Source organism: Hyperoodon ampullatus (assembly GCF_949752795.1).
Source record: "Hyperoodon ampullatus genome assembly, chromosome: 2".
NCBI lineage: Eukaryota > Metazoa > Chordata > Mammalia > Artiodactyla > Ziphiidae > Hyperoodon > Hyperoodon ampullatus.
The window spans coordinates 130,707,471-130,779,559 of record NC_136915.1 but is presented as its reverse complement, the minus strand read 5'-3'; positions in this window follow the sequence as shown (position 1 = coordinate 130,779,559).

Below are 72,089 nucleotides of genomic sequence, written 5' to 3'. Positions count from 1 at the left end.
TTTTATTCCATGTGTTCAAATTGAAACTTACTAAGCCAGATGGTACTGTTTTAACCATGGAAGTAAACATGCATTTAAAATTCAACATTTGGTTCATGTTTAAGAGGGAAGATGGTCTCTAGTTACGGTTTAGACATTAGCTGATTTTTGAACGTTAGCAACAACACATCCCTCCCTGAAACCATGTTTCGAGATTTCTTTAAATTATTAGACATTATTTAGAACAGGATTATATTGACATAAATGTTGTACATGCAATACAGAAAATTCCTGTATCCTATCGCTCCAGTTTCAGCTATTAATAATATATAACATAGGTGGAGAACATTTGTTACAATTAGTGAAACAATGTAAGTATATTTTTACTAATTAAAAGTGCATAGTTCACCTAAGAGTCACACCTTGTGTTGTTATATTCAATGATATTTGAAATATGTACAATATTATTTGTCACCATTATGGTGCCATACAGAAATCTGTACACTAATGTTCATAGTAGCATTATTCTTAGTAGCCCAAAGATACAAACAAACCAAAGTCCGTCAGGTGATAAATGGATAAATAAAATGTGATATATACACAGAATGGAATAATTTTCAACCATAAAAAGGAATTAAAGATTGACTTATGCTACAAAATGAATGATCCAAATAATATAAAAAATATATTATTGTTAGTGAAATAAGGCAGGCGCAGAAAGACAAATATTATATGATTCCACTTGTATGAGGTACCTAGTGTAGGCAAACTCACAGACACCGGAAGTAGAAATTAGCAAGGTCAGTAGGCAGGAGTCAGGTGGATTATGATTTAATGGGTACAGAGGTTACGTTGAAATGATGAAAAAGATTAAGATGTAGATTGTGTTGATGGGTACACAGCATTGTGAAAGTAAGAAATGCTACTGAACTGTATACTTAAAAATTATGAAAAGCATAAATATGTATATTTCATCACAATAAAATAAGTCAAAAATCCAACAGAATGGACGATGAATGAAGGAGCAACATATTTGATTAGAAGGAAGCTGAAATAGTCTTGTAACATTTCAAGAAGAAGTGGGATATGGAGGGACTTTCAAATGGGCAGAGGAGCCATGGGACTCTATACTGAAACATAGTGCAATGTTAGTGTTTAAGCTTTTTCAGACTGACACTTTCATACTGATTAGGTTCCATACAGCTAGAAAGCTAAAGGTTCTCTTCCTCATTTCTGAAATGTTCCTCCCCTTTGCCTTCCTCCACCCACCAGGGAGCTTTGTCCAACAGCACCTCAGTCCACACTCAGTAACCACCTGCATCCATACACTCCCACCCTGTGTCCACATTAACGAGGCTCTCTGAGTAATTCCTGAGCAGCATCACCAGTGTCCTGACACTTACTCTGTGTCCTCCTAGAGCCCCCTGAGGACCTGTTGGAGGAACTGCCCTATGTGAGGGCAGTTGAAGAGGCTCCTTCTTCCTCCAGGGTAAGCTCCCCTTATTTATCAGAGATTAAAAGTTTGCTTCATTTCTTTCTTTTCCAATTGATTTCAGATATGAAGATCTACAATGTTCAAGACAGTTGATGTATACAATTTTGCTTGGTTGGATGAATGCTGATTGAAGGTCTTTCCCAACAGATAACTCATTCAAAAGGCCATTTTAAAAATGGCAACATCAGTTAGAAACTGTATAGTCAGACACACTTTCCTCAGCAGAAAACTTCCCTCCTTGAAATAGACTTTTGTATTTGCTCCTCAAAGTGGACCTGAGAGATATTCCAGGCAAAGCTCCAGCGTTTCCCACAGCTGTCTTCTCTGGTTTCTTTTGGGGCCATTGACTCAACAACAGTTTCCCATTTGGTTTTCTGAGGACAAAAAAAGAGATGAAATACCTGTGTCCACAGAGCACAGGATCCTTACACTGTTTTCTCTTCTCTAATCACAGGTGGATGGGACAGCAAACAAAAACGGTACGTATTCAGATATCACCCCTCTGCTGAGGAACAATCTAGATGATGAAGAAGGTGGGACTCTCTTGCTGGCTTTGCTTGGAGAGACACCCTGATTCAGGGTCCCTACAGGGATGAGGGCTGGGGGTGTAGAGCTAGAGACTGATTTCCCAGTAAAGAGCCATGCCCAAGTTCTATGGTCCTGGAAGTAACTGCATCATTTAGATGATGTGGGTTTGTGTGTATCAGGGTTGGGGTGGGGTCCATGTGTGAGCCTATGTGGTGTGATTGTGAACCTGCATGCGTGAGCATGTGTGTGTTTCCTGAGGAGATATTTCCCTCTTACACAGCACAATTCACCTGTCAACAAAGCATATCACCACTGCACACTGAATGTCCACTACCTTGTTCTTCCCTCAACACAGCTGTTGCCGAGATTTGGTTAATATTCCTTTTTCTCAGAAGGAGGTGGTGCAGAGATAAATGTTCTAAGCTCTTCATCTCCTAAGTGGAAAAGCCAAACTGAGTACCCAGGGGTGGGTCCCAATGTAGATGCTGTGGATCCCTGACCTGCACTTACCACTCAGCCAAGGGATCCTCAGTCATGGAGCAAGGGAGTCCCTGCATCCGTATCCTTGGCTGGAAGTCCTAGCATCTCCAAAGGTCCAGACCTTGCCCATCAGGTGGCCTTAGTGGTCACAGAATCCAGGGCAGCTATGGGTGGACTTATCAGTTGACTTTGGCACAGTCATTAATGTGAAATTCACCTCAAGACCTGCATTCTCCTGGTCAGCTCACAGATTCTGAGAGGTGTGAGACCCCATGTATACAGTGCAGGTCATATCTGTCAGTGCTGGTGTCATTGCTTAAACAAGGCCAAAAGCAGATAAGAATCAGGGAGCTATTTTATTGTATTGGATAACATTACCATAAGCCTTAGAATTGGTCAATTCCTGTAGCCCACACCCAAGGACTCAAAGTGAAACCTTACTGTTAGCCTGTACACTTCTCCTGCACAGCTGGGTTAGAGACAGGCTGTGCTCAGTCCGGGCTCCCTCTTCATAACAAAGTGTCCCACTTATGGAACAGCTCCCTAGAGTATGGACAGCCCCTGACTCAGTGGGCATACGTACATTGTATAGATAACAAAGACTGGGAGAAAAATATGATACGATTGATAGTGGCTGTATCTAAATGGTAGGATTTCAGTTTTGTCAAATCTTGTGTATTTGATTTTCTTTAAGACAAGTGATTAGTGAATAAATATAGCATATTTTGTCTAGGATTGAATTCAGTCCTTTAATAGAGGTTGCTGTTAATCAAGTATAAAATATCATACAACAGAAGACATGATAAATGCAGTAGCTGGCATTGTGGATGCTGGGGAAAGAGTGATCTGGGAAAAATCAACAGACAGTGGCAATTTAGCAAAAGCTCAAACGAGGCAGGATGGGTCATGGGTCTGTGTCATTGAAACAGAGCATGCATTTTAGTGTTTACCATTTTTTAGATCGACCTTTCCCTTCTGGTTAGGCTCCCCTTAGCTAGAAAGCCAAAGCTCTGTTTTCATTTCCTTCCTCTTGTCCTTTGCCTTCCTTCATCCCCCAAAGAGGATGGCCCAACACCAGCTCAGCCCACACTTACTAACCTCCCACATCCATACACACCACCCCATGTCCTCATCGAGAAGAAAGCCCCTGAGTAATTCCTGAGCAGCATCACCAGTGTCCTGACAGTTACTCTGTGTCCCTGCAGCTCTCCCTGAGGATGTGGCGGATGACCTGCACCGTGATAGGACAGAAGAAAAGCCTCCGTGTGTCCCCAAGGTAAGCTGGATTTTTTCTGGTCTGAGATAGAAATATTGCTTTATTTCTCTTTCAATAGAATTAAGTTATGTATATTTGAGGGTATTCCTTCCAGATACATACAATTCCCTTGGTTGGGAGAATGTGGAGTGAGAGTCTATTACCAAGTCATGGTGCCTGATTCCACAGGACATTACAATTGACAGCATCCATTACAGCCTGTAGAGTTCGGAGCTCTCTCTCCTGCAGCGATTTTTCCTCTAGGAAAAGAATTCTGTAATTTCCAACCTAAATGGACTTGGTAGTTCCATCCTCCCAGCAAAGTTCTTGCCTTTCAGCCTGAGTAGGTTTCCTCTGATAACCCTTGCTGGGTTCCCTGGACCACTGTTTCTTATGAGGTTTTCTACTGTCAGCAAATGAACAAAAGACCTGAGCATCACTGTGATCTTATCCTCATAGTGTTTTCTCTTCTGTAATTGCAGGTGGCCTTCACAGAACGTGAAAACAGTATGTATTCTGGTATCAGTCACTTGGGGAGGAAGAACTTTGAAGATGAGAAAGTGGGACATTCTTGCTGGTTTTAGTGTAGAGGGCAAACTGATTCCAAATTTGTGCTGGGAATGAGAGTAGGGGTCCTGGTGATAGAAAGAGATTTACAAGTAATGTGACCAATTACTATAGTCCCAGGAAGAAGCTGTATTACGGTTAGGTGGTGTAGGTTAGTGTGCCTGAGACTGGGTGTGTCCGCATGTGAAATGAGTGGTATGATTCTGTGTGTGTATGTGAACTTTTTGTGTGGTGTTTCCCTTGATTTATGTTCCCCTAAACATCACTGTTACTGGTACCAACTTTCTAAAAAATATTCCCATTACCACTGCCTCATAAATGGGTATGGATATAAAAGTAAATAAACTGTACACTTTCAGTATTTGTATTGGTTTTATACCAAGTGAGCCTTATTTAACCTGGAAAACAAATCCTATCACAACCCAGGCAAATGTTTACTGGATTCTTTTTTTTTTTTTTTTTCTTTTGGCTGTGTTGGGTCTTCCTTGCACTGCGCAGGCTTCTCATTTCGATGGCTTCTGTTGTTCCAGAGCATAGGCTCTAGGTGCATGGGCTTCAATAGTTGTGGCACGTGTGCTCAGTAGTTGTGACTTGCAGGCTCTAGGGCACAGGCTTAGTAGTTGTGGTGCACAGGTTTAGTTGCTCCATGGCTGGATTCTTTGTGAACAAAACTGGGTTTCAGCATCCCTACTACTGGGTCAATTACAACTGCATTTAATAAGAAATCTCATCTCTTAGTAGGTCTCATAGCATTCTGAATGGTTATGATACATCTCTCTGCCACTTCCCTCACTCTAACTGTTTCCTATTAGAGCCTGGGGATGAGTCCTCCCCCCTTTCCTGAACCACCTAGTGCTAGGCAGGCCTCCTTCTTTTTGCAGGGAGCCCATGCTTTTACCCAAATGCCACACCCAGTTCTGGAGGAGTTCGAGAAAGAAGGGGCCTCCAGGAGTAGATGGAGGAAATTCACTCCACCTTTCTCCTTTGAGGCTAATATTCACTATCGGATTCTGTGCTAAGGAAACGAAATGTCCTTCTCCTGTGGAAAGTCTGTCTTCCATCACTTGTGCCGGCCCTGTTTCTGTGTGTTGGGCAAGAAACACTGCAAACAGTGAAGACAAAACCAAGAGATCTACCCCAGGGATTGAGCTCAAGGTGGGCACTGGCTCCCTTCCCAGGAGGGCGGAGAGGAGGTTCTCTTTGCAAGGTGGGAGAGAGAAACCAAGCAGTGTGACAAGAGCATCTCCACTCATGTTGCTGTGCAAACTGCCAGATGAAGTAGGTTCTTGGTATTTTCTGAAGGCTTTTGCAAGCAAACAAGTCTGGGAGTAAAGTCAATTAAAACATGGAAAGTTATACTTAAAAAATTTTTTTCGATAGTGAGTTCTTTGAGAAATACATACGTTAGTAGAATATGATTGCTTTATATGTGTCAATATTTTCCCCACCAAAGAAAAAACTGAAAATGCTTGATTGTAAAATGTCACGTTTACCCAAGAGACTGTGTATGAGTAAAGTTGTTCTTTAAATCCTGAATCCCTACGTCGTAGTTTCCTGATGGTGCTGAGGGGAACCCTGGTGTGCGATTCAGTGCCTGCTACTCACAGGGAGGCTCTTAAGAACTCAGAGACCCGCCCAGTGGACCCCACGTGTGAGGACAGGATTGGAGCCTCGGGCTGGACTTGAAGAGGGAAATGCTTTAGAGAAGTGGAAGGAGATACAGGAAGGGCACCTGAGCCATGGGGTGTCAGGGGTGGTTGGTTTAGAGATCAAGGAAAAGTGTCCACCTGAGCACAGCCTGGGCCACACTTAGGATGCTATTGGCACTTCTGCTTGAATGGGGAAGAGAAAGGACATCCCCCTCTTGCTGGAGTGAACTCTGGAGAGATGTCTTCTTTATAGCCTGGGGAGAGGAGCTTCTCTCCCATTATCTCCTGATACCTGTGTATATTCGAGACCCTTCCTGCTTTCTTCTTTCCCTCTGTTGACTCCCTTTCCTTTTTTTTCTTCTTTTTTCCCCTTTTTCCACTTTGTATTTATTTTGCATATGTATATTTTATTGTTGTAAAAGTACATATACAATGAAATCCAACGTCTTAACAAGTTTTGAAATGTCCAGTCAGTCCTGTTGACTACATGCACCTTGTTGTACAGCATGTGTCTAGAACTTTTCCATTTTGAAATAGCACATTCTAACCTTTGAACAGAGACTTCCCATGTCAACCTCCTGCCAGCTCTTGGAACCCCCCTTCTACTCTCTGCTTCTCGGAGTTTTCTTTCAGTTTTTGACCTTCTGTGACTGGCTTATTTCACTCTTACAAATGTCCTCCAAGTTCTTTCGTGTTGCTGCAAATGGCAGGATTTCCTTCTTTTTCAAAGACTGAATGACATTCCACTGTATGTATACACCACATTTTCTTTATTAATTCATCTTCCCATGGACACTAGGCAGTTTTCCTATATTGTGTATTGTGTATAATGCTGCAATGGACATGAGATTGTAGATATCTCTTGGACATTCTTGTTTTATCTCCTTTGTATATAAACCTAAATGTGTGATTGCTGGATTTTATGATAGTTCTCTTAATAATTTTGGGGGGACCTCCATTCTGTTTACCATAATGGCTACACCATTTTACATTACTCCGGGGTACAAAACAGGGTACAGAAGTTCCACTTCCTCACATCTTTTCCAGCATCTATTAATTTTCTTTCTTTCTTTTTTTTTTTTTTTTTTTTTTTTTGCAGTACACGGGCCTCTCATTGTTGTGGGCTATCCCGTTGCGGAGCACAGGCTCCAAACGCACAGGCTCAGCGGCCATGGCTCATGGGCCCAGCCGCTCAGCGGCATGTGGGATCCTCCCAGACCGGGGCACGAACACGTGTCCCCTGCATCGGCAGGCAGACTCTCAACCACTGTGCCACCAGGGAAGCCCTAATTGTCTTTCTATAATACACATTCTAACAGGTGTGAGTGATATCTCCTTGTGGCTTGATTTCCATTTCCCTGATGCTTAGCGATGTTGAGCAAATTTTCATATGTAGATTGACCACTTGTATGTCTTTATGGAGAAATGTCTAGTGAAGCTTTTTACCCATTTTTAAACTCAGTTATTTGCCCGCTGTTTTTCTGAAATTGCCTTGTAGTAGTTTCTTTTATATTCTGGATATTGGTCCCTTATTCAGATACAAGTTTTACCCATATTTCCTCTCATCCTATATGTTGCCTTTTCATTTTGTTGATTGTTGAAGAGACTATCCTTTCTTCACTTGGTAATCTTAGAACCTTGGCCAAGATCAGTTGGTCATATATATGTGCGTTTATTTGGGGTCTCTCTATTATATTTCATTGGTCTATCTCACTGTCTTGATGCCAGTAGCAGACTGTTTTGACTACTGTGGCATTGTTATGTGTTTTGAGTTCAGGAAGTGTTAATCTCCATCATTGCTCTTCGCTCTCAACATTGTTTTATCTACTTGGGGGAGTTCCATATGTATTTTATGATTCTGTCCGCTTCTATAATAATTACATGGAATTTTGTGGGTTGTTGCGATATATGTGTACATCACTTTATGTAGTATAGAAATGCCAACAGTATTTAATAATCCAGTCTATGAACATGGTATGTCATTCCAATTACTTGTCTCTTCTTTAATTTCTTTCCGCAATGTCCTGTAGTTTTCAGTATACAAATTTTTCACCTCCTACGGGGTCTTTTCCACTGCCTTCCTCAGGTCTTCTAGAGTCAAGGGTGAGAAGGATGGACTCATGCAGAGAGTGAAATCCCTCCCTCCCCTCTGCACCTACTCTGTGATTATGCCTAATAGAGGTGTACTGGGCCATGCCCTTCACCTCTGTCTACAAGTGGGCCCCTTGCTGGGAATTCCTCTTGGATCTGAGTGTTGACTGTACTATTTCAGTGTCCATAAGGACTCTCGCAATGCCTGGCGTGGGTCCAAGAGCCCAAGATATACCTACATACGAATGATCATATCAGGCCATCAGATTTTCTGCAGTAAAGAACAACCAGGGGAGGGGTGGCTGGTTGCCTCTTTCTCATCTTTGGATTTCTTAGAGCTGAGCTTTCCAGTGTGGTAGCCACTAACCAAATGTGTCTATTTATAATTAATTTAGTTCAAACAATAATTAACTCATTCTATTAAAAAATGCAGAAAACACACAATTGCTTGGTCACACTAGCCATGTTTCAACTGTGTCTGTAACATCTGGAATTTCAGAATGGTAAGGTTGACGGTGAAAGCTATAAATGGGTCTATAGTAGTCAGGGGTTGAAAGGTGATTTTCTCAGCATCTCTCCCTCATTTGAAATTTTCAACAGTGATCACTATCTTATTGAAGGACTCTGTCTGCACAGAGCACAGGGGAGGTCTGAGAACGTAGAGGGAAGACCAGGGTGATGCTGTGTGAGCCAGCAAGTCGAGTAGGAGAAATGTGTGTTTAAACTTGTATAATAACTTTATGCTCATGGTTGTGTTTGTACAGAGTGCATGGTGGAGAGCATACATAGCAGCGATGCTGATGACGATTCAGGTAGGGAACAACTCTCAGGTAGGATCTAAAGCGAGACAATTCCTAGAACACTTGGGTTCCACCCGGTTCTTTAGAAACTAAGGAAGGTGAATATGAAATCAGGAAGAAGAAGGAAATATGTGTAGAATTCTGATTTGTTCTTTCCAAATATTAATGATATAGTAGAGTTATGGTTTCCATGTCCTTTGACTGTACTGTGCTTATAGTCATCTTTTCTTGCTTTGCCATTCAGAAATTTTCTTTCTCACAAGACTACTCTTTCATTGCTTTTTCACTGCCAAAGATGAAAGGTTCATTTCTGTTTGATACCGGGAGGGTATTTTGCACCAGGATTTTGGTTTCCTTTTGACATTCACGTATGATGGCCATATCCTAGTGGGAACAAAACTCTCATAATCACTTGCCACTGGAGAACAAGTTCTTATAGTGAGTGTCAGTTGGTGGATGAGACTTGAACTCTCTCCCTCTACACTTTCAGGACTTGTAGCTTCACCTTAGGTTTGTTCTCACTGTTTATTCCTCATGGTAAGGGCGCTCCCAGAGGTGGATGAGTCAGAGAACACATGCTTTGGGATCACTGCATGTGCTCCGTCTCCTCATTTCAGCCTCAGCACCTCCCAAGGCTGATGTGCGGCCATGCTTCCATTTGAGAGGGCTCCACGTCCAGCTGCCCCTAAAGACCCTTCATGGCCGGCAGGAATTCTAGAGGACTGTGTGAAGGGGCTGCTGGGCTCACTTCACACACTGGCTCTCACAGCCCTGCTAACCTGGTGTCCTGGAATTCACCAGGCCCAGGACAAAGACTCAGGGCAGCAGGACCCAGGGTCACTGCTCTTCTTACAACCCACTGCTCCATCCGGCCAGCCCAGCCCCTGATCCCCACACTCCAGTCCTGCATACCCTCTGACCTTTCCTCAAGCCTGCCTTGGTCTTATCCTTCCCAGTTCTTCCAAGGCTGGGGTAAACCCTGGCAGGTGCTGTGTGTTTATAAGGCTTCCTCTGCTGTAGAATTTTGTTTCAGTATTCCAGACTAAGGGAATTGGGACAAGTTACTTTTAACTCTAATATTGCTTTCATCCTCTCTAAGGGACTAAGAGACTTACGGAGTTGTTTTGAAGTACCTAAGATTAGCTCAGGCACAGGACACTTACTTCTTTTGTGAAGTTGGTTGCATATCTAGGCTATTGTGTAGAATGCTGCAATGAACCTATGTTCATCTCATTGTGATATTGATTTAATTTCCTTTGGATATATACCCAGAACTGTGATTGCTGAATCATATGATATTTCTGTTCATAATTTTATAAGGAACCCCCATACTCTTTTTCATAATAGCTGCACCATTTTACATTCCCACCAGCAGCGTACAATGTTTCCAATTCCCGACATCTTGGCCTTGACCTGCGGGCTCTAGAGCACAGGCTTAGTAGTTGTTGTGCACGGGCTTAGTTGCTCCATGGGTGGATTCTTAGTGAACAAAACTGGGTTCCAGCATGCCTACTACTGGGCCAATTACAACTTCATTTCATAAGAAATCTCATCTCTTAGTACGTCTCATAGCATTCTGAATGGTTATGATACATCTCTCTGCCACTTCCCTCATTCTAACTGTTTCCTATTAGAGCCTCGGGATGAGTCCTCCCCTCTTACCTGAAGCACCTAGTGCTAGGCAGGCCTCCTTCCTTTTGCAGGGAGCCCATGCTTGTACCCACATGCCACACCCAGTTCTGCAGGATTCCGAGAAAGAAGGAGCCTCCAGGAGTAGATGGAGGAAATTCACTCCACCTTTCTCCTTTGAGGCTAATATTCACTATTGGATTCTGTGCTAAGGAAACGAAATGTCCTTCTCCTGTGGAAAGTTTGTTTTCCATCAGTTGTGCTGGCCCTGTTTCTGTGTGCTGGGCAAGAAACACTGCATACAGTGAAGACAGAACCAAGACATCTACCCCAGGGATTGAGCTCAGGGTGGGCACTGGCTCCCTTCCCAGCAGGGCGGACAGGAGGTTGTGCTTTACAAGGTGGGACAGAGAAACCAAGCAGTGTGACAAGAGCATCTCCACTCATGTTGCTGTGCAAACTGCCAGGTGAAGTAGGTTCTTGGTATTTTCTGAAGGCTTTTGCAAGCAAACAGGTCTGGGAGTAAAGTCAATTAAAACATGGAAAGATATACTTAAAATTTTTTTTTCGATAGTGAGTCCTTTGAGAAATACATACATTAATAGAATATGATTGCCTTATATGTGTCAATATTTTCCCCACCAAAGAAAAAACTGAAAATGCTTGATTGTAAAATGTCACTTGTTTACCCAAGAAACTGTGTATGAGTAAAGTTGTTCTAGAAATCCTCAATCCCTAGGTCATAGTTTCCTGATGGTGCTGAGGGAAACCCTGGTGTGCGATTCAGTGCCTGCTACTCACAGGCAGGCTCTTAAGAACTTACAGACCCACCCAGTGTGCCCCACGTGTGAGGACAGGATTAGAGCCTCTGGCTGGACTTGAAGAGGGAAATGCTTTAGAGAAGTGGAAGGAGATACAGGAAGGGCACCTGAGCCATGGGGAGTCAGGGGTGTTTGGTTTAGAGATCAAGGAAAAGTGTACACCTGAGCACAGCCTGGGCCACACTTAGGATGCTATTGGCGCTTCTGGTTGAATGGGGAAGAGAAAGGACATCCCCCTCTTGCTGGAGTGAACTCTGGAGAGATGTCTTCTTTAAAGCCTGGGGAGAGGAGCTTCTCTCCCATTATCTCCTGATACCTGTGTACATTCGAGACCCTTCCTGCTTTCTTCTTTCCCTCTGTTGACTCCCTTTCCTTATTTTTCTTCTTTTTTCCCCTTTTTCCACTTTGTATTTATTTTACATATGTATATTTTATTGTTGTAAAAGTACACATACAATGAAATCCAACGTCTTAACAAGTTTTAAAATGTCCAGGCAGTCCTGTGGACTACATGCACCTTGTTGTACAGCATGTGTCTAGAACTTTTGCATTTTGCAAATAACACGTTCTCACTATTGAACAGAGATTTCCCATGTCAACCTCCAGGCAGCTCTTGGAACCACCCTTCTACTCTCTGCTTCTCGGAGTTTTCTTTCAGTTTTTGACCTTCTGTGACTGGCTTATTTCACTCTTACAAATGTCCTCCAAGTTCTTTCGTGTTGCTGCAAATGGCAGGATTTCCTTCTTTTTCAAAGACTGAATGACATTCCACTTTATGTATACACCACATTTTCTTTATTAATTCATCTTCCCATGGACACTAGGCAGTTTTCCTATGTTGTGTATTGTGTATAATGCTGCAATGGACATGAGATTGTGGATATCTCTTGGACATTCTTGTTTTATCTCCTTGGTATATAAACCTAAATGAGTGATTGCTGGATTTTATGATAGTTCTCTTAATAATTTTGGGGGGACCAACATTCTGTTTTCCATAATGGCTACACCATTTTACATTACTACAGGGTACAAAACAGGGTACAGAAGTTCCACTTCTTCACATCTTTGCCAGCATCCATTAATTTTGTTTCTTTTTTTTTTTTTTTTTTTGCAGTACACGGGCCTCTCATGGTTGTGGGCTCTACCGTTGTGGATCACAGGATCCAAATGCACAAGTTCAGCGGCCATGGCTCATGGGCCCAGCCGCTCAGCGGCATGTGGGATCCTCCCAGACTGGGGCACGAGCACGTGTCCCCTGCCTCGGCAGGCGGACTCTCAACCACTGTGCCACCACGAAAGCCCTAATTGTCTTTTTATAATACACATCCTAACAGGTGTGAGTGATATCTCCTTGTGGCTTGATTTCCATTTCCCTGATGCTTAGCAATGCTGAGCAAATTTTCATATGTAGATTGACCACTTGTATGCCTTTATGGAGAAATGTCTAGTGAAGCTTTTTACCCATTTTTAAACTCAGTTATTTGATCGCTGTTTTTTTGTAATTGACTTGTTGTAGTTTCTTATATATTCTGGATATTGGTCCCTTATTCAGATTCAAGGTTTACACATATTTCCTCCCATCCTATAGGTTGCCTTTTCATTCTGTTGATTGTTGAAGAGACTATCCTTTCTTCACTTGGTAATCTTAGAACCTTGGCCAAGATCAGTTGGCCATATATATGTGCGTTTATTTGACGTCTCTCTATTATATTTCATTGGTCTATCTCACTGTCTTGATGCCAGTAGCAGACTCTTTTGACTACTGTGGCATTGTTATGTGTTTTAAGTTCAGGAAGTGTTAATCTGCATCATTGCTCTTAGCTCTCAAGATTGTTTTATCTACTTGTGGGGGGTTCCATATGTATTTTAGGATTCTGTCCACTTCTATAATAATGACATGGAATTATATGGGTTGTTGCGATATATGTGAACATCACTTTATGTAGTATAGAAATGCCAACAGTATTTAATAATCCAGTCTAAGAATATGGTATGTCATTCCAATTACTTGTCTCTTCTTTAAATTCTTTCCACAATGTCCTGTAGTTTTCAGTATACAAATTTTTCACCTCCGATGGGGCCTTTTCCCTGCCTTCCTCAGGTCTTCTAGAGTCAGCGGTAAGAAGGATGGACTCATGAAGAGAATAAAATCCCTCCCTCCCCTCTGCAGCTACTCTCTGATTATGTCTAATACAGGTGTACTTGGCCATGCCCTTCACCTCTGTCTACAAGTGGGCCCCTTGCTGGGAATTTCTCTTGTATCTGAGTGTTGACTGTACTATTTCAGTGTCCACAAGGACTCTCCCAATGTCTGGCATGGGTTCAAGAGCCAAAGGTATACCTACATACAAATGATCAGATCAGGCCATCAAATTTTCTGCAGTAAAGAACAACCAGGGGAGGGTTGGCTGATTGCCTCTTTCTCATCTTTGGATTTCTTAGAGCTGAGCTTTCCAGTTTGGTATCCACTAACCAAATGTGTCTATTTATAATTAATTTAGTTCAAACAATAATTAACTCATTCTATTAAAAAATGCAAAAAACACACAATTGCTTGGTCACACTAGCCATGTTTGAAGTGTGTCTGTAACATCTGGAATTTCAGGTTGGTAAGGTTGACCGTGAAAACTATAAATGGGTTTATAGAAGTGAGGGGTCGAAAAGTGATTTTCTCAGCATCTCTCCCTCATTTGAAATTTTCAACTGTGATCAAGATCTTATTGAAGGACTCTGTCTGCACAGAGCACAGGGGAGGTCTGAGAACCTGGAGGGAAGACCAGCGTGATGCTGTGTGAGCCAGCAAGTCGAGTAGGAGAAATGGGTGGGTCAACTTGTATAATAACTTTATGCTCATGGTTGTGTTTGTACAGAATGCATGGTGGAGAGCATACATAGCAGTGATGCTGATGACGATTCACATAGGGAACAACTCTCAGGTAGGATCTAAAGTGAGACAATTCCTAGAACACTTGGGTTCCACCTGGTTCTTTAGAAACTAAGGAAGGTGAATATGAAATCAGGAAGAAGAAGGAAATATGTGTAGAATTCTGATTTGTTCTTTCCAAATTTTAATGATATAATAGATTTATTGTGTCCATGTCCTTTGACTGTACTGTGCTTATAGTCATCTTTTCTTGCTTTCCCATTCAGAAATTTTCTTTCTCACAAGACTACTCTTTCATTGCTTTTTCACTGCCAAAGATGAATAGTTCGTTTCTATTTGGTACCTGGAGGGTATTTTGCACCAGGGATTTTGGTTTCCTTTTTACATTCACGTATGATGGCCATATCCTAGTGGGAACAAAGCTCTCATAGTCACTTGACACTGGAGAGCAAGTTCTTATAGTGAGTGTCAGGTGGTGGATGAGACTTGAACTCTCTCCCTCTACACTTTCAGGACTTGTAGCTTCACCTTACTTTTGTCCTCACTGTTTATTCCTCAAGGAAACTGCGCTCCCAGAGGTGGATGAGTCACAGAACACATGCTTTGGGATCACTGCATGTGCTCAGTCTCCTCATTTCAGCCTCAGCACCTCCCAAGGCTGATGTGCTGACATGCTTCCATTTGAGAGGGTTCCACGTCCAGCTGCCCCTACAGATGCTTCATTGCCAGCAGGAATTCTAGAGGACTGTGTAAAGGGGCTGCTGGGCTCGCTTCACACACTGGCTCTCATAGCCCTGCTAACCTGGTCTCCTGGAATTGACCAGGCCCAGGAAAGAGACTCAGGGCAGCAGGACCCAGGGTCACTGCTCTTCTTACAACCCACTGCTCCATCCGGACACACCTGCCCCTGCTCCCCACACTCCAGTCCTGCCTACCCTCAGACCTTTCCTCAGGCCTGCCTTGGTCTTATCCTTCCCAGTTCTTCCAAGGCTGGGGTAAACCCTGGCAGGTGCTGTGAGTTTATGAGGCTTCCCCTGCTGTAGAACTTTTGTTTCAGTATTCCAGACTAAGGGAATTGGGACAAGTTACTTTTAACTCTAATATTGCTTTCATTCTCTCTAAGGGGCTAAGAGACTTACGGAGTTGTTTTGAAGTACCTAAGGTTAGCTCAGGCACAGGACACTTACTTGTTTTGTGAAGTTGGTTGCATATCTAGGCTATTTTGGAGAATGCTGCAATGAACCTAAGGTCATCTCATTGTGATACTGATTTAATTTCCTTTGGATATATACCCAGAACTGTGATTGCTGAATCATATGATATTTCTGTTTATAATTTTATAAGGAACCCCCATACTCTTTTTCATAATAGCGGCACCATTTTACATTGCCACCAGCAGTGTACGAAGTTTCCAATTCCCCACATCTTGGCCTTAAACTGTTAATTTTTTTCTTTATAATACACAGCCTAACAGGTATGAGGTGTTCATTTGCATTGCCCTGATGATTAGAGAGGTTGAGAACCTTTTCCTATATTTGTTAGCCATTTGTATGTCTTTTTCAGGAAATGTCTTATTTAAGTCTTTGCACATTTCTGAACCCAGTTATTTACCCTTTTTAATTTTTTAACGTATTTTGCATTTGAGTTGTAGTGTTTTTCTTAGATGTTTGGACATTAGCTCCTTTTCTGATATATGTTTGTAATCTTTCTGTAAGTTATATTTTCATCCTATTGACTGTTGAAAAAACTATACTTTCCCTATTTGTTGTCTTAGAAGCTTGGTGAATTTCATTTGGCCATGTATCTATGAGTTTTCTTGGGGGTTATTTATTCTGGTCTTTAGGCCTATGTATCTGTTTCTATGTCAGTACCATACAGTTTTGATTCCTGTGGCTTTGTAATGTGTTTTGAAGTCAGGAAGTGAGAAGCCTCCATCTATGTTCTTTCTTCTCAGGATTGTTTTGTCTGTTTGGAGTCCTTAGTAGTTCCATATGTATTTTAGGATTTTTTTTTCTTTTACCTTGAAAATGACATTGGGATTTTGATAGGTATTACAATGAATTAATACTTACCTTTGGGTAGTGTAGAAATGTCAACAATAATAAGTTTCCAGTCTATGAAGATGATATGTCATTTCAATTATTTGTTCCTTGTTTAATTCTTTCAGCAGTGGTTTGTAGTTTTCAGTGTACAGGCCATTTACCTTCTAAGGGCATTTTGTCCCTTCCTTCCCTGGATTTTTCAGAGGCAGTGGTGAGAAGGATGTCCTCATGAAGTGAGTGAATGTCCCTCCCTCCCTTCTGCACCTGCTCGCTGATTATGTCTAGCACAGGTGCACTGGGCCATGTTCATTACCTCTCCCGTCAAGTGGAACACCTGTCGGGAATTCCTCTAGGAGCTGGGTGTTGACATTACTGTTTCAGTGTCCTCAAGGTCTCATGAGTGCCTGGCAAGTGTGCATGAGCCTAGGAAACACCTACAAATGAACCATCAAATCTGGCCAGCAAACTGCCCTGCAGAAGTTGTTGGGCTGCACCTCTCACGCCTGCAAGCCCTGTACTTGCTCAGCCTCAGGGCTAAGGAAAGAGCCCGAAGTCAGGGACAGAGACATTCATGGTTTAATAAATGGGAGATGTTTCACGTCAGAAGCAAAGTGGTCCTGGAGAGACATCCCACTGTAGATAGCCGATGGCAGGCAGAACGCAGCAGCAGAAGTAGCAGCATTCTTCTCTCTGGGCCGAGTAGGCAGGCTACCAGTTAAAGGGGGAATTGACAGCAGATGGTCTCATCGCTTACCAGGGAAACCTGCAGAGGGACACATCCCTCTTACCCCTTGGGCTAAGTACCTTCACGGGGCAGAGGTTTTTCCTTTGGTAAACCATCAGCAAACAGCCATCTTGAATGGGTAGACCATACAGAGGGGAATACCCAGGGGAGCGGTGGTAACATCCTCCATATACTTTATATATATATATATACGTATATATATATATATATACATATATATATATATGGAGAGAGAGAGAGAGAGGGATGTGTATTACAGTGTGGTAGACACTAGCTAGATGTGCCTGTTATAATTTATTTAATTCAATCAATGATTAACTCAGTGTATTAAAATAAAAGAAAAGAAAATATCCAATTAGTCACATTAGTCACATTTTAAGTGTATCCATAAGACTTGTAAATTCATATTCGTGTTTCTACAGAATTGACTTTGGATAGCATTTGTGGCCGTGATAAAGAAAAGGATACAGGTAGGAACAACACTTAGGTAGGATCTAATGGCAGAGGGTTCCTGGAACCTTAGGGTTATATCTTCTGCTTTGGAGACTGAGGAAGGTGGATATGAAATCAGAAAGAAGAATGAAATATGTGTAGAGTTCTCACTTGTTTTTTTCATATTTTAATGATACAATAGAGAGAAATTGTGTCCTTAGACGTGACTGTGCTCTATAATCACCTTTTCTTGATTTGCTCATCAAAACTGATCTTTTGCACATGAGCTGCTCTTTCTTGTGCTTGTCACTGCCTAATAAGGAAGTTTGTTTTCTGGTTAGCACATCTAGGGTATTGTGCACAGTAGAGTTTGTTTTCGTTTGCATATTGACCTATGATGGACAGAACCTGTGGGTCAAAACCCTCATGGGCCCTTGAAACTTGAGACCAAGTTCTTCTAGAAAGGGTGAGGTGGTGGATGAGAAGTGAACTGTCTCCCTCTGCACTTTCAGGACTTGTGGCTTCACCTCATATTTTGTGCTCACTGTTAGTTCCTCTTGTAAAGGACAGTCCCAGAGATGGATGAGTCACAGAACACGTGCCCTGGGGTCACTGCATGTGCTCAGTCTCCTTGAGCTCATCTCAGCCTCTGCACTTCCCCAAGGCTGATGTGCTGACATGCTTCCATTTGAGAGGGGTCCACGTCCAGCTACCCTAGAGACCCTCCATGTGCGGCAGAAATTCTAGAGGGCTGTGTGAAGGGGCTGCTGGGCTTCTTTACACACTTGCTTTCACAGCCCTGCTGACCTGGTCTCCTGGGGTTGACCAGGCCCAGGACAGAGACTCAGGGCAGCAGGACCCAGGGTCACTGCTCTTCTTACAACCCACTGCTCCGTCCAGACAGCCCTGCCCCTGCTCCCCACACCCCAGTCCTGCCTACCCTCTGACCTTTCCTCAGGCCTGCCTTGGTCTTATCCTTCCCAGTTCTTCCAAGGCTGGGGTAAACCCAGGCAGGTGCTGTGTGTTTATGAGACTTCCTCTGCTGTAGAATTTTGTTTCAGTGTTCCAGACTAAGGGAATTGGGACAACTTACTTTTAACTCTAATATTGCTTTCATCTGCTCTACGGGGCTAAGAGACTTACGGAGTTGTTTTGAAGTACCTAAGGTTAGCTCAGGCACAGGACCCTTATTTGTTTGTGAAGTTGTTTGCATGTTCTTCCCTCAACACAGCTGTTACCCAGATTGGGTTAATATTCCTTTTCCTCAGAAGGAGATGGTGCAGAGATAAATGTTCTAAGCTCTTGACGTCCTAAGTGGAAAAGCCATACTGAGACCCCAGGGGTGGGTCCCAATGTGGATGCACTTGATCCCTGACCTGCACTTATCACTTAGCCAAGGGGTCCTCAGTCATGGAGCAAGGGAGTCCCTGCATCCGTATCCTTGGCTGGAAGTCCTAGAATCTCCAAAGGTCCAGAACTTGCCTATCAGGTGGCCTTAGTGGTCACAGAATCCAAGGCAGCTATGGGTGGACATATCAGTTGACTTTGGCACAGTCATTAAGGTGAAATTCACCTCAGGACCTGCATTCTCCTAGTCAGCTCACAGATTCTGAGAGGTGTGAGACCCCATGTATACAGTACAGGTCATATCTGTCAGTGCTGGTGTCACTGCTTAAACAAGGCCAAAAGCAGATAAGAATCAGGGAGCTATTTTATTGTATTGGATAACATTACCATAAGCCTTAGCATTGGTCAATTCCTGTAGCCCACACCCAAGGACTCAAAGTGGAACCTGACTGTTAGCCTGTACACTTCTCCTGCACAGCTGGGTTAGAGACAGGCTGTGCTCAGTCCGGGCTCCCTCTTCATAACGAAGTGTCCCACTTATGGAACAGCTCCCTAGAGTATGGACAGCCCCTGACTCAGTGGGCATACGTACATTGTATAGAAATCAAAGACTGGGAGAAAAATATGATACGATTGATAGTGGCTGTATCTAAATGGTAGGATTTCAGTTTTGTCAAATCGTGTGTATTTGATTTTCTTTAAGACAAGTGATTAGTGAATAAATATAGCATATTTTGTCTAGGATTGAATTCAGTCCTTTAATGGAGGTTGCTGTTAATCAAGTATAAAATATCATACAACAGAAGACATGATAAATGCAGTAGCTGGCATTGTGGATGCTGGGGAAAGAGTGATCTGGGAAAAATCAAGAGACAGTGGCAATTTAGCAGAAGCTCAAAAGAGGCAGGATGGGTCATGGGTCTGTCATTGAAACAGAGCATGCATTTTAGTGTTTACCATTTTTTAGATCGACCCATCCCTTCTGATTAGGCTCCCCTTAGCTAGAAAGCCAAAGCTCTGTTTTCATTTCCTTCCTCTTGTCCTTTGCCTTCCTTCATCCCCCAAAGAGGATGGCCCAACACCAGCTCAGCCCACACTTACTAACCTCCCACATCCATACACACCACCCCATGTCCTCATCGAGAAGAAAGCCCCTGAGTAATTCCTGAGCCGCATCACCAGTGTCCTGACAGTTACTCTGTGTCCCTGCAGCTCTCCCTGAGGATGTGGTGGATGACCTGCACCGTGATAGGACAGAAGAAAAGCCTCCGTGTGTCCCCAAGGTAAGCTGGATTTTTTCTGGTCTGAGATAGAAATATTGCTTTATTTCTCTTTCAATAGAATTAAGTTATGAATATTTGAGGGTATTCCTTCCAGATACATACAATTCCCTTGGTTGGGAGAATGTGGAGTGAGAGTCTATTACCAAGTCATGGTGCCTGATTCCACAGGGCATTACAATTGACAGCATCCATTACAGCCTGTAGAGTATGGAGCTCTCTCTCCTGCAGCGATTTTTCCTCTAGGCAAAGAATTCTGTAATTTCCAACCTAAATGGACTTGGAAGTTCCATCCTCCCAGCAAAGTTCTTGCCTTTCAGCCTGAGTAGGTTTGCTCTGATAACCCTTGCTGGGTTCCCTGGACCACTGTTTCTTATGAGGTTTTCTACTGTCAGCAAATGAACAAAAGACCTGAGCATCACTGTGATCTTATCCTCATAGTGTTTTCTCTTCTGTAATTGCAGGTGGCCTTCCCAGAACGTGAAAACGGTATGTATTCTGGAATCAGTCACTTGGAGAGGAAGAACTTTGAAGATAAGAAAGTGGGACATTCTTGCTGGTTTTAGTGTAGACGGCAAACTAATTCCAAATTTGTGCTGGGAATGAGAGTAGGGGTCCTGGTGATAGAAAGAGATTTACAAGTAATGTGACCAATTACTATAGTCCCAGGAAGAAGCTGTATTACGGTTAGGTGGTGTAGGTTTGTGTGCATGAGACTGGGTGTGTCTGTATGTGAAATGAGTGGGATGATTCTGTGTGTGTATGTGAACTTTTTGTGTTGTGTTTCCCTTGATTTATGTTCCCCTAAACATCACTATTACTGGTGCCAACTTTCTAAAAAATATTCCCATCACCACTGCATCATGAATGGGTATGGATATAAAAGTAACTAAACTGTATACTTTCAGTGTGTGCATTGATTTTATACCAGGTGAGCCTCATTTAACCTGAAAAACAAATCCTATCACCACCCAGGCAAATGTTTACTGGATTCTTTTTTTTTTTTTTTTGGCTGTGTTGGGTCTTCGTTGCAGTGTGCGGGCTTCTCATTTCGGTGGCTTCTGTTGTTCCACAGCACGGGCTCCAGGTGCATGGGCTTCAATAGTTGTGGCACGTGGGCTCAGTAGTTGTGACTTGCAGGCTCTACGGCACAGGCTTAGTAGTTGTGGTGCACGGACTTAGTTGCCCAATGGCTGGTATCTTAATGAACAAAACTGGGTTTCAGCATCCCTACTACTGGGTCAATTACAACTTCACTTAATAAGAAATCTCATCTCTTAGTACGTCTCATAGCATTCTGAATGGTTATGATACATCTCTCTGCCACTTCCCTCATTCTAAGTGTTTCCTATTAGAGCCTCGGGATGAGTCCTCCCCCCTTACCTGAAGCACCTAGTGCTAGGCAGGCCTCCTTCCTTTTGCAGGGAGCCCATGCTTGTACCCACATGCCACACCCAGTTCTGGAGGAGTCCGAGAAAGAAGGAGCCTCCAGGAGTAGATGGAGGAAATTCACTCCACCTTTCTCCTTTGAGGCTAATATTCACTATCGGATTCTGTGCTAAGGAAACGAAATGTCCTTCTCCTGTGGAAAATCTGTCTTCCATCACTTGTGCCGGCCCTGTTTCTGTGTGCTGGGCAAGAAACACTGCATACAGTGAAGACAGAACCAAGAGATCTACCCCAGGGATTGAGCTCAGGGTGGGCACTGGCTCCCTTCCCAGGAGGGCGGACAGGAGATTGTGCTTTGCAAGGTGGGAGAGAGAAACCAAGCAGTGTGACAAGAGCATCTCCACTCATGTTGCTGGGCAAACTGCCAGATGAAGTAGGTTCTTGGTATTTTCTGAAGGCTTTTGCAAGCAAACAAGTCTGGGAGTAAAGTCAATTAAAACATGGAAAGTTATACTTAAAAATTTTTTTTCGATAGTGAGTCCTTTGAGAAATACATACTTGAATAGAATATGATTGCCTTATATGTGTCAATATTTTCCCCACCAAAGAAAAAACTGAAAATGCTTGATTGTAAAATGTCACTTGTTTACCCAAGAGACTGTGTATGAGTAAAGTTGTTCTAGAAATCCTCAATCCCTAGGTCGTAGATTGCTGATGGTGCTGAGGGGAACCCTGGTGTGCGATTCAGTGCCTGCTACTCACAGGGAGGCTCTTAAGAACTCAGAGACCCGCCCAGTGGACCCCACGTGTGAGGACAGGATTGGCGCCTCGGGCTGGACTTGAAGAGGGAAATGCTTTAGTGAAGTGGAAGGAGGTACAGGAAGGGCACCTGAGCCATGGGGAGTCAGGGGTGGTTGGTTTAGAGATCAAGGAAAAGTGTACACCTGAGCACAGCCTGGGCCACACTTAGGATGCTATTGGCACTTCTGGTTGAATGGGGAAGAGAAAGGACATCCCCCTCTTGCTGGAGTGAACTCTGGAGAGATGTCTTCTTTAAAGCCTGGGGAGAGGAGCTTCTCTCCCATTATCTCCTGATACCTGTGTACATTCGACACCCTTCCTGCTTTCTTCTTTCCCTCTGTTGACTCCCGTTCCTTATTTTTCTTCTTTTATCCCCTTTTTCCACTTTGTATTTATTTTACATATGTGTATTTTATTGTTGTAAAAGTACACATACGATGAAATCCAACTTCTTAACAAGTTTTGAAATGTCCAGGCAGTCTTGTGGACTACATGCACCTTGTTGTACAGCATGTGTCTAGAACTTTTCCATTTTGAAATAGCACATTCTAACCTTTGAACAGAGACTTCCCATGTCAACCTCCTGCCAGCTCTTGGAACCCCCCTTCTACTGTCTGCTTCTCGGAGTTTTCTTTCAGTTTTTGACCTTCTGCGACTGGCTTATTTCACTCTAACAAATGTCCTCCAAGTTCTTTCGTGTTGCTGCGAATGGCAGGATTTCCTTCTTTTTCAAAGACTGAATGACATTCCACTGTATGTATACACCACATTTTCTTTATTAATTCATCTTCTCATGGACACTAGGCAGTTTTCCTATGTTGTGTATTGTGTATAATGCTGCAATGGACATGAGATTGTAGATATCTCTTGGAAATTCTTGTTTTATCTCCTTTGTATATAAACCTAAATGAGTGATTGTTCATTTTATGATAGTTCTCTTAATAATTTTTGGGGTACCTCCATCCTGTTTACCATAATGGCTACACCATTTTACATTACTACAGGGTACAAAACAGGGTACAGGAGTTCCAATTCTTCACATCTTTGCCAACATCCATTAATTTTCTTTCTTTTTTTTTTTTTTTTTTTTTTTGGCAGTACACAGGCCTCTCATTGTTATGGGCTCTCCCGTTGCGGAGCACAGGCTCCAAACGCACAGGCTCAGCGGCAATGTCTCATGGGCCCACCCGCTCAGCGGCATGTGGGATCCTCCCAGACCGGGGCACGAACACGTGTCCCCTGCATCGGCAGGCAGACTCTCAACCACTGTGCCACCAGGGAAGACCTAATTGTCTTTTTATAATACACATCCTAACAGGTGTGAGTGATATCTCCTTGTGGCTTGATTTCCATTTCCCTGATGCTTAGCGATGTTGAGCAAATTTTCATATGTAGATTGACCACTTGTATGTCTTTATGGAGAAATGTCTAATGAAGCTTTTTACCCATTTTTAAACTCAGTTATTTGCCCGCTCTTTTTCTGAAATTGCCTTGTAGTAGTTTCTTATATATTCTGGATATTCTTCCCTTATTCAGATACTAGGTTTACACATATTTCCTCTCATGCTACAGGTTGCCTTTTCATGCTGTTGATTGTTGAAGAGACTATCCTTTCTTCACTTGGTAATCTTAGAACCTTGTCCAAGATCAGTTGGCCATATATATGTGCGTTTATTTGGAGTCTCTCTATTATATTTCATTGGTCTATCTCACTGTCTTGATGCCACTAGCAGACTGTTTTGACTACTGTGGCATTGTTATGTGTTTTGAGTTCAGGAAGTGTTAATCTCCATCATTGCTCTTTGCTCTCAAGATTGTTTTATCTACTTGTGGGGGTTCCATATGTATTTTAGGATTCTGTCCACTTCTATAATAATGACATGGAATTTTGTGGGTTTTTGTGATATATGTGTACATCACTTTATGTAGTATAGAAATGCCAACAGTATTTAATAATCCAGTCTATGAACATGGTATGTCATTCCCTTTACTTGTCTCTTCTTTAATTTCTTTCTGCAATGTCCTGTAGTTTTCAGTATACAAATTTTTCACCTCCTACGGGGCCTTTTCCACTGCCTTCCTCAGGTCTTCTAGAGTCAGGGGTGAGAAGGATGGACTCATGGAGAGTGTGAAATCCCTCCCTCCCCTCGGCACCTACTCTCTGATTATGTCTAATACAGGTGTACTGGGCCATGCTCTTCACCTCTGTCTACAAGTGGGCCCCTTGCTGGGAATTCCTCTTGGATCTGAGTGTTGACTGTACTATTTCAGTGTCCACAAGGACTCTCCCAATGCGTGGCGTGGGTCCAAGAGCCCAAGATATACCTACATACAAATGATCAGATCAGGCCATCAAATTATCTGCAGTAAAGAACAACCAGGGGATGGGTGGCTGGTTGCCTCTTTCTCATCTTTGGATTTCTTAGAGCTGAGCTTTCCAGTGTGGTAGCCACTAACCAAATGTGTCTATTTATAATTAATTTAATTCAAACAATAATTATCTCATTCTATTAAAAAATGCAAGAAACACACAATTGCTTGGTCACACTAGCCATGTTTCAAGTGTGTCTGTAACATCTGGAATTTCAGGTTGGTAAGGTTGACCGTGAAAGCTATAAATGGGTCTATAGAAGTGAGGGGTCGAAAGGTGATTTTCTCAGCATCTCTCCCTCATTTGAAATTTGCAACTGTGATCAATATCTTATTGAAGGACTCTGTCTGCACAGAGCACAAGGGAGGTCTGAGAACCTGGAGGGAAGACCAGCGTGATGCTGTGTGAGCCAGCAAGTCGAGTAGGAGAAATGGGTGGGTCAACTTGTATAATAACTTTATGTTCATGGTTGTGTTTGTACAGAATGGATCTTGGAGAGCATACATAGCAGTGATGCTGATGACGAATCACTTAGGGAACAACTCTCAGGTAGGATCTAAAGCGAGACAATTCCTAAAACACTTGGGTTCCATCCACTTCTTTAGAAACTAACGAAGGTGAATATGAAATCAGAAAGAAGAAGGAAATATGTGTAGAATTCTGATTTGTTCTTTCCAAACTTTAATGATATAATAGAGTTATCGTGTCCATGTCCTTTGACTGTACTGTGCTTATAGTCATCTTTTCTTGCTTTGCCATTCAGAAATTTTCTTTCTCACAAGACTACTCTTTCATTGCTTTTTCACTGCCAAAAATGAAAGGTCCGTTTCTGTTTGGTACCTGGAGGGTATTTTGCACCAAGGATTTTGGTTTCCTTTTTACATTCACGTATGATGGCCATATCCTAGTGGGAACAAAACTCTCATAGTCACTTGACACTGGAGAACAAGTTCCTATAGTTTGTGTCAGGTGGTGAATGAGAGTTGAACTCTCTCCCTCTACACTTTCAGGACTTGTAGCTTCATCTTACTTTTGTCCTCACTGTTTATTCCTCATGGAAAGCACGCTTCCAGAGGTGGAAGAATCACAGAACATGTGATTTGGGATCACTGCATGTGCTCAGTCTCCTCATTTCATCCTCAGCACCTCCCAAGGCTGATGTGCTGACATGCTTCCATTTGAGAGGGGTCCACGTCCAGCTGATCCTAAAGACCCTTCATGGCCGGCAGGAATTCTAGAGGACTGTGTGAAGGGGCTGCTGTGCTTCTTCACACACTGGCTGTCACAGCCCTGCTAACCTGGTCTCCTGGGGTTGACCAGGCCCAGGACAGAGACTCAGGGCAGCGGGACCCAGGGTCACTGTCTTCTTACAACCCACTGCTCCGTCCAGACAGCCCTGCCCCTGCTCCCCACTCCCCAGTCCTTCCTAATCTCTGCCCTTTCCTCAGGCCTGCCTTGGTCTTATCCTTCCCCGTTCTTCCAAGGCTGGGTTAAACCCTGGCAGGAGTTGTGTGATTATGAGGCTTACTCTGCTGTAGAACTTTTGTTTCAGCATTCCAGACTAAGGGAACTGGTACAAGTTACTTTTAACTCTAATATTGCTTTCATCCTCTCTAAGGGGCTAAGAGACTTACACAGTAGTTTTGAAGTACCTAAGGTTAGCTCAGGCACAGGACACTTACTTGTTTTGTGAAGTTGGTTGCATATCTAGGCTATTGTGTAGAATGCTGCAATGAACCTATGTTCATCTCATTGTGATACTGATTTAATTTCCTTTGGATATATACCCAGAACTGTGATTGCTGAATCATATGATATTTCTGTTTATAATTTTATAAGGAACCCCCATACTCTTTTTCATAATAGCGGCACCATTTTACATTGCCACCAGCAGTGTACAAAGTTTCCAATTCCCCACATCTTGGCCTTAAACTGTTAATTTTTTTCTTTATAATACACAGCCTAACAGGTATGAGGTGTTGATTTGCATTGCCCTGATGATTAGTGAGGTTGAGAACCTTTTCCTATATTTGTTAGCCATTTGTATGTCTTTTTCAGGAAATGTCTTATTTAAGTCTTTGCACATTTCTGAACCCAGTTATTTGCCCTTTTTAATTTTTTAACTTAGTTTGCATTTGAGTTGTAGTGTTTTTCTTTGATGTTTTGTATATTAGCTCCTTTTCTGATATATGTTTGTAATCTTTCTTTAAGTTATATTTTCATCCTATTGACTGTTGAAAAATCTATACTTTCCCTATTTGTTGTCTTAGAAGCTTGGTGAATTTCATTTGGCCATGTATCTATGAGTTTTCTTGGGGGTTATTTATTCTGGTGTTCAGGCCTATGTATCTGTTTCTATGTCAGTACCATACAGTTTTGATTCCTGTGGCATTGTAATGTGTTCTGAAGTCAGGAAGTGAGAAGCCTCCATCTATGTTCTTTCTTCTCAGGATTGTGTTGTCTGTTTGGAGTCCTTAGTGGTTCCATATGTATTTTAGGATCTTTTTTTTTTCTATTTCTTTGAAAATGACATTGCGATTTTGACATGTATTACAATGAATTTATACTTCCCTTTGGGTAGTGTAGAAATGTCAACAATAGTAAGTCTCCAGTCTATGAATATGATATGTCATTTCAATTATTTGTTCCTTGTTTAATTCTTTCAGCAGTGGTTTGTAGTTTTCAGTGTACAGGCCATTTACCTTCTAAGGGCATTTTGTCCCTTCCTTCCCTGGATTTTTCAGAGGCAGTGGTGAGAAGGATGGCCTCATGAAGTGAGTGAATGTCCCTCCCTCCCTTCTGCACCTGCTCGCTGATTATGTCTAGCACAGGTGCACTGGGCCATGCTCATTACCTCTCCCCTCAAGTGGAACACCTGTCGGGAATTTCTCTATGATCTGGGTGTTGACATTACTGTTTCAGTGTCCCCAAAGTCTCATGAGTGCCTGGCAAGTGTGCATGAGCCTAGGAAACACCTACAAATGAATCATCAAATCTGGCCAGCAAACTGCCCTGCAGAAGGTGTTGGGCTGCACCTCTCACGCCTGCAAGCCCTGTACTTGCTCAGCCTCAGGGCTAAGGAAAGAGCCCAAAGTCAGGGACAGAGACATTCATGGTTTAATAGATGGGAGATCTTTCACATCAGAAGCAAAGTGGTCCTGGAGAGACATCCCATTGTAGATAGCCAATGGCAGGCAGAACGCAGCAGCAGCAGTAGCAGCATGCTTCCCTCTGGGCGGAATAGGCAGGCTACCAGTTAGAGGGGGAATTGACAGCAGATGGGCTCAGCGGTTACTAGGGAAACCAGCAGAGGGATGCATCCCTGTTACCCCTTGGGCTAAGTACCTTCACGGGGCAGAGGTTTTTCCTTTGGTAAACCATCAGCAAACAGCCATCTTGAATGGGTAGACCATACAGAGGGGAATAACCAGGGGAGCGGTGGTAACATCCTCCATATACTTATATATATATATATGGAGAGTGAGAGAGAGAGGGATGTGTATTACAGTGTGGTAGCCACTAGCTAGATGTGCCTGTTATAATTTATTTAATTCAATCAATGATTAACTCAGTGTATTAAAATAAAAGAAAATAAAATATCCCATTACTCAGTCACATTAGTCACATATTAAATGTATCCATAAGACTTGTAAATTCATATTCGTGTTTCTACAGAATTGCCTTTGAATAGCATTTGTGGCCGTGATAAAGAAAAGGATACAGGTAGGAACAACACTTAGGTAGGATCTAATGGCAGAGGGTTCCTGGATCTTTAGGGTTATATCTCTTGCTTTGGAGACTGAGGAAGGTGGATATGAAATCAGAAAGAAGAATGAAATATGTGTAGAGTTCTGACATGTTTTTTTTCACATTTTAATGATACAATAGAGAGCAATTGTGTCCTTAGACGTGACTGTGCTCTATAATCACCTTTTCTTGATTTGCTCATCAAAACTGATCTTTTGCACATGAGCTGCTTTTTCTTGTGCTTGTCACTGCCTAATATGGAAGTTTGTTTTCTGGTTAGCACATCTAGGGTATTGTGCATAGGAGAGTTTGTTTTCTTTTGCATATTGACCTATGATGGACAGAACCTGTGGGTCAAAACTCTCATGGGCCTTTGAAACTTGAGACCAAGTTCTTCTAGAAAGGGTGAGGTGGTGGATGAGAAGTGAACTGTCTCCCTCTGCACTTTCAGGACTTGTGGCTTCACCTCATGTTTTGTCCTCACTGTTTGTTCCTCTTGTAAAGGACAGACCCAGAGATGGATGAGTCACAGAACACGTGCTCTGGGATCATTGCATGTGCTCAGTCTCCTTGAGCTCATCTCAGCCTCTGCACTTCCCCAAGGCTGATGTGCTGACATGCTTCCATTTGAGAGGGGTCCACCTCCAGCTGCCCCAGAGACCCTCCATGGGTGGCAGAAATTCTAGAGGGCTGTGTGAAGGGGCTGCTGGGCTTCTTGACACACTTGCTTTCACAGCCCTGCTGACCTGGTCTCCTGGGGTTGACCAGGCCCAGGACAGAGACTCAGGGCAGCAGGACCCAGGGTCACTGCTCTTCTTACAACCCACTGCTCCGTCCAGACAGCCCTGCCCCTGCTCCCCACACCCCAGTCCTGCCTACCCTCTGACCTTTCCTCAGGCCTGCCTTGGTCTTATCCTTCCCAGTTCTTCCAAGGCTGGGGTAAACCCAGGCAGGTGCTGTGTGTTTATGAGGCTTCCTCTGCTGTAGAATTTTGTTTCAGTATTCCAGAATAAGGGAATTGGGACAAGTTACTTTTAACTCTAATATTACTTTCATCCTCTCTAAGGGGCTAAGACACTTACGGAGTAGTTTTGAAGTACCTAAGGTTAGCTCAGGCACAGGACCCTTCCTTGTTTTGCGAAGTTGTTTGCATGTTCTTCCCTCAACACAGCTGTTGCCCAGATTTGGTTAATATTCCTTTTCCTCAGAAGGAGATGGTGCAGAGATAAATGTTCTAAGCTCTGGACCTCCTAAGTGGAAAAGCCATACTGAGAACCCAGGGGTGGGTCCCGGTATGGATGCTCTGGATCCCTGACCTGCACTTACCACTCAGCCAAGGGATCCTCAGTCATGGAGCAAGGGAGTCCCTGCATCCGCATAATTGGCTGGAAATACTAGCATCTCCAAAGTTCCAGGCCTTGCCCATCAGGTGGCCTTAGTGGTCACAGAATCCAGGGCAGCTATGGGTGGGCTTATCAGTTGCCTTTGGCACAGTCATTAATGTGAAATTCACACCAGGACCTGCATTCTCCTGGTCAGCTCACAGATTCTGAGAGGTGTGAGACCCCATGTATACAATAGAGGTCATATCTGTCAGTGCTGGTGTCATTGCTTAAACAAGGCCAAAAGCAGATAAGAATCAGGGAGCTATTTTATTGTATTGGATAACGTTACCATTAGCCTTAGCATTGGTCAATTCCTGTAGCCCACACCCAAGGACTCAAAATGGAACCTGACTGTTAGCCTGTACACTTCTCCTGCACAGCTGGGTTAGAGACAGGCTGTGCTCAGTCCGGGCTCCCTCTTCATAACGAAGTGTCCCACTTATGGAACAGCTCCCTAGAGTATGGACAGCCCCTGACTCAGGGGGCATACATACATTGTATAGAAAACAAAGACTGGGAGAAAAATATGACACGATTGATAGTGGCTGTATCTAAATGGTAGGATTTCAGTTTTGTCAAACCTTGTGGATTTGATTTTCTTTAAGACAAGTGATTAGTGAATAAATATAGCATATTTTGTCTAGGATTGAATTCAGTCCTTTAATAGAGGTTGCTGTTAATCAAGTATAAAATATCATACAACAGAAGACATGATAAATGCAGTAGCTGGCATTGTGGATGCTGGGGAAAGAGTGATCTGGGAAAAATCAACAGACAGTGGCAATTTAGCAAAAGCTCAAACGAGGCAGGATGGGTCATGGGTCTGTGTCATTGAAACAGAGCATGCATTTTAGTGTTTACCATTTTTTAGATCGACCCTTCCCTTCTGGTTAGGCTCCCCTTAGCTAGAAAGCCAAAGCTCTGTTTTCATTTCCTTCCTCTTGTCCTTTGCCTTCCTTCATCCCCCAAAGAGGATGGCCCAACACCAGCTCAGCCCACACTTACTAACCTCCCACATCCATACACACCACCCCATGTCCTCATCGAGAAGAAAGCCCCTGAGTAATTCCTGAGCAGCATCACCAGTGTCCTGACAGTTACTCTGTGTCCCTGCAGCTCTCCCTGAGGATGTGGCGGATGACCTGCACCGTGATAGGACAGAAGAAAAGCCTCCGTGTGTCCCCAAGGTAAGCTGGATTTTTTCTGGTCTGAGATAGAAATATTGCTTTATTTCTCTTTCAATAGAATTAAGTTATGTATATTTGAGGGTATTCCTTCCAGATACATACAATTCCCTTGGTTGGGAGAATGTGGAGTGAGAGTCTATTACCAAGTCATGGTGCCTGATTCCACAGGACATTACAATTGACAGCATCCATTACAGCCTGTAGAGTTCGGAGCTCTCTCTCCTGCAGCGATTTTTCCTCTAGGAAAAGAATTCTGTAATTTCCAACCTAAATGGACTTGGTAGTTCCATCCTCCCAGCAAAGTTCTTGCCTTTCAGCCTGAGTAGGTTTGCTCTGATAACCCTTGCTGGGTTCCCTGGACCACTGTTTCTTATGAGGTTTTCTACTGTCAGCAAATGAACAAAAGACCTGAGCATCACTGTGATCTTATCCTCATAGTGTTTTCTCTTCTGTAATTGCAGGTGGCCTTCACAGAACGTGAAAACAGTATGTATTCTGGAATCAGTCACTTGGGGAGGAAGAACTTTGAAGATGAGAAAGTGGGACATTCTTGCTGGTTTTAGTGTAGAGGGCAAACTGATTCCAAATTTGTGCTGGGAATGAGAGTAGGGGTCCTGGTGATAGAAAGAGATTTACAAGTAATGTGACCAATTACTATAGTCCCAGGAAGAAGCTGTATTACGGTTAGGTGGTGTAGGTTAGTGTGCCTGAGACTGGGTGTGTCCGCATGTGAAATGAGTGGTATGATTCTGTGTGTGTATGTGAACTTTTTGTGTGGTGTTTCCCTTGATTTATGTTCCCCTAAACATCACTGTTACTGGTACCAACTTTCTAAAAAATATTCCCATTACCACTGCCTCATAAATGGGTATGGATATAAAAGTAAATAAACTGTACACTTTCAGTATTTGTATTGGTTTTATACCAAGTGAGCCTTATTTAACCTGGAAAACAAATCCTATCACAACCCAGGCAAATGTTTACTGGATTCTTTTTTTTTTTTTTTTTCTTTTGGCTGTGTTGGGTCTTCCTTGCACTGCGCAGGCTTCTCATTTCGATGGCTTCTGTTGTTCCAGAGCATAGGCTCTAGGTGCATGGGCTTCAATAGTTGTGGCACGTGTGCTCAGTAGTTGTGACTTGCAGGCTCTAGGGCACAGGTTTAGTAGTTGTGGTGCACAGGTTTAGTTGCTCCATGGCTGGATTCTTTGTGAACAAAACTGGGTTTCAGCATCCCTACTACTGGGTCAATTACAACTGCATTTAATAAGAAATCTCATCTCTTAGTAGGTCTCATAGCATTCTGAATGGTTATGATACATCTCTCTGCCACTTCCCTCACTCTAACTGTTTCCTATTAGAGCCTGGGGATGAGTCCTCCCCCCTTTCCTGAACCACCTAGTGCTAGGCAGGCCTCCTTCTTTTTGCAGGGAGCCCATGCTTTTACCCAAATGCCACACCCAGTTCTGGAGGAGTTCGAGAAAGAAGGGGCCTCCAGGAGTAGATGGAGGAAATTCACTCCACCTTTCTCCTTTGAGGCTAATATTCACTATCGGATTCTGTGCTAAGGAAACGAAATGTCCTTCTCCTGTGGAAAGTCTGTCTTCCATCACTTGTGCCGGCCCTGTTTCTGTGTGTTGGGCAAGAAACACTGCAAACAGTGAAGACAAAACCAAGAGATCTACCCCAGGGATTGAGCTCAAGGTGGGCACTGGCTCCCTTCCCAGGAGGGCGGAGAGGAGGTTCTCTTTGCAAGGTGGGAGAGAGAAACCAAGCAGTGTGACAAGAGCATCTCCACTCATGTTGCTGTGCAAACTGCCAGATGAAGTAGGTTCTTGGTATTTTCTGAAGGCTTTTGCAAGCAAACAAGTCTGGGAGTAAAGTCAATTAAAACATGGAAAGTTATACTTAAAAAATTTTTTTCGATAGTGAGTTCTTTGAGAAATACATACGTTAGTAGAATATGATTGCTTTATATGTGTCAATATTTTCCCCACCAAAGAAAAAACTGAAAATGCTTGATTGTAAAATGTCACGTTTACCCAAGAGACTGTGTATGAGTAAAGTTGTTCTTTAAATCCTGAATCCCTACGTCGTAGTTTCCTGATGGTGCTGAGGGGAACCCTGGTGTGCGATTCAGTGCCTGCTACTCACAGGGAGGCTCTTAAGAACTCAGAGACCCGCCCAGTGGACCCCACGTGTGAGGACAGGATTGGAGCCTCGGGCTGGACTTGAAGAGGGAAATGCTTTAGAGAAGTGGAAGGAGATACAGGAAGGGCACCTGAGCCATGGGGTGTCAGGGGTGGTTGGTTTAGAGATCAAGGAAAAGTGTCCACCTGAGCACAGCCTGGGCCACACTTAGGATGCTATTGGCACTTCTGCTTGAATGGGGAAGAGAAAGGACATCCCCCTCTTGCTGGAGTGAACTCTGGAGAGATGTCTTCTTTATAGCCTGGGGAGAGGAGCTTCTCTCCCATTATCTCCTGATACCTGTGTATATTCGAGACCCTTCCTGCTTTCTTCTTTCCCTCTGTTGACTCCCTTTCCTTTTTTTTCTTCTTTTTTCCCCTTTTTCCACTTTGTATTTATTTTGCATATGTATATTTTATTGTTGTAAAAGTACATATACAATGAAATCCAACGTCTTAACAAGTTTTGAAATGTCCAGTCAGTCCTGTTGACTACATGCACCTTGTTGTACAGCATGTGTCTAGAACTTTTCCATTTTGAAATAGCACATTCTAACCTTTGAACAGAGACTTCCCATGTCAACCTCCTGCCAGCTCTTGGAACCCCCCTTCTACTCTCTGCTTCTCGGAGTTTTCTTTCAGTTTTTGACCTTCTGTGACTGGCTTATTTCACTCTTACAAATGTCCTCCAAGTTCTTTCGTGTTGCTGCAAATGGCAGGATTTCCTTCTTTTTCAAAGACTGAATGACATTCCACTGTATGTATACACCACATTTTCTTTATTAATTCATCTTCCCATGGACACTAGGCAGTTTTCCTATATTGTGTATTGTGTATAATGCTGCAATGGACATGAGATTGTAGATATCTCTTGGACATTCTTGTTTTATCTCCTTTGTATATAAACCTAAATGTGTGATTGCTGGATTTTATGATAGTTCTCTTAATAATTTTGGGGGGACCTCCATTCTGTTTACCATAATGGCTACACCATTTTACATTACTCCGGGGTACAAAACAGGGTACAGAAGTTCCACTTCCTCACATCTTTTCCAGCATCTATTAATTTTCTTTCTTTCTTTTTTTTTTTTTTTTTTTTTTTTGCAGTACACGGGCCTCTCATTGTTGTGGGCTATCCCGTTGCGGAGCACAGGCTCCAAACGCACAGGCTCAGCGGCCATGGCTCATGGGCCCAGCCGCTCAGCGGCATGTGGGATCCTCCCAGACCGGGGCACGAACACGTGTCCCCTGCATCGGCAGGCAGACTCTCAACCACTGTGCCACCAGGGAAGCCCTAATTGTCTTTCTATAATACACATTCTAACAGGTGTGAGTGATATCTCCTTGTGGCTTGATTTCCATTTCCCTGATGCTTAGCAATGCTGAGCAAATTTTCATATGTAGATTGACCACTTGTATGTCTTTATGGAGAAATGTCTAGTGAAGCTTTTTACCCATTTTTAAACTCAGTTATTTGCCCGCTGTTTTTCTGAAATTGCCTTGTAGTAGTTTCTTTTATATTCTGGATATTGGTCCCTTATTCAGATACAAGTTTTACCCATATTTCCTCTCATCCTATATGTTGCCTTTTCATTTTGTTGATTGTTGAAGAGACTATCCTTTCTTCACTTGGTAATCTTAGAACCTTGGCCAAGATCAGTTGGTCATATATATGTGCGTTTATTTGGGGTCTCTCTATTATATTTCATTGGTCTATCTCACTGTCTTGATGCCAGTAGCAGACTGTTTTGACTACTGTGGCATTGTTATGTGTTTTGAGTTCAGGAAGTGTTAATCTCCATCATTGCTCTTCGCTCTCAACATTGTTTTATCTACTTGGGGGAGTTCCATATGTATTTTATGATTCTGTCCGCTTCTATAATAATTACATGGAATTTTGTGGGTTGTTGCGATATATGTGTACATCACTTTATGTAGTATAGAAATGCCAACAGTATTTAATAATCCAGTCTATGAACATGGTATGTCATTCCAATTACTTGTCTCTTCTTTAATTTCTTTCCGCAATGTCCTGTAGTTTTCAGTATACAAATTTTTCACCTCCTACGGGGTCTTTTCCACTGCCTTCCTCAGGTCTTCTAGAGTCAAGGGTGAGAAGGATGGACTCATGCAGAGAGTGAAATCCCTCCCTCCCCTCTGCACCTACTCTGTGATTATGCCTAATAGAGGTGTACTGGGCCATGCCCTTCACCTCTGTCTACAAGTGGGCCCCTTGCTGGGAATTCCTCTTGGATCTGAGTGTTGACTGTACTATTTCAGTGTCCATAAGGACTCTCGCAATGCCTGGCGTGGGTCCAAGAGCCCAAGATATACCTACATACGAATGATCATATCAGGCCATCAGATTTTCTGCAGTAAAGAACAACCAGGGGAGGGGTGGCTGGTTGCCTCTTTCTCATCTTTGGATTTCTTAGAGCTGAGCTTTCCAGTGTGGTAGCCACTAACCAAATGTGTCTATTTATAATTAATTTAGTTCAAACAATAATTAACTCATTCTATTAAAAAATGCAGAAAACACACAATTGCTTGGTCACACTAGCCATGTTTCAACTGTGTCTGTAACATCTGGAATTTCAGAATGGTAAGGTTGACGGTGAAAGCTATAAATGGGTCTATAGTAGTCAGGGGTTGAAAGGTGATTTTCTCAGCATCTCTCCCTCATTTGAAATTTTCAACAGTGATCACTATCTTATTGAAGGACTCTGTCTGCACAGAGCACAGGGGAGGTCTGAGAACGTAGAGGGAAGACCAGGGTGATGCTGTGTGAGCCAGCAAGTCGAGTAGGAGAAATGTGTGTTTAAACTTGTATAATAACTTTATGCTCATGGTTGTGTTTGTACAGAGTGCATGGTGGAGAGCATACATAGCAGCGATGCTGATGACGATTCAGGTAGGGAACAACTCTCAGGTAGGATCTAAAGCGAGACAATTCCTGGAACACTTGGGTTCCACCCGGTTCTTTAGAAACTAAGGAAGGTGAATATGAAATCAGGAAGAAGAAGGAAATATGTGTAGAATTCTGATTTGTTCTTTCCAAATATTAATGATATAGTAGAGTTATGGTTTCCATGTCCTTTGACTGTACTGTGCTTATAGTCATCTTTTCTTGCTTTGCCATTCAGAAATTTTCTTTCTCACAAGACTACTCTTTCATTGCTTTTTCACTGCCAAAGATGAAAGGTTCATTTCTGTTTGATACCGGGAGGGTATTTTGCACCAGGATTTTGGTTTCCTTTTGACATTCACGTATGATGGCCATATCCTAGTGGGAACAAAACTCTCATAATCACTTGCCACTGGAGAACAAGTTCTTATAGTGAGTGTCAGTTGCTGGATGAGACTTGAACTCTCTCCCTCTACACTTTCAGGACTTGTAGCTTCACCTTAGGTTTGTTCTCACTGTTTATTCCTCATGGTAAGGGCGCTCCCAGAGGTGGATGAGTCAGAGAACACATGCTTTGGGATCACTGCATGTGCTCCGTCTCCTCATTTCAGCCTCAGCACCTCCCAAGGCTGATGTGCGGCCATGCTTCCATTTGAGAGGGCTCCACGTCCAGCTGCCCCTAAAGACCCTTCATGGCCGGCAGGAATTCTAGAGGACTGTGTGAAGGGGCTGCTGGGCTCACTTCACACACTGGCTCTCACAGCCCTGCTAACCTGGTGTCCTGGAATTCACCAGGCCCAGGACAAAGACTCAGGGCAGCAGGACCCAGGGTCACTGCTCTTCTTACAACCCACTGCTCCATCCGGCCAGCCCAGCCCCTGATCCCCACACTCCAGTCCTGCATACCCTCTGACCTTTCCTCAAGCCTGCCTTGGTCTTATCCTTCCCAGTTCTTCCAAGGCTGGGGTAAACCCTGGCAGGTGCTGTGTGTTTATAAGGCTTCCTCTGCTGTAGAATTTTGTTTCAGTATTCCAGACTAAGGGAATTGGGACAAGTTACTTTTAACTCTAATATTGCTTTCATCCTCTCTAAGGGACTAAGAGACTTACGGAGTTGTTTTGAAGTACCTAAGATTAGCTCAGGCACAGGACACTTACTTCTTTTGTGAAGTTGGTTGCATATCTAGGCTATTGTGTAGAATGCTGCAATGAACCTATGTTCATCTCATTGTGATATTGATTTAATTTCCTTTGGATATATACCCAGAACTGTGATTGCTGAATCATATGATATTTCTGTTCATAATTTTATAAGGAACCCCCATACTCTTTTTCATAATAGCTGCACCATTTTACATTCCCACCAGCAGCGTACAATGTTTCCAATTCCCGACATCTTGGCCTTGACCTGCGGGCTCTAGAGCACAGGCTTAGTAGTTGTTGTGCACGGGCTTAGTTGCTCCATGGGTGGATTCTTAGTGAACAAAACTGGGTTCCAGCATGCCTACTACTGGGCCAATTACAACTTCATTTCATGAGAAATCTCATCTCTTAGTACGTCTCATAGCATTCTGAATGGTTATGATACATCTCTCTGCCACTTCCCTCATTCTAACTGTTTCCTATTAGAGCCTCGGGGTGAGTCCTCCCCTCTTACCTGAAGCACCTAGTGCTAGGCAGGCCTCCTTCCTTTTGCAGGGAGCCCATGCTTGTACCCACATGCCACACCCAGTTCTGGAGGATTCCGAGAAAGAAGGAGCCTCCAGGAGTAGATGGAGGAAATTCACTCCACCTTTCTCCTTTGAGGCTAATATTCACTATTGGATTCTGTGCTAAGGAAACGAAATGTCCTTCTCCTGTGGAAAGTTTGTTTTCCATCAGTTGTGCTGGCCCTGTTTCTGTGTGCTGGGCAAGAAACACTGCATACAGTGAAGACAGAACCAAGACATCTACCCCAGGGATTGAGCTCAGGGTGGGCACTGGCTCCCTTCCCAGCAGGGCGGACAGGAGGTTGTGCTTTACAAGGTGGGACAGAGAAACCAAGCAGTGTGACAAGAGCATCTCCACTCATGTTGCTGTGCAAACTGCCAGGTGAAGTAGGTTCTTGGTATTTTCTGAAGGCTTTTGCAAGCAAACAGGTCTGGGAGTAAAGTCAATTAAAACATGGAAAGATATACTTAAAATTTTTTTTTCGATAGTGAGTCCTTTGAGAAATACATACATTAATAGAATATGATTGCCTTATATGTGTCAATATTTTCCCCACCAAAGAAAAAACTGAAAATGCTTGATTGTAAAATGTCACTTGTTTACCCAAGAAACTGTGTATGAGTAAAGTTGTTCTAGAAATCCTCAATCCCTAGGTCATAGTTTCCTGATGGTGCTGAGGGAAACCCTGGTGTGCGATTCAGTGCCTGCTACTCACAGGCAGGCTCTTAAGAACTTACAGACCCACCCAGTGTGCCCCACGTGTGAGGACAGGATTAGAGCCTCTGGCTGGACTTGAAGAGGGAAATGCTTTAGAGAAGTGGAAGGAGATACAGGAAGGGCACCTGAGCCATGGGGAGTCAGGGGTGTTTGGTTTAGAGATCAAGGAAAAGTGTACACCTGAGCACAGCCTGGGCCACACTTAGGATGCTATTGGCGCTTCTGGTTGAATGGGGAAGAGAAAGGACATCCCCCTCTTGCTGGAGTGAACTCTGGAGAGATGTCTTCTTTAAAGCCTGGGGAGAGGAGCTTCTCTCCCATTATCTCCTGATACCTGTGTACATTCGAGACCCTTCCTGCTTTCTTCTTTCCCTCTGTTGACTCCCTTTCCTTATTTTTCTTCTTTTTTCCCCTTTTTCCACTTTGTATTTATTTTACATATGTATATTTTATTGTTGTAAAAGTACACATACAATGAAATCCAACGTCTTAACAAGTTTTAAAATGTCCAGGCAGTCCTGTGGACTACATGCACCTTGTTGTACAGCATGTGTCTAGAACTTTTGCATTTTGCAAATAACACGTTCTCACTATTGAACAGAGATTTCCCATGTCAACCTCCAGGCAGCTCTTGGAACCACCCTTCTACTCTCTGCTTCTCGGAGTTTTCTTTCAGTTTTTGACCTTCTGTGACTGGCTTATTTCACTCTTACAAATGTCCTCCAAGTTCTTTCGTGTTGCTGCAAATGGCAGGATTTCCTTCTTTTTCAAAGACTGAATGACATTCCACTTTATGTATACACCACATTTTCTTTATTAATTCATCTTCCCATGGACACTAGGCAGTTTTCCTATGTTGTGTATTGTGTATAATGCTGCAATGGACATGAGATTGTGGATATCTCTTGGACATTCTTGTTTTATCTCCTTGGTATATAAACCTAAATGAGTGATTGCTGGATTTTATGATAGTTCTCTTAATAATTTTGGGGGGACCAACATTCTGTTTTCCATAATGGCTACACCATTTTACATTACTACAGGGTACAAAACAGGGTACAGAAGTTCCACTTCTTCACATCTTTGCCAGCATCCATTAATTTTGTTTCTTTTTTTTTTTTTTTTTTTGCAGTACACGGGCCTCTCATGGTTGTGGGCTCTACCGTTGTGGATCACAGGATCCAAATGCACAAGTTCAGCGGCCATGGCTCATGGGCCCAGCCGCTCAGCGGCATGTGGGATCCTCCCAGACTGGGGCACGAGCACGTGTCCCCTGCCTCGGCAGGCGGACTCTCAACCACTGTGCCACCACGAAAGCCCTAATTGTCTTTTTATAATACACATCCTAACAGGTGTGAGTGATATCTCCTTGTGGCTTGATTTCCATTTCCCTGATGCTTAGCAATGCTGAGCAAATTTTCATATGTAGATTGACCACTTGTATGCCTTTATGGAGAAATGTCTAGTGAAGCTTTTTACCCATTTTTAAACTCAGTTATTTGATCGCTGTTTTTTTGTAATTGACTTGTTGTAGTTTCTTATATATTCTGGATATTGGTCCCTTATTCAGATTCAAGGTTTACACATATTTCCTCCCATCCTATAGGTTGCCTTTTCATTCTGTTGATTGTTGAAGAGACTATCCTTTCTTCACTTGGTAATCTTAGAACCTTGGCCAAGATCAGTTGGCCATATATATGTGCGTTTATTTGACGTCTCTCTATTATATTTCATTGGTCTATCTCACTGTCTTGATGCCAGTAGCAGACTCTTTTGACTACTGTGGCATTGTTATGTGTTTTAAGTTCAGGAAGTGTTAATCTGCATCATTGCTCTTAGCTCTCAAGATTGTTTTATCTACTTGTGGGGGGTTCCATATGTATTTTAGGATTCTGTCCACTTCTATAATAATGACATGGAATTATATGGGTTGTTGCGATATATGTGAACATCACTTTATGTAGTATAGAAATGCCAACAGTATTTAATAATCCAGTCTAAGAATATGGTATGTCATTCCAATTACTTGTCTCTTCTTTAAATTCTTTCCACAATGTCCTGTAGTTTTCAGTATACAAATTTTTCACCTCCGATGGGGCCTTTTCCCTGCCTTCCTCAGGTCTTCTAGAGTCAGCGGTAAGAAGGATGGACTCATGAAGAGAATAAAATCCCTCCCTCCCCTCTGCAGCTACTCTCTGATTATGTCTAATACAGGTGTACTTGGCCATGCCCTTCACCTCTGTCTACAAGTGGGCCCCTTGCTGGGAATTTCTCTTGTATCTGAGTGTTGACTGTACTATTTCAGTGTCCACAAGGACTCTCCCAATGTCTGGCATGGGTTCAAGAGCCAAAGGTATACCTACATACAAATGATCAGATCAGGCCATCAAATTTTCTGCAGTAAAGAACAACCAGGGGAGGGTTGGCTGATTGCCTCTTTCTCATCTTTGGATTTCTTAGAGCTGAGCTTTCCAGTTTGGTATCCACTAACCAAATGTGTCTATTTATAATTAATTTAGTTCAAACAATAATTAACTCATTCTATTAAAAAATGCAAAAAACACACAATTGCTTGGTCACACTAGCCATGTTTGAAGTGTGTCTGTAACATCTGGAATTTCAGGTTGGTAAGGTTGACCGTGAAAACTATAAATGGGTTTATAGAAGTGAGGGGTCGAAAAGTGATTTTCTCAGCATCTCTCCCTCATTTGAAATTTTCAACTGTGATCAAGATCTTATTGAAGGACTCTGTCTGCACAGAGCACAGGGGAGGTCTGAGAACCTGGAGGGAAGACCAGCGTGATGCTGTGTGAGCCAGCAAGTCGAGTAGGAGAAATGGGTGGGTCAACTTGTATAATAACTTTATGCTCATGGTTGTGTTTGTACAGAATGCATGGTGGAGAGCATACATAGCAGTGATGCTGATGACGATTCACATAGGGAACAACTCTCAGGTAGGATCTAAAGTGAGACAATTCCTAGAACACTTGGGTTCCACCTGGTTCTTTAGAAACTAAGGAAGGTGAATATGAAATCAGGAAGAAGAAGGAAATATGTGTAGAATTCTGATTTGTTCTTTCCAAATTTTAATGATATAATAGATTTATTGTGTCCATGTCCTTTGACTGTACTGTGCTTATAGTCATCTTTTCTTGCTTTCCCATTCAGAAATTTTCTTTCTCACAAGACTACTCTTTCATTGCTTTTTCACTGCCAAAGATGAATAGTTCGTTTCTATTTGGTACCTGGAGGGTATTTTGCACCAGGGATTTTGGTTTCCTTTTTACATTCACGTATGATGGCCATATCCTAGTGGGAACAAAGCTCTCATAGTCACTTGACACTGGAGAGCAAGTTCTTATAGTGAGTGTCAGGTGGTGGATGAGACTTGAACTCTCTCCCTCTACACTTTCAGGACTTGTAGCTTCACCTTACTTTTGTCCTCACTGTTTATTCCTCAAGGAAACTGCGCTCCCAGAGGTGGATGAGTCACAGAACACATGCTTTGGGATCACTGCATGTGCTCAGTCTCCTCATTTCAGCCTCAGCACCTCCCAAGGCTGATGTGCTGACATGCTTCCATTTGAGAGGGTTCCACATCCAGCTGCCCCTACAGATGCTTCATTGCCAGCAGGAATTCTAGAGGACTGTGTAAAGGGGCTGCTGGGCTCGCTTCACACACTGGCTCTCATAGCCCTGCTAACCTGGTCTCCTGGAATTGACCAGGCCCAGGAAAGAGACTCAGGGCAGCAGGACCCAGGGTCACTGCTCTTCTTACAACCCACTGCTCCATCCGGACACACCTGCCCCTGCTCCCCACACTCCAGTCCTGCCTACCCTCAGACCTTTCCTCAGGCCTGCCTTGGTCTTATCCTTCCCAGTTCTTCCAAGGCTGGGGTAAACCCTGGCAGGTGCTGTGAGTTTATGAGGCTTCCCCTGCTGTAGAACTTTTGTTTCAGTATTCCAGACTAAGGGAATTGGGACAAGTTACTTTTAACTCTAATATTGCTTTCATTCTCTCTAAGGGGCTAAGAGACTTACGGAGTTGTTTTGAAGTACCTAAGGTTAGCTCAGGCACAGGACACTTACTTGTTTTGTGAAGTTGGTTGCATATCTAGGCTATTTTGGAGAATGCTGCAATGAACCTAAGGTCATCTCATTGTGATACTGATTTAATTTCCTTTGGATATATACCCAGAACTGTGATTGCTGAATCATATGATATTTCTGTTTATAATTTTATAAGGAACCCCCATACTCTTTTTCATAATAGCGGCACCATTTTACATTGCCACCAGCAGTGTACGAAGTTTCCAATTCCCCACATCTTGGCCTTAAACTGTTAATTTTTTTCTTTATAATACACAGCCTAACAGGTATGAGGTGTTCATTTGCATTGCCCTGATGATTAGAGAGGTTGAGAACCTTTTCCTATATTTGTTAGCCATTTGTATGTCTTTTTCAGGAAATGTCTTATTTAAGTCTTTGCACATTTCTGAACCCAGTTATTTACCCTTTTTAATTTTTTAACGTATTTTGCATTTGAGTTGTAGTGTTTTTCTTAGATGTTTGGACATTAGCTCCTTTTCTGATATATGTTTGTAATCTTTCTGTAAGTTATATTTTCATCCTATTGACTGTTGAAAAAACTATACTTTCCCTATTTGTTGTCTTAGAAGCTTGGTGAATTTCATTTGGCCATGTATCTATGAGTTTTCTTGGGGGTTATTTATTCTGGTCTTTAGGCCTATGTATCTGTTTCTATGTCAGTACCATACAGTTTTGATTCCTGTGGCTTTGTAATGTGTTTTGAAGTCAGGAAGTGAGAAGCCTCCATCTATGTTCTTTCTTCTCAGGATTGTTTTGTCTGTTTGGAGTCCTTAGTAGTTCCATATGTATTTTAGGATTTTTTTTTCTTTTACCTTGAAAATGACATTGGGATTTTGATAGGTATTACAATGAATTAATACTTACCTTTGGGTAGTGTAGAAATGTCAACAATAATAAGTTTCCAGTCTATGAAGATGATATGTCATTTCAATTATTTGTTCCTTGTTTAATTCTTTCAGCAGTGGTTTGTAGTTTTCAGTGTACAGGCCATTTACCTTCTAAGGGCATTTTGTCCCTTCCTTCCCTGGATTTTTCAGAGGCAGTGGTGAGAAGGATGTCCTCATGAAGTGAGTGAATGTCCCTCCCTCCCTTCTGCACCTGCTCGCTGATTATGTCTAGCACAGGTGCACTGGGCCATGTTCATTACCTCTCCCGTCAAGTGGAACACCTGTCGGGAATTCCTCTAGGAGCTGGGTGTTGACATTACTGTTTCAGTGTCCTCAAGGTCTCATGAGTGCCTGGCAAGTGTGCATGAGCCTAGGAAACACCTACAAATGAACCATCAAATCTGGCCAGCAAACTGCCCTGCAGAAGTTGTTGGGCTGCACCTCTCACGCCTGCAAGCCCTGTACTTGCTCAGCCTCAGGGCTAAGGAAAGAGCCCGAAGTCAGGGACAGAGACATTCATGGTTTAATAAATGGGAGATGTTTCACGTCAGAAGCAAAGTGGTCCTGGAGAGACATCCCACTGTAGATAGCCGATGGCAGGCAGAACGCAGCAGCAGAAGTAGCAGCATTCTTCTCTCTGGGCCGAGTAGGCAGGCTACCAGTTAAAGGGGGAATTGACAGCAGATGGTCTCATCGCTTACCAGGGAAACCTGCAGAGGGACACATCCCTCTTACCCCTTGGGCTAAGTACCTTCACGGGGCAGAGGTTTTTCCTTTGGTAAACCATCAGCAAACAGCCATCTTGAATGGGTAGACCATACAGAGGGGAATACCCAGGGGAGCGGTGGTAACATTCTCCATATACTTTATATATATATATATACGTATATATATATATATATACATACATATATATATATATGGAGAGAGAGAGAGAGAGGGATGTGTATTACAGTGTGGTAGACACTAGCTAGATGTGCCTGTTATAATTTATTTAATTCAATCAATGATTAACTCAGTGTATTAAAATAAAAGAAAAGAAAATATCCAATTAGTCACATTAGTCACATTTTAAGTGTATCCATAAGACTTGTAAATTCATATTCGTGTTTCTACAGAATTGACTTTGGATAGCATTTGTGGCCGTGATAAAGAAAAGGATACAGGTAGGAACAACACTTAGGTAGGATCTAATGGCAGAGGGTTCCTGGAACCTTAGGGTTATATCTTCTGCTTTGGAGACTGAGGAAGGTGGATATGAAATCAGAAAGAAGAATGAAATATGTGTAGAGTTCTCACTTGTTTTTTTCATATTTTAATGATACAATAGAGAGAAATTGTGTCCTTAGACGTGACTGTGCTCTATAATCACCTTTTCTTGATTTGCTCATCAAAACTGATCTTTTGCACATGAGCTGCTCTTTCTTGTGCTTGTCACTGCCTAATAAGGAAGTTTGTTTTCTGGTTAGCACATCTAGGGTATTGTGCACAGTAGAGTTTGTTTTCGTTTGCATATTGACCTATGATGGACAGAACCTGTGGGTCAAAACCCTCATGGGCCCTTGAAACTTGAGACCAAGTTCTTCTAGAAAGGGTGAGGTGGTGGATGAGAAGTGAACTGTCTCCCTCTGCACTTTCAGGACTTGTGGCTTCACCTCATATTTTGTGCTCACTGTTAGTTCCTCTTGTAAAGGACAGTCCCAGAGATGGATGAGTCACAGAACACGTGCCCTGGGGTCACTGCATGTGCTCAGTCTCCTTGAGCTCATCTCAGCCTCTGCACTTCCCCAAGGCTGATGTGCTGACATGCTTCCATTTGAGAGGGGTCCACGTCCAGCTACCCTAGAGACCCTCCATGTGCGGCAGAAATTCTAGAGGGCTGTGTGAAGGGGCTGCTGGGCTTCTTTACACACTTGCTTTCACAGCCCTGCTGACCTGGTCTCCTGGGGTTGACCAGGCCCAGGACAGAGACTCAGGGCAGCAGGACCCAGGGTCACTGCTCTTCTTACAACCCACTGCTCCGTCCAGACAGCCCTGCCCCTGCTCCCCACACCCCAGTCCTGCCTACCCTCTGACCTTTCCTCAGGCCTGCCTTGGTCTTATCCTTCCCAGTTCTTCCAAGGCTGGGGTAAACCCAGGCAGGTGCTGTGTGTTTATGAGACTTCCTCTGCTGTAGAATTTTGTTTCAGTGTTCCAGACTAAGGGAATTGGGACAACTTACTTTTAACTCTAATATTGCTTTCATCTGCTCTACGGGGCTAAGAGACTTACGGAGTTGTTTTGAAGTACCTAAGGTTAGCTCAGGCACAGGACCCTTATTTGTTTGTGAAGTTGTTTGCATGTTCTTCCCTCAACACAGCTGTTACCCAGATTGGGTTAATATTCCTTTTCCTCAGAAGGAGATGGTGCAGAGATAAATGTTCTAAGCTCTTGACGTCCTAAGTGGAAAAGCCATACTGAGACCCCAGGGGTGGGTCCCAATGTGGATGCACTTGATCCCTGACCTGCACTTATCACTTAGCCAAGGGGTCCTCAGTCATGGAGCAAGGGAGTCCCTGCATCCGTATCCTTGGCTGGAAGTCCTAGAATCTCCAAAGGTCCAGAACTTGCCTATCAGGTGGCCTTAGTGGTCACAGAATCCAAGGCAGCTATGGGTGGACATATCAGTTGACTTTGGCACAGTCATTAAGGTGAAATTCACACCAGGACCTGCATTCTCCTGGTCAGCTCACAGATTCTGAGAGGTGTGAGACCCCATGTATACAGTACAGGTCATATCTGTCAGTGCTGGTGTCACTGCTTAAACAAGGCCAAAAGCAGATAAGAATCAGGGAGCTATTTTATTGTATTGGATAACATTACCATAAGCCTTAGCATTGGTCAATTCCTGTAGCCCACACCCAAGGACTCAAAGTGGAACCTGACTGTTAGCCTGTACACTTCTCCTGCACAGCTGGGTTAGAGACAGGCTGTGCTCAGTCCGGGCTCCCTCTTCATAACGAAGTGTCCCACTTATGGAACAGCTCCCTAGAGTATGGACAGCCCCTGACTCAGTGGGCATACGTACATTGTATAGAAATCAAAGACTGGGAGAAAAATATGATACGATTGATAGTGGCTGTATCTAAATGGTAGGATTTCAGTTTTGTCAAATCGTGTGTATTTGATTTTCTTTAAGACAAGTGATTAGTGAATAAATATAGCATATTTTGTCTAGGATTGAATTCAGTCCTTTAATGGAGGTTGCTGTTAATCAAGTATAAAATATCATACAACAGAAGACATGATAAATGCAGTAGCTGGCATTGTGGATGCTGGGGAAAGAGTGATCTGGGAAAAATCAACAGACAGTGGCAATTTAGCAGAAGCTCAAAAGAGGCAGGATGGGTCATGGGTCTGTCATTGAAACAGAGCATGCATTTTAGTGTTTACCATTTTTTAGATCGACCCATCCCTTCTGATTAGGCTCCCCTTAGCTAGAAAGCCAAAGCTCTGTTTTCATTTCCTTCCTCTTGTCCTTTGCCTTCCTTCATCCCCCAAAGAGGATGGCCCAACACCAGCTCAGCCCACACTTACTAACCTCCCACATCCATACACACCACCCCATGTCCTCATCGAGAAGAAAGCCCCTGAGTAATTCCTGAGCCGCATCACCAGTGTCCTGACAGTTACTCTGTGTCCCTGCAGCTCTCCCTGAGGATGTGGCGGATGACCTGCACCGTGATAGGACAGAAGAAAAGCCTCCGTGTGTCCCCAAGGTAAGCTGGATTTTTTCTGGTCTGAGATAGAAATATTGCTTTATTTCTCTTTCAATAGAATTAAGTTATGAATATTTGAGGGTATTCCTTCCAGATACATACAATTCCCTTGGTTGGGAGAATGTGGAGTGAGAGTCTATTACCAACTCATGGAGCCTGACTCCACAGGGCATTACAATTGACAGCATCCATTACAGCCTGTAGAGTATGGAGCTCTCTCTCCTGCAGCGATTTTTCCTCTAGGCAAAGAATTCTGTAATTTCCAACCTAAATGGACTTGGAAGTTCCATCCTCCCAGCAAAGTTCTTGCCTTTCAGCCTGAGTAGGTTTGCTCTGATAACCCTTGCTGGGTTCCCTGGACCACTGTTTCTTATGAGGTTTTCTACTGTCAGCAAATGAACAAAAGACCTGAGCATCACTGTGATCTTATCCTCATAGTGTTTTCTCTTCTGTAATTGCAGGTGGCCTTCCCAGAACGTGAAAACGGTATGTATTCTGGAATCAGTCACTTGGGGAGGAAGAACTTTGAAGATAAGAAAGTGGGACATTCTTGCTGGTTTTAGTGTAGACGGCAAACTAATTCCAAATTTGTGCTGGGAATGAGAGTAGGGGTCCTGGTGATAGAAAGAGATTTACAAGTAATGTGACCAATTACTATAGTCCCAGGAAGAAGCTGTATTACGGTTAGGTGGTGTAGGTTTGTGTGCATGAGACTGGGTGTGTCTGTATGTGAAATGAGTGGGATGATTCTGTGTGTGTATGTGAACTTTTTGTGTTGTGTTTCCCTTGATTTATGTTCCCCTAAACATCACTATTACTGGTGCCAACTTTCTAAAAAATATTCCCATCACCACTGCATCATGAATGGGTATGGATATAAAAGTAACTAAACTGTATACTTTCAGTGTGTGCATTGATTTTATACCAGGTGAGCCTCATTTAACCTGAAAAACAAATCCTATCACCACCCAGGCAAATGTTTACTGGATTCTTTTTTTTTTTTTTTTGGCTGTGTTGGGTCTTCGTTGCAGTGTGCGGGCTTCTCATTTCGGTGGCTTCTGTTGTTCCACAGCACGGGCTCTAGGTGCATGGGCTTCAATAGTTGTGGCACGTGGGCTCAGTAGTTGTGACTTGCAGGCTCTACGGCACAGGCTTAGTAGTTGTGGTGCACGGACTTAGTTGCCCAATGGCTGGTATCTTAATGAACAAAACTGGGTTTCAGCATCCCTACTACTGGGTCAATTACAACTTCACTTAATAAGAAATCTCATCTCTTAGTACGTCTCATAGCATTCTGAATGGTTATGATACATCTCTCTGCCACTTCCCTCATTCTAAGTGTTTCCTATTAGAGCCTCGGGATGAGTCCTCCCCCCTTACCTGAAGCACCTAGTGCTAGGCAGGCCTCCTTCCTTTTGCAGGGAGCCCATGCTTGTACCCACATGCCACACCCAGTTCTGGAGGAGTCCGAGAAAGAAGGAGCCTCCAGGAGTAGATGGAGGAAATTCACTCCACCTTTCTCCTTTGAGGCTAATATTCACTATCGGATTCTGTGCTAAGGAAACGAAATGTCCTTCTCCTGTGGAAAGTCTGTCTTCCATCACTTGTGCCGGCCCTGTTTCTGTGTGCTGTGCAAGAAACACTGCATACAGTGAAGACAAAACCAAGAGATGTACCCCATGGATTGAGCTCAGGGTGGGCACTGGCTCCCTTCCCAGGAGGTTGGAGAGGAGGTTGTGCTTTGCCAGGTGGGATAGAGAAACCAGCAGTGTGACAAGAGCATCTCCACTCATGTTGCTGTGCAAACTGCCAGATGGAGTATGTTCTTGGTATTTTCTGAAGGCTTTTGCAAGCAAACAAGTCTGGGAGTAAAGTCAATTAAAACATGGAAAGTTATATATAAAAATTTTTTTCGATAGTGAGTCCTTTCAGAAATACATACTTTAATAGAATATGATTGCCTTATATGTGTCAATATTTTCCCCACCAAAGAAAAAACTGAAAATTCTTGATTGTAAAATGTCACTTGTTTACCCAAGAGACGTTGTATGAGTAAAGTTGTTCTAGAAATCCTCAATCCCTAGGTCGTAGTATCCTGATGGTGCTGAGGGGAACCCTGGTGTGCGATTCAGTGCCTGCTACTCACAGGGAGGCTCTTAAGAACTCAGAGACCCGCCCAGTGGACCCCACGTGTGAGGACAGGATTGGAGCCTCGGGCTGGACTTGAAGAGGGAAATGCTTTAGAGAAGTGGAAGGAGATAGAGTAAGGTCACCTGAGCCATGGGGAGTCAGGGGTGTTTGGTTTAGAGATCAAGGAAAAGTGTACACCTGAGCACAGCCTGGGCCACACTTAGGATGCTATTGGCACTTCTGGTTGAATGGGGAAGAGAAAGGACATCCCCCTCTTGCTGGAGTGAACTCTGGAGAGATGTCTTCTTTAAAGCCTGAGGAGAGGAGCTTCTCTCCCATTATCTCCTGATACCTGTGTACATTCGAGACCCTTCCTGCTTTCTTCTTTCCCTCTGTTGACTCCCGTTCCTTATTTTTCTTCTTTTTTCCCCTTTTTCCTCTTTGTATTTATTTTGCATATGTATATTTTATTGTTGTAAAAGTACACATACAATGAAATCCAACGTCTTAACAAGTTTTGAAATGTCCAGTCAGTCCTGTTAACTACATGCACAATGTTGTACAGCATGTGTCTAGAACTCTTCCATTTTGCAAATACCACATTCTAACCATTGAACAGAGACTTCCCATGTCAACCTCCTGCCAGCTCTTGGAACCACCCTTCTACTCTCTGCTTCTCGGAGTTTTCTTTCAGTTTTTGACCTTCTGTGACTGGCTTATTTCACTCTTACAAATGTCCTCCAAGTTCTTTTGTGTTTCTGCGAATGGCAGGATTTCCTTCTTTTTCAAAGACTGAATGACATTCCACTGTATGTATACACCACATTTTATTTATTAATTCATCTTCCCATGGACACTAGGCAGTTTTCCTATGTTGTGTATTGTGTATAATGCTGCAATGGACATGAGATTGTAGATATCTCTTGGACATTCTTGTTTTATCTCCTTTGTATATAAACCTAAATGAGTGACTGCTGGATTTTATGAGAGTTCTCTTAATAATTTTTGTGGGACCTCCATCCTGTTTTCCATAATGGCTACAGCATTTTACATTACTACAGGGTACAAAACAGCGTACAGAAGTTCCACTTCTTCACATCTTTGCCAGCATCCATTAATTTTCTTTCTTTTTTCTTTCTTTTTTTTTTTTTTTTTTTTTGCAGTACATGGGCCTTTCATTGTTATGGGCTCTCCCGTTGCAGAGCACAGCCTCCAAACACCCAGGCTCAGCAGCCATGGCTCATGGGCCCAGCCGCTCAGTGGCATGTGGGATCCTCCCAGACCGGGGCATGAACACGTGTCCCCTGCCTCGGCAGGCGGACTCTCATCCATTGTGCCACCAGGGAAGCCCTAATTGTCCTTTTATAATACACATCCTAACAGGTGTGAGTGATATCTCCTTGTGCCTTGATTTCCATTTCCCTGATGCTTAGCGATGTTGAGCAAATTTTCATATGTAGATTGACCACTTGTATGCCTTTATGGAGAAATGTCTAGTGAAGCTTTTTACCCATTTTTAAACTCACTTATTTGCCTGCTGTTTTTCTGAAATTGACTTGTAGTAGTTTTTATATATTCTGGATATTGGTCCCTTATTCAGATACAAGGTTTACACATATTTCCTCCCATTCTATAGGTTTCCTTTTCATTCTGTTGATTGTTGAAGAGATTATCCTTTCTTCACTTGGTAATCTTAGAACCTGGGCCAAGATCTGTTGGCCATATATATGTGCGTTTATTTGAGGTCTCTCTATTATATTTCATTGGTCTATCTCACTGTCTTGATGCCAGTAGCAGACTGTGTTGACTACTGTGGCATTGTTTTGTGTTTTGAGTTCAGGAAGTGTTAATCTCCATCATTGCTCTTTGCTCTCAAGATTGTTTTATCTACTTGTTGGGGTTCCATATGTATTTTAGGATTCTGTCCACTTCTATAATAATGACATGGAATTTTGTGGGTTGTTGCGATATATGTGTACATCACTTTATATAGTATAGAAATGCCAACAGTATTTAATAATCCAGTCTATGAACATGGTATGTCATTCCCTTTACTTGTCTCTTCTTTAATTTCTTTCCGCAATATCCTGTAGTTTTCAGTATACAAATTTTTCACCTCCAACGGGGCCTTTTCCACTGCCTTCCTCAGGTCTTCTAGAGTCAGGGGTGAGAAGGATGGACTCATGGAGAGAGTGAAATCCCTCCCTCTCCTCTGCACCTACTCTCTGATTATGTCTAATACCGGTGTACTTAGCCATGCCCTTCACCTCTGTCTACAAGTGGGCCCCTTTCTGGGAATTCCTCTTGGATCTGAGTGTTGACTGTACTATTTCAGTGTCCACAAGGACTCTCCCAATGCCTGGCGTGGGTCCAAGAGCCCAAGATATACCTACATACGAAGGATGAGATCAGGCCATCAAATTTTCTGCAGTAAAGAACAACCATGGGAAGGGTGGCTGGTTGCCTCTTTCTCATCTTTGGATTTCTTAGAGCTGAGCTTTCCAGTGTGGTAGTCACGAACCAAATGTGTCTATTTATAATTAATTTAGTTCAAACAATAATTAACTCATTCTATTAAAAAATGCAAAAAACACACAATTGCTTGGTCATACTAGCCATGTGTGAAGTGTGTCTGTAACATCTGGAATTTCAGGTTGGTAAGGTTGACCGTGAAAGCTATAAATGGGTCTATAGAAGTGAGCGGTCGAAAGGTGATTTTCTCAGCATCTCTCCCTCATTTGAAATTTTCAACTGTGATCAAGATCTTATTGAAGGACTCTGTCTGCACAGAGCACAGGGGAGGTCTGAGAACCTGGAGGGAAGACCAGCGTGATGCTGTGTGAGCCAGCAAGTTGAGTAGGAGAAATGGGTCGGTCAACTTGTATAATAACTTTATGCTCATGGTTGTTTTTGTACAGAATGGGTCGTGGAGAGCATACATAGCAGTGATGCTGATGACGATTCACGTAGCGAACAACTCTCAGGTAGGATCTAAAGGGAGACAATTCCTAGAACACTTGGGTTCCACCCGGTTCTTTAGAAACTAAGGAAGGTGAATATGAAATCAGGAAGAAGAAGGAAATATGTGTAGAATTCTGATTTGTTCCTTCCAAATTAATGATATAATAGAGTTATTGTGTCCGTGTCCTTTGACTGTACTGTGCTTATAGTCATCTTTTATTTATTTTTTTTATTTTTTTTATTTTTTTTAATTTTTATTTTTTTATTAGTTTCTGCTTTATAACAAAGTGAATCAGTCATACATATACATCTGTTCCCACATCCCCTCCCTCATGCATCTCCCTCCCTCCCACCCTCCCCATCCCACCCCTCCAGGCGGTCACAAAGCACCGAGCTGATCTCCCTGTGCTCTGCGGCTGCTTCCCACTATCTATCTACCTTACGTTTGGTAGTGTATATATGTCCATGCCTCTCTTTCCCTTTGTCACAGCTTACCCTTCCCCTTCCCCATATCCTCAAGTCCATTCTCAAGTAGGTCTGTGTCTTTATTCCCGTTTTACCTCTAGGTTCTTCATGACATTTTTTTTTTTTAAATTCCATATATATGTGTTAGCATACGGTATTTGTCTTTCTCTTTCTGACTTACTTCACTCTGTATGACAGACTCTAGGTCTATCCACCTCATTACAAATAGCTCAGTTTCGTTTCTTTTTATGGCTGAGTAATATTCCATTGTATATATGTGCCACATCTTCTTTATCCATTCATCCGATGATGGACACTTAGGTTGTTTCCAGCTCCGGGCTATTGTGAATAGAGCTGCAATGAACATTTTGGTACATGTCTCTTTTTGAATTATGGTTTTCTCAGGGTATATGCCTAGTAGTGGGATTGCTGGGTCATATGGTAGTTCTATTTTTAGTTTTTTAAGGAACCTCCATACTGTTCTCCATAGTGGCTGTACCAATTCACATTCCCACCAGCAGTGCAAGAGTGTTCCCTTTTCTCCACACCCTCTCCAGCATTTATTGTTTCTAGATTTCTTGATGATGGCCATTCTGACTGGTGTGAGATGATATCTCATTGTAGTTTTGCTTTGCATTTCTCTAATGATTAATGATGTTGAGCATTCTTTCATGTGTTTGTTGGCAGTCTGTATATCTTCTTTGGAGAAATGCCTATTTAAGTCTTCTGCCCATTTTTGGATTGGGTTGTTTGTTTTTTTGCTATTGAGCTGCATGAGCTGTTTATAAATTTTGGAGATTAATCCTTTGTCAGTTGCTTCATTTGAAAATATTTTCTCCCATTCTGAGGGTTGTCTTTTGGTCTTGTTTATGGTTTCCTTTGCTGTGCAAAAGCTTTGAAGTTTCATTAGGTCCCATTTGTTTATCTTTGTTTTTATTTCCATTTCTCTAGGAGGTGGGTCCAAAAGGATCTTGCTGTGATTTATGTCATAGAGTGTCCTGCCTATGTTTTCCTCTAAGAGTTTGATAGTTTCTGGCCTTACATTTAGGTCTTTAATCCATTTTGAGCTTATTTTTGTGTATGGTGTTAGGGAATGATCGAATCTCATACTTTTACATGTCCCTGTCCAGTTTTCCCAGCACCACTTATTGAAGAGGCTGTCCTTTCTCCACTGTACATTCCTGCCTCCTTTATCAAAGATAAGTTGGCCATATGTGCGTGGGTTTATCTCTGGGCTTTCTATCCTGATCCACTGATCTATCTTTGTGTTTTTATGCCAGTACCACACTGTCTTAATTACTGTAGCTTTGTAGTATAGTCTGAAGTCAGGGAGCCTGATTCCTCCAGCTCTGTTTTTCGTTCTCAAGATTGCTTTGGCTATTCGGGGTCTTTTGTTTTTCCAAACAAATTTTGAAATTTTTTGTTCTACTTCTGTGAAAAATGCCAGTGGTAGTTTGATAGGGATTGCATTGAATCTGTAGATTGCTTTGGGTAGTAGAGTCATTTTCACAATATTGATTCTTCCAATCCAGGAGCATGGTATATCTCTCCATCTATTTATATCATCTTTAATTTCTTTCATCAGTGTCTTATAATTTTCTGCATACAGGTCTTTTGTCTCCTTAGGTAGGTTTATTCCTAGATATTTTATTCTTTTTGTTGCAATGGTAAATGGGAGTGTTTTCTTGATTTCATTTTCAGATTTTTCATCATTAGTGTACAGGAATGCCAGAGATTTCTGTGCATTAATTTTGTATCCTGCTACTTTACCAAATTCATTGATTAGCTCTAGTAGTTTTTCGGTAGCATCTTTAGGATTCTCTATGTATAGTATCATGTCATCTGCAAACAGTGACAGCTTTACTTCTTCTTTTCCAATTTGGATTCCTTTTATTTCCTTTTCTTCTCTGATTGCTGTGGCTAAAACTTCCAAAACTATGTTGAATAAGAGTGGTGAGAGTGGGCAGCCTTGTCTTGTTCCTGATCTTAGTGAAAATGGTTTCAGTTTTTCACCATTGAGGACAATGTTGGCTGTGGGTTTTTCATATATGGCCTTTATTATGTTGAGGAAAGTTCCCTCTATGCCTACTTTCTGCAGGGTTTTTATCATAAATGGGTGTTGAATTTTGTCGGAAGCTTTCTCTGCATCTATTGAGATGATCATATGGTTTTTCTCCTTCAACTTGTTAATATGGTGTATCACATTGATTGATTTGCATATATTGAAGAATCCTTGCATTCCTGGAATAAACCCCACTTGATCATGGTGTATGATCCTTTTAATGTGCTGTTGGATTCTGTTTGCTAGTATTTTGTTGAGGATTTTTGCATCTATGTTCATCAGTGATATTGGCCTGTAGTTTTCTTTCTTTGTGACATCCTTGCCTGGTTTTGGTATCAAGGTGATGGTGGCCTCGTAGAATGAGTTTGGGAGTGTTCCTTCCTCTGATATTGTTTGGAAGAGTTTGAGAAGGATGGGTGTTAGCTCTTCTCTAAATGTTTGATAGAATTCGCCTGTGAAGCCATCTGGTCCTGGGCTTTTGTTTGATGGAAGATTTTTAATCACAGTTTCAATTTCAGTGCTTGTGATTGGTCTATTCATATTTTCTATTTCTTCCTGAGTCAGTCTTGGTAGGTTGTGCATTTCTAAGAATTTGTCCATTTCTTCCAGGTTGTCCATTTTATTGGCATAGAGTTGCTTATAGTAATCTCTCATGATCTTTTGTATTTCTGCAGTGTCAGTTGTTACTTCTCCTTTTTCATTTCTAATTCTACTGATTTGAGTCTTCTCCCTTCTTTTCTTGATGAGTCTGGCTAATGGTTTGTCAATTTTGTTTATCTTCTCAAAGAACCAGCTTTTAGTTTGGTTGATCTTTGCTATCGTTTCCTTCATTTCTTTTTCATTTATTTCTGATCTGATCTTTATGATTTCTTTCCTTCTGCTAACTTTGGGGGTTTTTTGTTCTTCTTTCTCTAATTGCTTTAGGTGCAGGGTCAGGTTGTTTACTCGAAATGTTTCCTGTTTCTTAAGGTGGGATTGTATTGCTATAAACTTCCCCCTTAGAACTGCTTTTGCTGCGTCCCATAGGTTTTGGGTCGTCGTGTCTCCATTGTCATTTGTTTCTAAGTATTTCTTAATTTCCTCTTTGATTTCTTCAGTGATCACTTCATTATTGAGTAGTGTATTGTTTAGCCTCCATGTGTTTGTATTTTTTACAGATCTTTTCCTGTAATTGATGTCTAGTCTCATAGCATTGTGGTCGGAAAAGATACTTGATACAATTTCAATTTTCTTAAATTTACCAAGGCTTGATTTGTGACCCAAGATATGATCTATCCTGGAGAATGTTCCATGAGCACTTGAGAAAAATGTGTATTCTGTTGTTTTTGGGTGGAATGTCCTATAAATATCAATTAAGTCCATCTTGTTTAATGTATCATTTAAAGCTTGTGTTTCCTTATTTATTTTCATTTTGGATGATCTGTCCATTGGTGAAAGTGGGGTGTTAAAGTCCCCTACTATGATTGTGTTACTGTCGATTTCCCCTTTTATGGCTGTTAGTATTTGCCTTATGTATTGAGGTGCTCCTATGTTGGGTGCATAAATATTTACAATTGTTATATCTTCTTCTTGGATCGATCCCTTTATCGTTATGTAGTGTCCTTCTTTGTCTCTTCTAATAGTCTTTATTTTAAAGTCTATTTTGTCTGATATAAGAATTGCTACTCCAGCTTTCTTTTGATTTCCATTTGCATGGAATATCTTTTTCCATCCCCTTACTTTCAATCTGTATGTGTCTCTAGGTCTGAAGTGGGTCTCTTGTAGACAGCATATATATGGGTCTTGTTTTTGTATCCATTCAGCCACTCTGTGTCTTTTGGTGGGAGCATTTAGTCCATTTACATTTAAGGTAATTATTGATATGTATGTTCCTATTCCCATTTCCTTAATGGCTTTGGGTTCGTTATTGTAGGTATAGTCCTTCTGTTGTGTTTCTTGCCTAGAGAAGTTCCTTTAGCATTTGTTGTAAAGCTGGTTTGGTGGTGCTGAACTCTCTCAGCTTTTGCTTGTCTGTAAACGTTTTAATTTCTCCATCAAATCTGAATGAGATCCTTGCTGGGTAGAGTAATCTTGGTTGCAGGTTTTTCTCCTTCATCACTTTAATTATGTCCTGCCACTCCCTTCTGGCTTGTAGAGTTTCTGCTGAGAGATCAGCTGTTAACCTGATGGGGATTCCCTTGTGTGTTATTTGTTGTTTTTCCCTTGCTGCTTTTAATAGGATTTCTTTGTGTTTAATTTTTGACAGTTTGATTAATATGTGTCTTGGCGTATTTCTTCTTGGATTTATTCTGTATGGGACTCTCTGTGCCTCCTGGACTTGATTAACTATTTCCTTTCCCATATTAGGGAAGTTTTCAACTATAATCTCTTCAAATATTTTCTCAGTCCCTTTCTTTTTCTCTTCTTCTTCTGGAACCCCTATAATTCGAATGTTGGTGCGTTTAATGTTGTCCCAGAGGTCTCTGAGACTGTCCTCTGTTCTTTTCATTCTTTTTTCTTTATTTTTCTCTGCATCAGTTATTTCCACTATTTTATCTTCCACCTCACTTATCCGTTCTTCTGCCTCAGTTATTCTGCTATTGATCCCATCTAGAGTATTTTTCATTTCATTTATTGTGTTTTTAATCGATGCTTGATTCATCTTTAGTTCTTCTAGGTCCTTGTTAACTGTTTCTTGCATATTGTCTATTCTATTTCCAAGATTTTGGATCTGGGAAATAGAATCTTGGATCAGCTTTACTATCATTATTCTGAATTCTTTTTCAGGTAGACTGCCTATTACCTCTTCATTTGTTAGGTCTGGTAGGTTTTTATCTTGCTCCTTCACCTGCTGTGTGTTTTTCTGCTTTCTCATTTTGCTTATGTTACTGTGTTTGGGGTCTCCTTTTTGCAGGCTGCAGATTCGTAGTTCCCATTGTTTTTGGTGTCTGTCCCCCGTGGCTAAGGTTGTTTTAGTAGGTTGTGTAGGCTTCCTGGTGGGGGGGACTAATGCCTGTGTTCTGGTGGTTGAAGCTCGATCTTGTCTTTCTGGTGGACAGGTCCACGTCTGGTGGTGCGTTTTGGGGTGCCTGTGGCCTTATTATGTTTTTAGGTAACCTCTCTGCTAATGGGTGGGGTTGTGTTCCTGCCTTGCTAGTTGCTTGGCATAGGGTGACCAGCACTGTAGCTTGCTGGTCGTTGACTGAAGCTGGGTGCTGGTGTTGAGATGGAGATTCCTGGGAGATTTTCGCTGCTTGATATTATGTGGAGCTGGGAGGTCTCTTGTGGACCCGTGTCCTGAAGTTGGCTCTCCCACTTCAGAGGCACAGCACTAACTCCTGGCTGCAGCACCAAGAGCCTTTCATCCACCCGGCTCAGAATAACAGTGAGAAAAAGTAGAAAGAAATAATTAGTAGAAGAAAGAAAGAGAGATTGAAAGAAAGGAAGAAGGGAAGGAAGGAAGGAAAGAAGAAAGAAAGAAAGGAGGGAGGGAGGAAGGATGGAAAGAAAGGAAAGAAAGGAGGGAGGGAGGGAGGAATGAAAGCAAAAGGAAGAGTGAATGGAAGAAGAGAGGGAGGGAGGGAGGAAGGAAAGAAAGAAAGAAAGACAGGAGGTAGGGAGGGAGGGAGGAAGGAAAGAAAAAGAAAGTGGAAAGAAGAAGGGTGGGAGGGAAGGAGGGATGGAGGAAAGAAAAAGAAAGAAGGAAAGGAGGAGCGGAGGGAGGGAGGGAGGAAGGGAAGGGAGGAAAAAAAGAAAGAGCAGGTAAAGTAAAATAGAATAAAATATGACATATAGTAGCGTTATTAAAATTAAAAAGTAATTATTGAAAAAAAACACGGACCGAAAGAGCCCTGGGACATATGGTGGAAGCAAAGCTATACAGAGAGAATCTTACACAGAAGATTACACATACACATTCACAAAAAGAGAGCAGGGGGAAAAATCAAAAATCTTGCTCTCCAAGTCCACCTCCTCGATTTGGGATAATTCGTTGTAAAAAGAGGAAAAGGGCGAAAAGTCTGAAATCTTGCTAAGTCCACCTCCTTAATTTGAGATAATTCGTTGTAAAAAGAGGAAAAAAAAGGGGGGGAAAGTCTTAAATCTTGTCCTCAAGGTCCACTTCCTCAATTTGGGATGATTCGCTGTCCATTCATGCACTCCACAGACGCAGGGCACATCAAATGGACCGTGGAGCTTTAATCCGCTGCCTCGGAGGCTTTTGGGGGGTCTGAGGTCTTCTGTCAGCGTTCAGTAGGTGTTCTGTTGGAGTTGTTCCACGTGTAGATGAATTTCTGATGTACCTGTGGGGAGGAAGGTGATCTCCGCGTCTTACTCTTCCGCCATCTTCCTCCGGCTCCACTCAAAATGTCTTAAAGACTGATGGTGAAAGAGTGGATGCTTTCCCCTAAGATCAGGAACAAGACAAAGATATCCACTCCTCCCAGTTCTAGTCAACATAGTACTGGAGATTCAGTAAGCATCCCTGCTGGCACCCTGACCTTGGGATTTCAGTCTCCAGAACTCGGCGGGCAGGCATCTCCTCAGGAAGGCCGGCAGTAGGCTGTCCTCGATGTAAGGGTTGCCCAGGCGGAGCAGCCCCGAGCCGAAGGCCCCGTCGGGATCCGTCTATAGTCATCTTTTCTTGCTTTGCCATTCAGAAATTTTCTTTCTCACAAGACTACTCTTTCATTGCTTTTTCACTGCCAAAGATGAAAGCTTCGTTTCTGTTTGGTACCTGGAGTGTATTTTGCACCAGGGATTTTGGTTTCCTTTTTACATTCACGTATGATGGCCATATCCTAGTGGGAACAAAAGTCTCATAATCAATTGACACTGGAGAACAAGTCCTTATATTTAGTGTCAGGTGGTGGATGAGACTTGAACTCTCTCCCTCTACACTTTCAGGACTTGTAGCTTCATCTTACTTTTGTCCTCACTGTTGATTCCTCATGGAAAATGCGCTCCATGAGGTGGATGAGTCACAGAACACATGCTTTGGGATCACTGCATGTGCTCAGTCTCCTCATTTCAGCCTCAGCACCTCCCAAGGCTGATGTGCTGACATGCTTCCATTTGAGAGGGCTCCACGTCCAGCTGCCCCTAAAGACCCTTCATGGCCGGCAGGAATTCTAGAGGACTGTGTGAAGGGGCTGCTGGGCTTCTTCACACACTGGCTCTCACAGCCCTGCTAACCTGGTCTCCTGGAATTGACTGACCAGGCCCAGGACAGAGACTCAGGGCAGCAGGACTCAGGGTCACTCCTCTTCTTACAACCCACTGCCCCATCCGGCCAGCCCTGCCCCTGATCCCCACACTCCAGTCCTGCATAACCTCTGACCTTTCCTCAAGCCTGCCTTGGTCTTATCCTTCCCAGTTCTTCCAAGGCTGGGGTAAACCCTGTCAGGTGCTGTGTGTTTATAAGGCTTCCTCTGCTGTAGAATTTTGTTTCAGTATTCCAGACTAAGGGAATTGGGACAAGTTACTTTTAACTCTAATATTGCTTTCATCCTCTCTAAGGGGCTAAGAGACTTACAGAGTAGTTTTGAAGTACCTAAGATTAGCTCAGGCACAGGACACTTACTTCTCTTGTGAAGTTGGTTGCATATCTAGGCTATTTTGGAGAATGCTACAATGAACCTAACTTCATCTCATTGTGATATTGATTTAATTTCATTTCGATATATACCCAGAACTGTGATTGCTGAATCATATGATATTTCTGTTTATAATTTTATAAGGAACCCCCATACTCTTTTTCATAATAGCTGCACCATTTTACATTCCCACCAGCAGCGTACAATATTTCCAATTCCCGACATCTTGGCCTTCACCTGCGGGCTCTAGAGCACAGGCTTAGTAGTTGTTGTGCACGGGCTTAGTTGCTCCATGGGTGGATTCTTAGTGAACAAAACTGGGTTCCAGCATGCCTACTACTGGGCCAATTACAACTTCATTTCATAAGAAATCTCATCTCTTAGTACGTCTCATAGCATTCTGAATGGTTATGATACATCTCTCTGCCACTTCCCTCATTCTAACTGTTTCCTCTTAGAGCCTCGGGATGAGTCCTCCCCTCTTACCAGAAGCACCTAGTGCTAGGCAGGCCTCCTTCCTTTTGCAGGGAGCCCATGCTTGTACCCACATGCCACACCCAGTTCTGCAGGATTCCGAGAAAGAAGGAGCCTCCAGGAGTAGATGGAGGAAATTCACTCCACCTTTCTCCTTTGAGGCTAATATTCACTATCGGATTCTGTGCTAAGGAAACGAAATGTCCTTCTCCTGTGGAAAGTCTGTCTTCCATCACTTGTGCCGGCCCTGTTTCTGTGTGCTGGGCAAGAAACACTGCATACAGTGAAGACAGAACCAAGAGATCTACCCCATGGATTGAGCTCAGGTTGGGCGCTGACTCCCTTCCCAGGATGGCGGAGAGGAGGTTGTGCTTTGCAAGGTGGGACACAGAAACCAAGCAGTGTGACAAGAGCATTTCCACTCATGTTGCTGTGCAAGCTGCCAGATGAAGTAGGTTCTTGATATTTTCTGAAGGCTTTTGCAAGCAAACAAGTCTGGGAGTAAAGTCAATTAAAACATGGAAACTTATACTTAAAAATTTTTTTCGATAGTGAGTCCTTTGAGAAATACATACTTTAATAGAATATGATTGCCTTATATGTGTCAATATTTTCCCCACCAAAGAAAAAACTGAAAATGTTTGATTTTAAAATGTCACTTGTTTACCCAAGAGACTGTGTATGAGTAAAGTTGTTCTAGAAATCCTCAATCCCTAGCTCATAGTTTCCTGATGTTGCTGAGGGGAACCCTGGTGTGCGATTCAGTGCCTGCTACTCACAGGGAGGCTCTTAAGAACTCAGAGACCCGCTCAGTGGACCCCACGTGTGAGGACAGGATTGGAGCCTCGGGCTGGACTTGAAGAGGGAAATGCTTTAGAGAAGTGGAAGGAGATAGAGGAAGGGCACCTGAGCCATGGGGAGTCAGGGGTGGTTGGTTTAGAGATCAAGGAAAAGTGTCCACCTGTGCACAGCCTGGGCCACACTTAGGATGCTATTGGCACTTCTGCTTGAATGGGGAAGAGAAAGGACATCCCCCTCTGCTGGAGTGAACTCTGGAGAGTTGTCTTCTTTAAAGCCTGGGGAGAGGAGCTTCTCTCCCATTATCTCCTGATACCTGTGTACATTCGAGACACTTCCTCCTTTCTTCTTTCCCTGTGTTGACTCCCTTTCCTTATTTTTCTTCTTTTTCCCACTTTTTCCACTTTGTATTTATTTTACATATGTTTATTTTATTGTTGTAAAAGTACACATACAATGAAATCCAACGTCTTAACAAGTTTTGAAATGTCCAGTCAGTCCTGTTGACTACATGCACCTTGTTGTACAGCATGTGTCTAGAACTTTTCCATTTTGAAATAACACATTCTAACCATTGAACAGAGACTTCCCTTGTCAACCTCCTGCCAGCTTTCGGAACCACCCTTCTACTCTCTGCTTCTCGGAGTTTTCTTTCAGTTTTTGACCTTCTGTGACTGGCTTATTTCACTCTTACAAATGTCCTCCAAGTTCTTTCGTGTTGCTGCAAATGGCAGGATTTCCTTCTTTTTCAAAGACTGAATGACATTCCACTGTATGTATACACCACATTTTCTTTATTTAATTCATCTTCCCATGGACACTAGGCAGTTTTCCTATATTGTGTATTGTGTATAATGCTGCAATGGTCATGAGATTGTAGATATCTCTTGGACATTCTTGTTTTATCTCCTTTGTATACAAACCTAAATGAGTGATTGCTGGATTTTATGAGAGTTCTCTTAATAATTTTGGGGGGAACTCCATTCTGTTTTCCATAATGGCTACACTATTTTACATTACTACAGGGTACAAAACAGGATACAGAAGTTCCACTTCTTCACATCTTTGCCAGAATCCATTAATTTTCTTTCTTTTCTTCTTTTTTTTTTTTTTTTTTTTTTTGCAGTACACGGGCCTCTCATTGTTGTCAGTCCTCCCGTTGCGGAGCACAGGCTCCAAACGCACAGGCTCAGCGGTCATGGTTCATGGGCCAAGCCGCTCAGCGGCATGTGGGATCCTCTCAAACCGGGGCACGAACATGTGTCCTCTGCATCGGCAGGCGGACTCTCAACCACTGTACCACCAGGGAAGCCCTTATTGTCTTTTTATAATACACATTCTAACAGGTGTGAGTGATATATCCTTGTGGCTTGATTTCCATTTCCCTGATGCTTGGCGATGTTGAGCAAATTTTCATATGTAGATTGACCACTTGTATGTCTTTATGGAGAAATGTCTAGTGAAGCTTTTTACCCATTTTTAAACTCAGTTATTTGCCCGCTGTTTTCTGAAATTGCCTTGTAATAGTTTCTTTTATATTCTGGATATTGGTCCCTTATTTAGATACAAGGTTTACACATATTTCCTCCCATGCTATAGGTTGCCTTTTCATTCTGTTGATTGTTGAAGAGACTATACTTTCTTCACTTGGTTATCTTAGAACCTTAGCCAAGATCAGCTGACCATATATATGTGCGTTTATTTGGCATCTCCCTATTATATTTCATTGGTCTATCTCACTGTCTTGATGCCAGTAGCAGACTGTTTTGACTACTGTGACATTGTTATGTGTTTTGAGTTCAGGAAGTGTTAATCTCCATCATTGCTCTTTGCTCTGAAGATTGTTTTATCCACTTGGTGGCGTTCCATATGTATTTTAGGATTCTGTCCGCTTCTATAATAATGACATGGAATTTTGTGGGTTGTTGCAATATATGTGTACATCACTTTATGTAGTATAGAAATGCCAACAGTATTTAATAATCCAGTCTATGAACATGGTATGTCATTCCAATTACTTGTCTCTTCTTTAATTTCTTTCCGCAATGTCCTGTAGTTTTCAGTATACAAATTTTTCACCTCCTACGGGGTCTTTTCCACTGCCTTCCTCAGGTCTTCTAGAGTCAGGGGTGAGAAGGATGGACTCATGGAGAGAGTGAAATCCCTCCCTCCCCTCTGCACCTACTCTGTGATTATGCCTAATACAGGTGTACTGGGCAATGCCCTTCACCTCTGTCTACAAGTGGGCCCCTTGCTGAGAATTCCTCTTGGATCTGAGTGTTGACTGTACTATTTCAGTGTCCATAAGGACTCTCGCAATGCCTGGCGTGGGTCCAAGAGCCCAAGATATACCTACATACGAATGATCATATCAGGCCATCAAATTTTCTGCAGTAAAGAACAACCAGGGGAGGGGTGGCTGGTTGCCTCTTTCTCATCTTTGGATTTCTTAGAGCTGAGCTTTCCAGTGTGGTAGCCACTAACCAAATGTGTCTATTTATAATTAATTTAGTTCAAACAATAATTAACTCATTCTATTAAAAAATGCAAAAAACACACAATTGCTTGGTCACACTAGCCATGTTTCAACTGTGTCTGTAACATCTGGAATTTCAGAATGGTAAGGTTGACGGTGAAAGCTATAAATGGGTCTATAGAAGTGAGGGGTTGAACGGTGATTTTCTCAGCATCTCTCCCTCATTTGAAATTTTCAACTGTGATCAATATCTTATTGAAGGTCTCTGTCTGCACAGAGCATAGGGGAGGTCTGAGGACCTGGAGGGAAGACCAGTGTGATGCTGTGTGAGCCAGCAAGTCGAGTAGGAGAAATGGGTGGGTCAACTTGTACAATAACTTTATGCTCATGTTTGTGTTCATAAAGAATGCATCGCGGAGAGCATACATAACAGCGATGCTGATGACGATTCACGTAGGGAACAACTCTCAGGTAGGATCTAAAGCGAGACAATTCCTAGTACACTTGGGTTCCACCCGGTTCTTTAGAAACTAAGGAAGGTGAATATGAAATCAGGAAGAAGAAGGAAATATGTGTAGAATTCTGATTTCTTCTTTCCAAATTTTAATGATATAATAGAGTTATGGTGTCCATGTCCTTTGACTGTACTGTGCTTATAGTCATCTTTTCTTGCTTTGCCATTCTGAAATTTTCTTTCTCACAAGACTACTCTTTCATTGCTTTTTCACTGCCAAAGATTAAAGCTTCATTTCTGTTTGGTACCTGGAGGGTATTTAGCACCAAGGATTTTGGTTTCCTTTTTATATTCACGTATGATGTCCATATCTTAGTGGGAACAAAACTCTCATAATCATTTGACACTGGAGAACAAGTTCTTATAGTGAGTGTCAGGTGGTGGATGAGACTTGAACTCTCTCCCTCTACACTTTCAGGACTTGTAGCTTCACCTTACTTTTGTCCTCACTGTTTATTCCTCATGGAAAGTGCGCTCCCAGAGGTGGATGAGTCACAGAACACGTGCTTTGGGATCACTGCATGTGCTCAGTCTCCTCATTTCAGCCTCAGCACCTCCCAAGGCTGATGTGCGGACATGCTTCCATTTGAGAGGGCTCCACGTCCAGCTGCCCCTAAAGACCCTTCATGGCCGGCAGGAATTCTAGAGGACTGTGTGAAGGGGCTGCTGGGCTCGCTTCACACACTGGCTCTCACAGCCCTGCTAACCTGGTCTCCTGGAATTCACCAGCCCCAGGACAGAGACTCAGGGCAGCAGGACCCAGGGTCACTGCTCTTCTTACAACCCACTGCTCCATCCGGACAGCCCTGCCCCTGCTCCCCACACTCCAGTCCTGCCTACCCTCTGACCTTTCCTCAGGCCTGCCTTGGTCTTATCCTTCCCAGTTCTTCCAAGGCTGGGGTAAACCCTGGCAGGTGCTGTGTGTTTATGAGGCTTCCCCTGCTGTAGAACTTTTGTTTCAGTATTCCAGACTAAGGGAATTGGGACAAGTTACTTTTAACTCTAATATTGCTTTCATCCTCTCTAAGGGGCTAAGAGACTTACGGAGTTGTTTTGAAGTACCTAAGGTTAGCTCAGGCACAGGACACTTACTTGTTTTGTGAAGCTGGTTTCATATCTAGGCTATTGTGGAGAATGCGGCAATGAACCTAAGTTCATCTCATTGTGATACTGATTTAATTTCCTTTGGATATATACCCAGAACTCTGATTGCTGAATTATATGATATTTCTGTTTATAATTTTATAAGGAACCCCCATACTCTTTTTCATAATAGCTACACCATTTTACATTCTCACCAGCAGTGTACAAAGTTTCCAATTCTCCACATCTTGGCCTTAAAGTGCTAATTTTTTTTTTTTATAATACACAGCCTAACAGGTATGAGGTGTTGATTTGCATTGCCCTGATGATTAGTGAGGTTGAGAACCTTTTCCTATATTTGTTAGCCATTTGTATGTCTTTTTCAGGAAATGTCTTATTTAAGTCTTTGCACATTTCTGAACCCAGTTATTTACCCTTTTTAATTTTTTAACTTAGTTTCCATTTGAGTTGTAGTGTTTTTCTTATATGTTTTGGACATTAGCTCCTTTTCTGATATATGTTTGTAATCTTTCTGTAAGTTATATTTTCATCCTATTGACTGTTGAGAAAACTATACTTTCCTTATTTGTTGTCTTAGAATCTTGGTGAATTTCATTTGGCCATGTATCTATGAGTTTTCTTGGGGGTTATTTATTCTGGTCTTTAGGGCTATGTATCTGTTTCTATGTCAGTATCATACAGTTTTGATTCCTGTGGCTTTGTAATGTGTTTTGAAGTCAGGAAGTGAGAAACCTTCATCTATGGTCTTTGTTCTCAGGATTGTTTTGTCTGTTTGGAGTCCTTAGTGGTTCCATATGTATTTTAGGATCTTTTTTTTTTTTCTATCTCTTTGAAAATGACATTGGGATTTTGATAGGTATTACAATGAATTTATACTTACCTTTGGGTAGTGTAGAAATGTCAACAATAATAAGTTTCCAGTCTATGAATATGCTATGTCATTTCAATTATTTGTTCCTTGTTTAATTCTTTCACCAGTGGTTTGTAGTTTTCAGTGTACAGGCTATTTACCTTCTAAGGGCATTTTGTCCCTTCCTTCCCTGGATGTTTCAGAGGCAGTGGTGAGAAGGATGGCCTCATGAAGTGAGTGAATGTCCCTCCCTCCCTTCTGCACCTGCTCGCCGATTATGTCTAGCACAGGTGCACTGGACCATGCTCATTACCTCTCCCCTCAAGTGGAACACCTGTCGGGAATTCCTCTAGGATCTGGGTGTTGACATTACTGTTTCAGTGTCCCCAAGGTCTCATGAGTGCCTGGCAAGTGTGCATGAGCCTAGGAAACACCTACAAATGAATCATCAAATCTGGCCAGCAAACTGCCCTGCAGGTGTTGGGCTGCACCTCTCACGCCTGCAAGCCCTGTACTTGCTCAGCCTCAGGGCTAAAGAAAGAGCCCGGAGTCAGGGACAGAGACATTCATGGTTTAATAGATGGGAGATCTTTCACGTCAGAAGCAAAGTGGTCCTGGAGAGACATCCCACTGTAGATAGGCGATGGCAGGCAGAATGCAGCAGCAGCAGTAGCAGCATTCTTCACTCTGGGTGGAATAGGCAGGCTTCCAGTTAAAGGGGGAATTGACAGCAGATGGGCTCATCGGTTACCAGGGAAACCAGCAGAGGGACACATCCCTCTTACCCCCTTGGGCTAAGTATCTTCAAGGGGCAGAGGTTTTTCCTTTGGTAAACCATCAGCAAACAGCCATCTTGAGTGGGTAGACCATACCGAGTGGAATAACCAGGGGAGCGGTGGTAACATCCCCCATATATTTTATATATATGTATATATATATATGGAGAGAGAGAGAGAGAGAGAGAAAGGGATGTGTATTACAGTGTGGTAGCCACTAGCTAGATGTGCCTGTTATAATTTATTTAATTCAATCAATGATTAACTCAGTGTATTAAAATAAAACAAAATAAAATATCCAATTACTCAGTCACATTAGTCACATTTTAAATGTATCCCTAATACTTGTAAATTCACGTTTGTGTTTCTACAGAATCGACTTTGGATAACATTTGTGGCTGTGATAAGGAAAAGGATACAGGTAGGAACAACACTTAGGTAGGATCTAATGGCAGAGGCTTCCTGGAACTTTAGGGTTACATCTCCTGCTTTGGAGACTGAGGAAGGTGGATATGAAATCAGAAAGAAGAATGAAATATGTGTAGAGTTCTGGCTTGTTTTTTTCATATTTTAGTGATACAATAGAGAGAAATTGTGTCCTTAGACGTGACTGTGCTCTATAATCACCTTTTCTTGATCTGCTCATCCAAAATGATCTTTTCCACATGAGCTGCTCTTTCTTGCGCTTGTCACTGCCTAATATGGAAGTTTATTTTCCGGTTAGCACATCTAGGGTATTGTGCACAGGGGAGTAGGAAAGTTGAGGGCGGCAACCTTATGTTGGAGGTCAGAGACCCAGTTCTTCATTGCAGAGGTGGTACAATTGAGGCCCTGGGAGGTCGTGGAGATGAGAACACAGGGGTCTCAAGGTCACATCCCAACTCTGAATCTTCCCTTTCCTTTCCCACGTCCACCCCAACATGGCTGCTGCCCTTGGACACCACAATTCTACATGAGAGATGACGACGTTTCTGACAAAGAGAGCAACATGCGGATGGTAATTTATTTCCTGTTGCAAGTCTGTTTCTAAATTTTCTTTTTCAGATCCATAGACTCTTCCTTGTAACCCTACCCCGTCTCCTCTTTCCCTCTTTTTATCATTGTCATTCTGGAGGACCTGGTCTCATCCAGGCTCCGGGGGTCCTGGGATCTTATATTAGATCTGTGAACTCTCTCTGCAGGCCTCCTCCCACACTTTCTTAGCATGTCCCTGGCTCCTGACCAGAGGTCTGCACCATTGAATCTCTCTTTGTCATCATGAGTGGCCTGAGCAGGAGATGGGGCTCGAGTCAGCAGGTCTGGGCCCACCCCAGCCTTAGGGGCCCACGGTGGAGTCCGGCTCTGCTGTGAGCTACCCCATATGGTTGTTTTCCTGCCCTGGGTGGCCGTGGACCTGGCTGACTGTTCTCTTCCTTCCAGATGTCAAGATATTCTCTGTCCCCCTTCTTGAGAGAAGTTTTTGAGGAATTCCTTTCTGATGAAGAGGAAGACCAGGAAGAGGAAGCATGAACGTGGAGGGCTGGGGGTGAAAAGGTGGGGCAGACAAGTGCACGTGTTCTCCATCCGTAAGTCCCCAGCTTACATTTTGGTGCTTCAGAAACACCAGCCAAAACAGTGGGGACTGCTGTTGAGTGTGACCACAAAGGTGGTGACAAGAGGATGGTAATAAACCCTGCAGACAAGTGGAGGATGCCAGGAGCACATCTCCCCAGGGCACATGTACCCACCCACACAAGCCCCCATGTTTGCTGGGCTGCGTCCTCCGGCAGCTGTTACATCTACAGGGGAGGCTGTAGGGCACTGCGGGGCCACCATGTGCATGACTCTAGGAGGTGCTGTTCCAGCGTGTTCCCTTTGAAGAGCCCCACTGGAAAGTTCATCACCTCTCTCTGCGGGACCGAGCCCTGCCCTCCCAACCGCCCTAAAGGCAGCAGGGAGCATCCCCAGTTAATCGCTAGCTGTGGTGAGAGTTTGGGCGGTCCTCGACCTCCCCAGTCCCAGCACTCCTGGGAAAAGTGTGAAGAAGACACAGGCGCCCAGTGCTCTTGCAAGCAGAGAGCTCACCTGGCCCAGCTCTGCATCCCTGTGGGTGCTTCACAGTCCTGGCATCAGGTAGGGCCACTGCAGGATTCCAGCCTGCCTGGAGTTGCCCAAGCCCTGGGGGTCCCTCACCCTCTGTGGGGCCCCTGGGGGGCCTGGGTCACTTCACGGCACCATTTCTCAACCTGAGGTTGGAGGTTCTGTAGATTCTTTTGTGTATGTGTTCAATTCAAGTTAAGGAAAACCAGAAAGCAGTTCAGTGCCATGCTTATTTGGGATGAGTTAAAGGGGCAGGATTCAAGTTACTCATGTTCTTTTTATTTGTTTTTCCAACTCTGTCATTAAATAACATAAATATAACTTGTCTTATTACAGTTTGAAAAGCAGTGTCTTCTGTCCACTTTTAAAGTTGCAATATGCTAAACAGATAAAACGTGTGTTTTCATTACAGCAGCATAATAACATTTTAAAATTATAAACCTCAGGAGAGTTTGGCTGGGGGTTAGAAAGAATTATAAGGGAAAATAGAAACTCCAGGTGTCTCCATTTCCAGTGTGCAGGTCTTATGAGCAGTTACACTGAGTGTAGGATGGAGGGGCATGTTCACCCACCCCCTGTGTCATCAGACCTCCGGCTCCTCACAGGGCCCAGGGTGGTTGGGAATCAGCCTTTTCGTCCCGGATCCCTGAGCCCCCCTGCTTTCCTCTGCCTCAGTCTCACTGTCCAGGGACCCGTCAGTTGAAGGCTGCCCGGCCAAAAGCCCAGGTATAATCGGTCCTGTGGGACATTTCTAGACACTCCCTGCTAGCAGACCACACGTTCAGCAAAGAGCAGCAAACAGACCCCAGTGCCCTGTGGATCTGACCCCTGGGGACATGAGGGCCCAAGGCCAAGTCCAGGGCCCGAGGAGCCTTCCAGATCCTGCTCACCCTCCCCAGGGAGCCCTCTTCCATCTGACTGTACACCTCCTCAGTGACTCCATTGCCTATGTTTGTGCTGCAGGTTCTGGTCTCACTCCTGTAAAGGCCTGGACCTGGAGCCCAGGAGCGTCATCTGAACCAAGATCGGGAGCAACGTCACTTCTAGTCTCCTGAGGCCTCTTCATTTAATACAAGCTCGGTTGTTTCATTGTGCAGATTTAGTATTAGTTTTAGCTACAGTTTTATCTATTATTTATATATCTATGTTCTATATGTTCAATATGTATCTATATATTTGATATTTATATGTTTTTTAATTAAATTATATTATCTATCTAGTTGCTTTTAAAATAATTTTCTATAAAATAAAACACGTGTATAGAAAAGCACCCTCAACAGAGGTAGAACTTAATGAATTGTTGTAAGGTAGTCACCCTGGTATCTACCACCAAGATCGTGCTCTCTCTCTCACACACAATCCTTATTCAGTCTAAGTTGAGTAAGGAACTGCAAATTTTCTATTTACCATCTGTCCTTATGTCACTTTCTAAGGATTCTGTTTTCTGAAGTCTGTTCATTCCATTGTTCATGGGAACAATATTACCCTAGATCTTTCATGATTTGATGTCAGGACTTTCGATATTCAGTCTGCTTGGCTGGTAAAAATTTCATGATTCATCATTTCTCTCCTTGCCTATCTTAAATATGTTTCTCTATTATCTTCTGACACAGAGAATTTCTCTCCGAAAAGGCTCTTAAAATTCTAATTTTTATTACCTTCTCTTTTTCCTGTGCTTTTATTCTAGCTGCCCAAAGTATTTTTATTTTTAAAGCCTAGTAATTTTTCCATAGTATTATTTGCTATTGGTCATTGCAATTGAATGCTCATTGTTCATTTTAATAAACAATTTCAAAGCCTTTTTTGTTTCAGAAAACTTTGTATCAGAATGTTTAATATTTGCTTTGTATCTTTGCTTTGATTTTACTCTTTCAGGGACCTCAACATTCATATATCAGATCTCTTATGATGATCTTCCACTTTTAACACATTGATCAAATATTTTACAATTTCTTGCTTAATTCATTTTTGCCAGGAGTGTTTTTTTTTAATCTAATTGAAGTATATTTTTAATTTAGTTGAACTACAACACAGAGTTCCAGGTGCACAATAGAGTGATTTGATATTTCTATACATTACAAAATGATCACCACGATAACTCTAAATACCATCTGTAACCAAATTATTATAATATCATTGACTATATTCTCCATGGTGCCCATTTTGTCCCCAGGATGCATTTATTTTGTAACTGGAAGTTTGTAAGTCTTGCTCCGCAGCATGTGGGATCTTCCCGGACCGGGGCACAAACCCATGTCCCCTGCATCGGCAGGCGGACTCTCAACCACTGCGCCACCAGGGAAGCCCAGTTTGTAACTCTTAATCTCTCTCAGCTATTTCTCTCAACACCGCACCCTTCTCCCCTCTGGCAACCACTTCATTGTTCTCTGTATCTATGACTGCCTTACTATTTTGTTACGTTGGTTAACTTTTTTGTTGCCATGAATAAGTGACATCATACTGTAATTGTCTTTGTCTGACTTATTTCACTTAGCATTAATACCCTCTAGGTCCATCCTTGTTGTCACAAATGATAAGATTTCATTCTTCTTTATGCCTGGGTAATATCTTATATATATATGGAATATTATCCATATGTATATGCATATATATATACATACACACACACACACACACACACACACACACAC